Raw genomic sequence first — 72089 nt, forward strand, 5'->3', positions numbered from 1 at the left:
ACTATTCGAGTCTGAAACTACATGGGGCCTTGTCTCCTCGACATCATGAGGCAACTTAAGACTAGGAAGATCATGTATGTGCGCATCAAACTTGTCGCCATCTTCAAAATTCATAATAGTCTAATCTTCAAGTAATATCACATCTTGGTTTCTCAAAACCTTCTTATCCACTAGGTCAGAACAATTGTATCCCCACTTTTCATCACTATAACCCAAAAATATGCATTGCCTGGTTTTGCATATAGCTTAGACCTCTCATCTTTTGACATGCACAAAGGCTCTACAACCAAAAACATATAAATAGTCATAACTAACATCCTTACCTAACCATGCGCTTTTTGCATACTTATTATTCAATGTCTTGGAGGGAGAATGGTTGATCACATACACTATAGTGCTCATGGCTTCAACCCATAATTGTTTAGTCAACCTGGCATGGGAAAACATACTCCTCATTTGTTCCAACATTGTTCTGTTAATCCTCTGTGCCACTCTATTTTGTTGTGGAGTCTTGGACACAGTATGTTAATGTCAAATACCATGCTCTTTACAATAATCATCAAATGAGCCTATAGACTCTCCCTCATTATCTGACCGCACCCTCATTTATTTTCCTTCATGTCTCTCTTTCAACCAGCTTGTGAAAGATCTCCAACCTTGTCGCAACCTCATCTTTGGACTTTATATCATAAGCCCAAACCTTCTTAGATGCATCGTCTATAAAAGTTACAAAATAAGAAGCATCACCTATAGATTTAATTTTCATAGAACCATAAACATCAGTATGGATCAACTCAATGACATTCTTTTTCAGTTACACTTTCAAATTACTAAAGGAGAGTATGTGTTGCTTACCCTTCAAGCAATGCTCACAACTTTCAAGATGAGCATCCTTGAGATTCGGAAATTCGTTCCTATTGATCAAAACATTTAGCCCTTTTTCATTAATGTGACATAGTCTCTTGGGCCACAACTCATAGGATGACTCTATTACGATAGAGTATGTTTCATCATAGACAATTTTCAAATTTGTCTTGTATAAGGAACAACATTTCTTACCTCGTGCAACAACCAGGGAACCTTTGCTTAGCTTCCATGCTCCACCACTAAAAACATTATGGTAGCCTCCATCATCGAACTTACTTGTAGAAATCAAATTCATTCTCAAATCAGAAACATGTCTTATATCACTCAATGTTAGAAAACAACCCATGTTTGTCTCGATTATAACATCACCGAGACCAATTATCTTGGACACACTACTATTATTCATGCAAACCTCAAAATGATCACCAACTTTGTAGGATTTGAAGTAACCTTTGTATGGAGTAATATGGAATGAGGAACATGTGTCAATAATCCACGTTGTTTTATTTGAAGACGTGCTAAGACAAAAGTCTTGACATTTAGAAGCATATGTCAGTTCACCATCTAAAACATAAATAAATGTATTTACACTCTCTTTTTCTTTTCTCTAGCTTCACTGTACCATTTTCTTTATTATTTTTAAATTTCAGAACTCATTTTTCCAATGACGCATTTGCCACAGTAATGACAAGCACCATCCTTCTTAGGAACTCTTAACTTTCTTCTAGACTTGCTCATACTCGAACCACTTCTATCATCTTTTGATCTTTCTCTATCAGTCACCAACATATCAGACTTAGAGGGTTTATACCCCTTTTGATTCTCCTCGATAGGTAAGAAACTGGTGACAAATACCATGTTGACTTTACCATTTGTTGCTAAGTTGATGAGAGTGATAGTAAGTGTCTCCCAACTCGTAGGCAAATAGCCAAGGAATAAAAGTTCTTGCACCTCATCATCAAAGTTTATCTTCATACTACTCAGCTGATTCAAAATATTTTAAATTCATTCAAGTGCTCAATAATTCATTTATTATCAATGTACTTTAGGTTCACCAGCCTTCGTACCAGTGCTACTTTATTCCCTACTAACCTCACAGCGTAGAGAACTTTAAGTTTGCTCCATACACCACACGCCGTAGTCTCATTCTCAACATGGTGCGTAATATTTACACCAACCCACGAACGAATAAAGCTACACGCCTTCATATCTATCTTTGTCCAATCATCCTCTTTTGTACTCTTAGGTCTAACACCCTCATTTTCAATTGTTTCATTCAAATCATCTGAAACTAACAGATCACTAATCATTAGTTTTTATTGCTTATAGGTTGTACATTTAAACTCATCATATTAGGTCTAGATTTTCCCATTATTACTATCTTAACAACTAACAAAAACCCCAACAAAGAAACCAATTGATCTCCTCTTTGAATTTCATCGAGTAACCAACCGAACACTTTTGCTCTAATGTTAAAATACGTAACCAATCAATACTAATATGATACCACTATTGGGTTTTGTATCAGCAAAACCACAAATCTTTTTATAAATCAAACCTGTAACAAATCAGTTTTCAAATCGTCTATGACGAACAACATATTTACAAAGAACTAAAATAGCACAAAACAATAACACAATATACGTGGTTCGTTCAAAATCGACCTACGTCCACGAGTGGGATATGTTCCACTAAATCAAATAAATGTCAATAGTAAAAACTTATATATCATGCTCTCAAATGAAAGAAGTGATTACTCTAGGATTAATTAAAATACTCCACAATCAAAAACTCCCTTAACCTCTCTCTAGATCAGCCAAAGAAAAGAAGGAAACTAGAAAAGCCTAATATTTGTTCACTCTCTCAACCTTATTGTGTCTTAAGAGAAAATACCAAAAAAATTGTATTTATACTCTAACTAGTTTTCATAATAGAAAATTCTGACCCATTTTCATAATAGAAAATCCTGACCAGTTTATTACCCAGAAGTTAAAGCCCGTCCACAATGGTAAGAAACACCTCAACACCTTCCTCACAAATCTTTATAATAAATAAGACTATCATGTTTTAGAAATTTATTTTTAAGAACATCTATTTGCTCATCCAACCCATTCTTGAATCTCTACCTTGATTTTCATTTTGTATAATAAATTAATCAAATTTCAATTAATTTTACATTTAACTTTTAGCTCTCATTATAGTTGAAATTTATAATTTTTATTCTCTTTTGTATCTACTTCCTTTTCATTTATGGTTGAATGTTCTATTCCAATTAATTCATTCATTTGTTTGTGATTTGTTTATTCTGGTTTTAGGGTTCGTTCTGACTTTAGATTAGACGTTGTGTTAAAGCAAGATTAATGAACAGACAACCAAAATTTACCTTCTAATTTTACTATAATTTTTGGGGTTGAAATTGAAAGTTAAGATTGGATTATATAGATTGTTTAAATTATATTTAATTAATAACATAAAATATATATTTTATTGTTTAAATTATATTAGAATGCCAAGGAACAACAATTTTAATCCTAAAGTTCCCATTTCTTCTATGGATTGGGAATCTAATAAAGAAAGAACAAAGATTTTTTACGATAATGTGATGATGAAAAATTAAAAAATATGATAGCAAGGATTCATGTTGCAAAAGTTGTAAGGTTGAAAGGTGAGCAAGGTACTGAAGCAAATGATTTTTATCTTCTTAAGTAGGCAAATATATTAACAGATATATTTGCTTTATAATGGATATATTTACTTGATAGTACACCTTTCTTGATTGTGATTGGTTGAGGTTCAGAGAAGTACAACAGATGGGATATCCTTTGATCTTATTTGTACTCTAATAATAGGTCAAGATGGCATTATTTGGATTAATGATTTCCGATGAACAATAAGTGTAACAAAGTCACAATCAGGACTTCGATGATCGAACCGTAAAGAAATATATATGAAAGTGAATAGAAAATTTAAAGAATGAAAAACAAACTGGAATGAGATTCTGTCTATTGAATTTTCTAGAATAAGAACACGATTACAAATTCTTAAATAAAGTAAAGCATAACTAAGAGACATGAAGAGTCTCATTTTCTAGATAAGACCAAGAGTCTTTGGACAATCCAAGAGGCTCTAGAATAACAAACAAAACACATTAATTATTATTATCACTTTAATTTCTAACATTCCCCCTTAAAGTGATACCCGATGAACTAGTCCCAACTTAGATCGTAGATTTTCAAAATGACCTTTAAGAAGTGCTTTTGTGAAGATATCATCAACATTTTCTTCACTCCTTACTGCAACCATCTCAATGATTCCCTCTAGTACTTTTTCACGAATAAAGTGATGCTCCAACTCAATGTGTTTTGTCCTCGCATGAAACACATGATTTGAAGTCAATTTAATAGCACTCAAATTATCTCCATGGATAGGAACCGGTTGATCATACTTGACATGAAAATCCTCCCAGAGTCTACGAAGCCATATGCACTCCTGTACTGCGTGAGCTAATGCTTTGTATTCTTCTTCTGTTGTAGATAAGGATACTGATCCTTGTTTTCTACTACTCCAAAATATGCTAGTATTTCCACAAAGAAAAACAAACCCAGATGTGGACCTTCGATCGTCTCGATCTCCAGCAAAGTCAGCATCTGTATATCCTTGCAAGACGAATTTTGCATCTTTTTCGTAGAGTAGACCAATATCTAGTGAGGTATTAATATACTTCAGAATTTTCTTCACTTCTTCGAGGTGTGGTTTCCTTGGCTCCTGCATGTATCGGCTCACCACTCCAACTGCATAAGCAATGTCAGGCCTTGTTATAGTCAGATAAATCAAACTTCCCACAAGAGCACGATAAGGACGAGGATCTGGTAGACATGTTCCTTCGTCTCGACTAAGTCTAGGATTTACGTCGAGAGGAGTATAGCTCTTTTTTCCATCAGTCATACCAAATTTTTCTACCAACTTCTTTGCGTAGTTGATATGCGATACAAATAACCCTTTATCAAAATTTTCGATTTGTAGACCAAGGAAAGTTCCAAGTTCACCAAGCTTCTTCATCTCAAAACGGAGCGAGAGCTCATCTTGTAGACGAGCAACCTCATCATAGTTATTGCCCGTCAAGATTATGTCATCCACATAAAGAAGCACCACCACCATCTGTCCATGATTCTTCTTTATAAATAGGCTTGAGTCGGATTCTGAAGCCTTGTACCCACAAAATTGAAGATATTCTGCAATCTTTCCATATCAAGCACGAGGGGCTTGCTTTAATCCATATAGTGCCTTCTTAAGTCTACAGACCAATTGGAGACCACTAGTCTGCTCGAATCCAGGTGGTTGTTCCATATATATTGGACGATCAAGTTTTCCGTAGAGAAATGCATTCTTGACATCCAATTGCCACAACTTCCATCGAGAACTTGCTTCTAAGGCCAACACAGTGCGAATTGACATCATCTTCGCAACTGGGCTGAATGTCTCCTCGTAATCTTCTCCATACTTCTGTGAGAATCCTCGAGCGACCAATCTAGCTTTGTATCGATCTATGCTTCCATCAGTCTATCGATTGATTCGATACACCCACTTACATGTGACTGCTTGAGTATCAGGAGGCTTCGGAACAACGTCCCATGTCTCATTCTTCTTGAGAGCATGCATTTCCTCCTTCATTGTTGCCACCCATTCCTTAACATTTTTTGCTTCATTATAAGAAGTGGGTTCCTCGTCGTCTATTGAGTTTGCCAAGAAATAAGAAAATGTTGTTACAAAATTATCATCCCTGAATCGACAAGGCCTTACAATGTTTCTTTTTGGTCGAGATTCCCTATTATGTTGTTGACTTGATACCATGTAACGAAGTCACAACCAGGACCTCGATGATCGAACAGTGAAGAATTATATTGGAAAGTGAATAGAAACTCTAGATAATGAAAACAAACTGAAATGAGATTTTGTCTATTGAACTTGATTCTTCCTGATGTGGACTTCCTAGTAACCTTTCACCTTTGGCTCCTTCGTCGACTGAAGTATCTTGAGCTAAGTCAGGGCTCCCCCTATCACTATTATTACTACAGGAGCTTCCCGTAGACGTGGGAATGGGAAGATCAGTCTGAATAGTTTCTTCAACATCCTTTATATAGTACGAAGAAATTTCATCGAAAACAACATCTCTCGACATAGTGCATTTGTGAGTTGATGAATTCATACACCGCCACCCTTTCCTTCTTTGGTCATAGCCGACAAATACACATTTGACTGCCTTCGCATCCAATTTGCTCCTTCTCGAGTCTGGAATATGGACATAACAAGTAGATCCAAAAACTCGAAAATGTTTAACATTTGGCTTAAAACCAAAAAGCATCTCGAATGGAGATTTGAACTCATTTGGGCTAAGCGGAACTCGATTGATGACATGAGCAGCACAACTCATGCCTTCTGCCCATAACTGCCTTGGTATATTCTTCATATGCAGCCAAAACTTACAAGTCTCTATAAGGTGTCGAATCTTCCTTTCGGCTATCCCATTCTATTGTGGGGTCTTAGGGCAGGAGAGTTCTCTTTTTATGCCATTTTGCCTACGAAACAATTCAAACTCTTTTGAGCAAAATTCCCCACCATTGTATGTCCGCAATACTCGAATATTCCTTTCCTGTTCTCCTTCTACCGTCTCCTTGAACTCGAGAAATTTAGAGAACACTTCAGACTTCTCTTTCACAAAGTACACCCAAGTGAACATGGAGAAATCATTCACAAACATCAACATATATTTACTTCCTGAGTATGAGGCAGTTCGAGTTGGTCCCATCAAGTCACTATGAACTCGATCCAAAGGACCCTTACTTCTCGATACAGAGTTGTCGAAAGGAAGTCGATGAGCCTTCCCATATTGACATCCTTCACACACACAGCCCTCCTCAATTCTCAGATCTTTAGGTATACCTTCGACAAGTTTCTTTCAAAACATAACACTGAGCTTAGTCATATTGACATGCCCGAGTCTTGCATGCCATAGAAAAGATGTGTTTTTGTCGTTCACCTTTTCTATGTATGAGTTTGAAGCTGAAAGGACAAAGAGATCATTTACCTGAGTTCCAGTATGAATCACATCCGCCTTAATTTCTTTCACGTTCCTTAAGAACTTCACATCATGTGGACCGAACAACGCCAGATTTCCAGCGTCTACAGCATTTGCAACCGAGAAGAGATTCTTCTGAATTCCTGGAACGTGGTAGACATTCTTCAGAGTAATAGATTCTCCTTTGTCACCTTCAATGACAATCAATCCTTCCTTTTTAACTTCGTGAACTGAGTTATCTGTCGTGATAATGCCACCGCCCCCATTATGAACTCGACTCGACGAGAACACATAATCATATCCAGTAACATGATGTCTGCACCCTGAATCGACGATCCACCTTTGATCGATCTCTTGGTTACCATGAGAAGCCTATGTTTTCTTTTCCTTCGAAGTCGTCACATCGACATAAAAAGCCTTGTCCCAGTCCTCCTCAACACGCTGATTAGACTTTTCTCCGAGATTTGAACTAACAAAATTTCCATTCAAATTTACTCGACAGTCTCTCTTGAAGTGTCCAGTCTTGCCGCACCTAAAACACTTAAGGGACTTCTTAGGAATATTTGAAGAATCTTGACCTGTTTCTTCCTTCTTCGACTTTCCCTTTTTCCAGCTCGATTTCTTCACGAACAACGCACTATTCGACTCCTCCTTTATACTTGTTCCAGCCATTTGTGCGGCCAACGACTCTTGAGATGACAAGAGATTTTCAAACTCCTCGAGTGAAGGTTGTTGAGCCCAACCTTGAATCGAGGTGATGAATGGTGTATATTCGGGTCGAAGTCCTCGAACAATATGCCTCTTTGTTCGAGCCTCTGAGATTTTCTCATCTGGGTTCAATAAAGAAATTTCTGAGCAAATATTATTTACCTTAAGAAAGAACTCCGAGACAGATCTGATTTGCTTTGCGGCTGCCAACTCGTTTTCAAGCATTTAGAGACGAGTCTCGTTCTTCTTATTGAAAAGATGATCAAGCGTTTCCCAGATCTCATGAGCAGATCCACAACCGATGATGTGTTCAAACAGATTGTGGGAGATTGACCTCTTCAACACAAATTCTGCCTTTGCGTTGAGTCTCTTCCGCTTCTTCGATGCTTCCGCATTTTCAGCAACATCCTCAGGAGCTACATCATCATCGTCTACGACGATGTCCCACAAATCTTCCCCAATCAGGTACGATTCCATACAGGTTTTCCATATCCGGTAGTTTGACTGGTTTAACAACTCCAAACTGAGTCCAGCTACACGACCACCACTTTCCATATCGAATAACAACGATACCTTCTTCAACAATATTATCAAAGCTCTAATACCATGTAACGAAGTCACAATCAGGACTTCGATGATCGAACCGTAAAGAAATATATATGAAAGTGAATAGAAAATTTAGAGAATGAAAAACAAACTGGAATGAGATTCTGTCTATTGAATTTGCTAGAATAAGAACACGATTACAAATTCTTAAATAAAGTAAAGCATAACTAAGAGACATGAAGAGTCTCATTTTATAGATAAGACCAAGAGTCTTTGGACAATCCAAGAGGCTCTAGAATAACAAACAAAACACATTAATTATTATTATTACTTTAATTTATAACAATAAGCATATAATTTTGTCTTCTAATGATTTGGTTGTCTGGATTAAGTTGACAAACATCTGCTCCCAATACGTCTTCATCAGACTTGCACCAAAATGGCAGTCTAGATTAAGTTGGTAGACATCTGCTCCCAAGAAGTCTTCATCAGACTTGCACCAAAATGGCAATAAAAGGCTGAGATAGTATAAAGTTGATTTCTTTAATCATCGGGTATGTTTGTGACAGTCCTGGAATACATACTACCGGCTACGCTCCTTTAGAAAATCGATATTTAAGATACTATCGGATGTGTTTAGGATAAAACCGACTTGGAGATATAACCGGATACGCTTAGGGTAAAACCGAAGTTGAGATATTATCGGATTTAGATACTACCGAAATAGAGATAAAACCGATTACGTGTAAGATAAAATCGAATTTGAGATATTACCGGATGCGCTTAGGATAAAACCGATTTAGAGATATAACCGGATGCGCTTAGGATAAAGCCGAACTGAGATACTACTGATTACGTGTCTTTGATATAAAACTGATCTTAAGATATTACCGACTTTGATACTATCGTTGTAGATTAATAATGTAAGTGTGTTATTATAATTAGAATATTATGATTTTATAAAAATAAGAAGAAGGAGAAACTAAAGAGTTAGAATATATAAAAAAAAATTAAATATATTTAATAATTGAAGTATAAAAACTCTTTAATTTTAATTGTAGAGTTGTAATAGTACTGAAGGACATTTATCACGATCTTAGACATAATTTGAATTATAATTTTCAATAAAAAATATACAATAATAATAATATTTCATTTCATTACAATATATACTAAAAAAATGAAAGCAAAATTATTGCTTTAAAAGAATTGGGCTTGAATCTACAAACCGAATTATAGAAAATAGGCCCAAGCTTTAAATACTGAAACGAAACGTTAATGCATTTTTACTTTCTACCGGCAAACTAGACTCTAACCGTTTCTACAGCCCTTCTTCCTTCCCCGCTCGTTCGTTCGTCGGAGTTGCCGCAGACCTATCTTCGTCGCAATTACCTTAGTCGCGAGATCACCGGATCTTTTTTCCGGCCAGAAATCTTCACAGAGTCGCAACATTCTTCTCCGCCGCCAGTTCGTCGCACGGACGAGGTTAGTTTAGTTACGCCTCCTGCCCTGCGCTCCCTCACTCTCTCTATATATATTTCTCTTTTCTGGCTTTGAAACCGGTTTTAAGAAGTATATTTTGTAGATTGTAGGTTCAATTTTGAATAATACTATATCAATAGAACATTCAAAATGTTAACCTAAATCCTCTGAAACAAAACGTGATGTTTCATACAAGACATCCAGATCGGAATTCTCTTTTATTATTAGTATTATTGAATCTTTCAGTAACAATCTCATCATTAATTTGAAACGACAATACAGTGTCAACTTAGAAATAAAGAATAAGGAATGTGTTCTTAATTTAGGACAACATTTCAATTGAATGTGAAACAACAAAATGCTTTTTTAAAGACGTTCTTTAGAACTCGGCCTCGGTTTGGAATCAAACGTGCATAGCGTTGTCCATTATGGCCTGCCTTGATCTGCTGCGGTCCATAGGCATCTGTAGTTGGAAAAGAAACCATGATTCTTAATAGACAGTAATCCTGTAATTGGCTTGTGATGTTTTGTTCGTTGTCTAACTTTGTGTTACCGACCTGAGTGATATATAGGTCGTGTATAAACCGCGTAAACTCGGTGTTTAAACTTGAGGTCCCCTCGGTCAATGCTGCGTTATAAATCTCCCAATCTCTCTTTCTTTGGTCTATCATATTCTTCTTTACTATGTTTGACATGGTCCTACATCGAACTCTGTTTGAATTGGTTTCTTACTTGGTTTTTCTATATGTTTCATTTACTCATTAATTTGTTTCAATACGGTAATAACTGCTATTTTTGTGATAGGTATATATTTCGCTAAGAACAGTGAGATATTATTACATTTTTTTTTTTTAAGGAAGCGTATGTTCCGTTTTTACTTTGGAGTGCGACTAATCTCTGCTAGTTAAACATATAGCTCACAAATACACTTAACCATTTAATAGGCGCAAAATTTGTCGTCTGACGGACTTAAACTCAATATCTCATGGAGGCTGGAGATATTCATATCTTGTTGCCTTATAAGTCACAATCAAGTAAGTTTTATTTTTCATCTTTTATTATTATTATGTCTAGCTCACACGTTTTGGTTTAAAACTTTTTCAATTTTCATAATAGTGCACTTTAATTTTGTTTTTATTTCTATGGTTCTTTTCTTTTTCATCGAAATCATCATTCTATAGTTTCAAGTAACATGATTCAAGTAATAATTGAATTCGAGACTTAAATCTCTCAAATTTAATTTTTTTTTCATTTGGGTTATTTTTTGGAGGGGAATGATAGTTTTGTTCAATATATACACATGTATGTACTTTGTACAAGTTATTTTCTTATTTAAAATATAAAAATGAATTAATTCATTTTTCTCCATGAACTCAAGTTATTGTTCTTGCTTATTTACATGGAATGAAAAACATTTGTCATAAATCTTGTATTGTTTGTTTGATGGATATTATATGTTAGAGATCTAAAAATTGACTAAACTAAACCAGAAGTCGTCGTTCAAATTGTCATCGATATTTTGTTTAAAAGATGACAAAACTATTGATTATTTTTTTTTCTTTTACAATCCTAATCTTACATATTTACCCTATTTTATTTGAATCCATGACCACTCAATTCAATTCAATGAAAAAAAATATTGTAAATTAATTATCATAAACTCCTCTTTGAATATTTATTTTGTTATATGGGTATATTATATCATGATATATATAACTAAAGCTTATAATATAGTTTGATTTTGAAAATTACAAATAAATTTATATTTAAGATATAATATAATAGTTTAAGTTAATATAGTTTGATTTGTTCTATGAATTACATTCTAAGCAAAACTCAGTGACTTATAACTTCTATTGTAATTCAACCATAACAGCTAAATTCATGGGTAATACAAATTTTTTTTTTTTGGAATATTATTTCAAGAACAAAAATATCTCACTTTTAAAGCCTATGTGTGATCTGTAAAATTGATTTTAATTGGATTCTTATATCTTTTTTGTCCACTATTTGAACATCTGAGATTTGAGACTGAACAATCTTGGACTTGATTTTTCTTCTAATCAATTCTTCTCTTGAAATGATTTTCACCCAAAAAAAAAACAAATTTTCTACATATTCCAAACTTTTTTGCTTTATTTGAAGTTAATTTTTGGACACCTTTGATCTGAACTTTGTTTAGTAAATGCATCATTATCTACCCAACTTCTAACAATCAATTCAACAAATATATCATTAATGTCATTTCAAATGGAAATGAGATTTTCAACCAAAAAATGAAAGAAGACAACTATCATCTTTTGGGACAACAATCTCGAGTCTTCTTAAAGCACATAAAATATTTTCGCAACTCCGACAATCTTTTACAAAATATAAGTAAAATACATATTTTTTATCTTTTATTTCATTGAATTTTTCCTTCTATGTTTAAAAAGTTTGTAAATGGTGAACTCACTCTAATTGAAATATTTTTGTTTGATGGAAAAATATATTATTTAAGTTTTTAATTGTTTAAATTTTTATAACTATTTTGTATTTAAAAGTTAAATTTTATAAAAATTAAATTAAATATTTTAGTAGATAAATTGAATGATGTAATAGTATAAAATATATTTTTATAAAAATAAAAACTAAAAATATACATAAAAAAAACTTCACAAAACTCCAGTGTTATATGGGAATATTTCATGTTAGTGCATTAATTTCAACTTAAATTAATACATCTCTTAATAAAAAAATAATATAATTCTAAAAAAAAAAGAGAACAAAGCCCATTTTTTTTATGTGGTTCATATAATGTGGAGTTCGTCACTTTTGGAGTTAAACAGTGAACGCGTAGGAAGAATGGCCCATTTGGGTCCCCCTATCATCTCAAAAGGTCTATTTTCTTCTTTTTCTTAATATCCAGAAAATTGTATATTTTTAATTAAGAAAATCCTACAATTAGACCCTTTTTTTTTAACATAAATTCAAATAAATTAACATTTAATCATCTAACAGTGATTTTTCAATAAATAATTAATACTAAAATTTTAAATATACATATTTTAACATTTAAATACCAAAATTATCTTAGTCATTAAATCTAAATATTCACATATTATTTTAAAGAATCAAAAGAAACTCATATCAAACAAGCCCCTTACAAAATAAAAGTAATAACCAACGTGTTGAGAATTTCACCAGAAAAAATATTATATTTTAATTTACCATACATACACACACAATCCAAGGTGAGTAGATATAATTTTTTTTATATGGTCTTTAACATTTGCTTAAAAAAAGGGTGAGAAATCGAAATCCTGTAAAAATAAAATTAGATTTATATTTAAGCTATAACTTATTTTATTGTCAAATTCTAGCTGAAATTGAGAATAAAATGATAGGTTAATATTTTATTTTATTTTTTTAGCATTTTCAATTTAAAACAGCCAATTGCCGGGATCACATCGCAAAAATTATTATTTCTATTTTGATAAACCAAAATCTCGTGAATAAATTAGATTTTATAATTAAATTTCATAACTAACATTTCCATTGAATCACAACCGATGTTTAAAATAAAACGACAAATTTAATTTAAGTTATTTTTAACTTTTTTGATTAAAAGTATTTTTTTCCGATTATAGGGTAGCCTATTCAGTGCTTGGTTACTTAGTTACGTGTAAGAAATGACATAGGCGTTATGTCCCACATTCCTTCTAAATAGACGGTCTCTACTAGTTAATTTTGACTAATTTTAAAAACGATTTCGAACTTTACTCTTTAGATAATTTTTTGAATTTTTGTCTTGCATGCTAATCCTAATGATAAGGATTGATTTCCACACAGACGGTTTGGTCGTTTATGTATGTATGGATTCCAACAGTACTTGGCACTAGTTGTGAGTGAATAAGGATATAAAAGAACTATAAAAAGAGAACAAGACATGAATATTTCCAAAAATATCACTTAAGAATGCTAGATATAATAATCCTATAAATCATCCTAATTCACACCAATAATGGCTTAAAAGATCACATCAAGGCATGGATGTTATATAAAATATAGATGAATAGATACTAAAATATATAAATTATGAAATAATATTTTAATATCAAGCCTAACTAAACTAATCATGTGGATATACTTTTTAAATCATGCTAAGTGTGGATAGGATGTGAAGTCATACCATCATGTTTTTATAGTTTTTATATGCATAGATCAAATAAATATTAACTATAATCAAATGAGTGTAGAAAATGAATAAATATTTAATAAATAGGATTAGTTTATATTTTTAAATCATGCTAATATTTTCATAAAAATATTATCTTCTTTGATAATTGAGATTTTTCAGTTATTTAATTATTATATCTTTTATTAATTATTACTTATCAACTAATCATAAATAAAATAAAGAAAAATAAATAAAAATAAGACCTTTTTTAATAATTTAGATTTTTGCGATCCGCATAGAGGAGTTATGTTGTCTTCTATTTGACGTTTGTGTTATTCTTATCAACGGTCCAGATCATTCCCATCTGACGGTCCAGACCAATGATCCATGCTTCCTCCACGCTGCCATCTGATTAGTTGAAAGGAAATCACATCTTTAGTCTGGACTTGGGCTTTCCGCTTGGCATGTATGCCTGAGCCAAGGCCTTACCTGATTTGGGCCGGTCGGACCTGACTTGCTCGGTCTGGGCTCTTTCAATTATTAATATAATTTTTTTTCATAAAATTAAAAAAACATAAATGGATAATAAATAATAATATTTTAATTTGGCTTTATAATTTCCAAAGTATCTTCTAAAATAAACAAATAAAATTAATAATTATTTATGAATATATTTATTTAAATTACTTAATTATCATCTTACCTAGGGGGTGTAAACTAGTCCTGGCTCGACTCGTTTTTTATTATGGTTCGGCTCGAGGGTGTAAACTAGCCCTGGCTCGACTCGTTTTTTATTATGGTTCGGTTCGAGCTCAATCGAGTTTTTAATATTAAGCTTGATCGAGTTTTAAATATTAAACTCGAACTCGGCTAGATCATATAAACATATGTTCGAGTTCGGCTCGAAATGCTCAAATTTAAATATATTTATATATTAATTTCTTATATTAAAAAAATATAATTGAAGTCGAGAGTCCATTCATTGGACCGTACAACCCTCCGTGTATTTTGTTTTGTTTTACGTCCCGTAACTTTTTCTTAATCATGATTTGGTTTACGTAAGAATAGACGTATTTGTTCACGTAAGAATACATGTAAAATATCTAAGAGAGTTATTTATGTTCAAGTAAGTTTGAGAAAAATATTTTCAAGTCGTATATTATATTTGAGATGAAATTGGAAATATATTAGACTCTATTATGTTTATTTTAAAAAATAAAACAATTTATAATTAAATAAAAATAATTTTTTATTTTATAAATATAATACATTGTGATTGTATATATTAAAGAATATTATAATATAATTATATTTTGATTTAATTTTTAAAATTATGTTTCTATAATTAAATTAGTATCAAATTTATTTATTTCTTTATAAGTATTATATAATATATATATATATATATATTTTTTTTTAATTTATAAATATTATTTTAGTATATCTCGATAAATACTTTAAAGTGAAATAAAAATAGTTTTATATCTTATAAAATATAATATATTGAAATTAAATATATTAATTAATTATATAATATAATTATATTTTAATTTATTTTTAAAAAATTATGTTTTTGATATTAAATAAATATCAAATCTATTTAAGGAATATTTATTTCCTTATCAATATTATATAACATATATTTTTTAATTTATAATTATATTTTGGAAAGACCTATAATCAATAAACTCATAAATAGTCTTATGGTTATGTTTTAAATTTTGATTAAAAAGTAAAAATATAATATATTTTTTTATATGATTAAGTTCGAAAAAATTCGACGAGCCATCAAGCGAGTCTTACCTAAGCTCGAATTCGGCTCGAATTCGGCTCGAATTCGATTTTAACCGAACTCGAATCAAACTTTGACCGAATCACTCACGAACAGCTCAGACTCGGCTCATTTACACCCATAATCTTACCATTTATATTTAAATTTTTTTATTTCATTTATTTATTTATCCAGAAATAACTATATAATAAAATAATAATGAATTAATTACAAATAAATTTCTTAACAATTCATTGATCAATTAACTTATCACTTCTTTCAAATATTTTGAGTTACTTTAAGTGAAATTCATTTTTAGAGACCAATCGACCATGCATTCTCCCAATGTAATTATATTTATTAAAATTTATGAGTAAAATTTAATTGTCTACAAAATAACCCTCTTAGATAGAGTTTGAATTAGGCTCTCGAACTACAAAAATAAATAAATGTCTAAACATGATGCACATAATTTTTCTCTACCAGTTTTACGAATTTTTGGCGATAATAAAATAAAAAAATCAGTCACAAGAAACTCATGTACATATTATTTCTCTACTCACGTTGGGTACCCGATTTATCTTTCGTACCACGATTGTTTTCCGATACTTCCAGTATTTTATAATTAATGATATCAAGATTTGTAATCTCTTTCAAGTTTATTCTTATTCTTAAAACAAAGTTAAAAGAGATAGATCAATCTGCCATCACATCTTATTAGCATACTCTATATAATATAACAATATAATATAATATAATATAATATAATATAATATAATATAATATAATATAATATAATATAATATAATATAATATAATATAATATAATATAATATAATATAATATAATATAATATAATATAATATAATATAATATAATATAATATAATATAATATAATATAATATAATACACTCTAACAATATTTGAATAATATAATATATAATAAATTTTATTATATAATATAATAATATAGTATATATAATATTGTATACTATAATATATTATACAATTAGGAATTAGAAAAATTACCGATGATATTATAGGTATATCGAAAATATTGTACCGTAATATATAGAAAATATTGAATTTTTGGTATACCAAAAAAAGGTAAGATATAGTACTGATACCGAAATTATTGGTACGATAAATGTATGAGATTTTCAAAATATTGATATATATCGAATATACCAAAATACCGAAATAATATTTATAAATTAGAAAATATATATTATATACTACTTATAAGGAAATTAACATATTTGATAATAATTTAATTATAAAATCATAATTTTTAAAATCAAATCGAAATATAATTATATTATAATATAATTAAATATATGTTATCTCTAAACATTTTAGAAGATATAAAACTAATTTTATTTCAATATAAAGTGTTTAATTGTTTTTTCAAAATATATCTAATAATGTCTAATATGTTGTCAAGTTAATCTCAAATACAAAATACGACTCATAAGAGGGTAAGAACATCTTCAAAACCAAAACTTTTTATAACTTTTAAACAGAGTAAGAATATATTTTGGGAATATTGTGAAAAGAAGACCAGAGAGTTGGTTGATTAAAGAATATAAATAATCAAAGTATGTAAGTACTGTCAAATTGAGATTCCAACCGTTTCTTAAAATACCATGTTGAAAAATCACCTTACTCTTTTACTTTTTAATAAGTGTTTTTTCAACCCAAGAGTACTTCTCGAAACGGCTGAAATCTCAACTTGACAATACTTGGATACCTCGATTGGTTGTATTCTTTCATCAACCAACTATTTTGACTTCTTTTCACAGTTTTCCCAAAATATACTCTTATTCTGTTTAAGAGTTATGAAAAATTTTGGTTTTGAAGTTTTTCTTACTATTTTACGAGTAATAAGATAAACTTGACAACATATTATACTCTATTAGGTCTATTTTGAAAAATAATCAAACACTTTATAGTGAAATAAAATTAATTTTATATCTTGTAAAATAGAATGTCTAAAGATTTTATATTTTAAATTAAATTACAATATAATTATATTTTGATTTGATTTTCAAAAATTATAATTATATAATTAAATTAATATCAAATCTATTTATTTTCTTATAAGTAATATATAATATATATTTTTAATTTATAAATATTATTTCGGTACATCTTGATATATCAAATTTTAAAAATCTCATATATTTACCGATCAATAATTTCGATATCGGTACCATACCTTACATTTTTTCGATATATCTAAAATATTGATATTTTTAATATATTACGGTAAGATATTTTCAATGAGTAATGATAGATAGCAGAAAATATATTGACAAGAAAGTGTACGGAATGATGTTTCATCCCCTGATTGGATTTGAAAATCTAAAAATTCTCTCTTCCATTAGATTTTTAATCCAATCAAAGGATGACATATCATTCTCTATACTTTCTTGTTAATATATTTTCCGTTCTCTATCATTACTCATTTTCAATATACCTATAATATTTGTAATTTTTTTAATTTCTATATACAGTATAGTATAGTTTATATATATATAAACATTCCATATATATAATTATGAACTTTTGAAAATAATAATTTTTTATTTTTTAATATAAATTGAGTGATTTATTTTTAATGGTTAGTTATATCAATTATATATTCATACATAAAATTATAAAAATAAATCAACAATCTTAAGAGGTCTAATGGTTAAATGTTTAGTTCATAATAAATACTAAGAGTTTGAATCTGGCGAGCTGCAAATTTGAAATAATTATAAACTTTTATATAAAAAGAGTGCAAAATGCTTGAGATGATGGTTCAAATTTAGAATAAATGATATGTTGGTTGATCGAAGTGAGAATATCTATAATATGATGAGATGATTGTGTGCAAAATGCTCAAAATGTAGTCCGATTTGTGTTGAGTTGACTGAAGTGAGAATGTCTATAATATAATATGATGGTTGAAGAACTAATAGTTATATTGGTTGGTTGAAGTGACGATGGTAAGAGAAAAAGTTATATGGAAAACTTTCGGTTTTTCTTCAAAGGGAAAACCGAAAGTTTTTCATAAAACTCTCGGGTTTATTTGAAAAGGAAAAATTGAGAGTTATATGGAAAGCTTTTGGGTTTTTAAAGGGGAAAACCGAGAGTTATATGAAAAACTCTCGGTTTTTTCTTTGAAAAAAACCCGAAAGTTTTCCAACTAACTTTCAGTATTTCTCTCGGGTATCTAAACTGAAAAATCTACGATATCTCTCGGTAAACATCCAATTATATTTATCGAAAGTGTCAATATCGAGGAATGAAAAGAGTCACCCAAACTTTGGTATAAAGTCTATACCGAGAGATATAGAGTCATTACTGAGAATTTTTACTCTCGATTTTGACCCCTTTTTCATCTGTGATGGTTGTGGTACAAAATGCTTGAAATGATAGTTTAGTTGAAATATATTGAGGAATAAGAGATTGATTGTAGTGTAAAATGCTCAAAATGATAGTTCAGTTGGGTAACAAGGGATAATATTAGTTGGTTAAAGTGATGATTGATAAGAGGAAATGTTTGTAATGATGAGATGGTTAAGGTGTAAAATGTTTTAAATAATAGTTTGATTGAGGAAATAAGGGATATGTTGTTTGGCCAAAATGAGAAGATCTGTAATATGATATATAGTTCATTTACGGGCATTGGCGGAACTAGGATCAAATTTCAACATGGACTCAAAAAATACTTAAATCTTATAATATATAATGTTTTTAATTATATAAAAAATAATACAAGAAGTAACAATAACAAAAATATAAAATTAGGTACATACCAAGAGAATAATTATTTTCTTACACTTAAACTACTATCACTAGTACTAAGTCGGAGACATACAAACAAGAGGAGACAATTGTGTCCTACAAGTGTTCATTTACTCGTCATGTCCACAAAAAGGCAAACCTTGCATCAAAAGAAAGCGTGTAACATCTAAAGTTGTCGTTAATCAAGTACGATACGCAACCTCCATTACGTGCCATGTGTTTGTAGCAAATGTGAAACACTTTGTCGTGATTTTAAAAAACTTCAAGTTGTGTTCTTGCGTCATTATGAACACTAGCTACACCACCAACATGTGTATTAAATATTTCAATCGTTTTTCTCCAATTTCTTATTCCTGAATTAGTAAATGCCTCATTTCTAACTCGACATCCTCTATGAGAGTTTGTAAAGAGATAACATCAAAAACAAAAAGCAACATCTTTTGATATGTTATACTCTAACCATGACAATTTTTTTAAACAAACATCTTGAAAACTCCTACACTTTACCAAATTGTTTTCGAGGACAGCTATGACCAAATGGTTGACAACTGATAATGAATCAACTAGTTTACAATTTATATGTTTATTATATTATGCAGATTCTAATATAGCTAATGATTTTGTATCTTTAACACAATTTGTGAGAGCCTTATATTTTTTGAAATAACACAATTTGTGAGAGCCTTATATTTTTTGAAAAAGAAATGTATATTGGAACAACACATATATATGAAAGCCATACCAAGTCTTATTGGAACAACACATATATATGAAAGCCATACCAACTAAGTTTTCTGAAGAATATCGTAGCCAATACGTTGTATGAAAAAAAATGAAACGCCGTTGCCGGGGATCGAACCCGGGTCACCCGCGTGACAGGCGAGAATACTTACCACTATACTACAACGACTTGATGTTACATAATTCAACCTGTCATATTTTTCTATCTTACTACTATCTATTTAAAACCTACCATATTCTTTCTATCTTACTACTAATCAGTCCAAGAGTCAGCCGGTGCACAGACCCATGCTGACCCCAGTTAAGTTCCGCCATCGTTTGCTGTTAATAGTGGATATGTGCATCTCATTTAAAAGAGGAGACAAACTACAAACAATTGTTAGCCAGCGTACTCGAGGGAAGTAAGGAAGATTCTCGTAGTCCTCCATAAAGGAAAAATTCTAGAAGGTAAGTTTGCTATTAGTTACTCAAAGTGAGATAGTAAGGAGGTTAATAAAGACTAAATTTTTGGGTGAAATGAAAATGTATGTAGTATGATATATAGTTCGGTTGTAGGTAACAATGAATATTTTAGTTACTCGAAATGAGAGATGGTAAGAAGTCGATAAAGATGAGATTTTTGATTAAACGAGACAAATGATAATTGTGATATTTTGTACAAGTAAAAGATTGTATTAAAATACTTATAGAATTTTATATTCAAACAATGTTTTTTTTTTTTTTTTTTTTTTTTCTAATCCATAGATTTTGGAAACTCTATTCATGGAGAGAGGGAGAGACTGAATTTTAATAGAAACATAACCAATAATTGTACATCTATTGAACTCAGATTTTTTGGATTTTACTTTGCCTTTTCCCATAAAACCCGATTAAAATAAAAAAAAAACTTGTTTATAAATTTTGTTGGCAAAATTTTTTCTCTTTATATATTTATTTAATAATTAATTTATATTAAAAAAAATAAAGAATAATTTCAGTATTTTAATAGATAAAGAGATTCATTAATAAATAGATAAATAAATAAATTAAAACCAATAACTAGATCCTCAAATGAGGCCACATATTAATAGTTAAAATAGATCAACCTAGTTAGTGCAAGGAGAAAATTGAAACACACAATTATTACTATAATTATTTTTGATGCAGTAGTTGGCACATGGAAATGGTTAGTATAACAAACTCAACATCAATTAGAATATCATGTTCTCTTATTCTCCTGTTCTGAACCAATTAGAATGCAGTTTCATTATTTTATTATTAAATTAAGCAGGTCAGAAAGAAGAGATATTCAGAACCCAGATTTATGTCCGGGTCAATGAGAAGCGCAAATGAGTGAAGTTTCATTCGCTTTACTCTGTTTTATATTTCTAGGCTAAGAAGCACACAATTTTGTTTTTATATTAGTTTTACAATGTAAAACTGAATGAAGTTTGCTTCATTTGACTCCGTAAATAAAATATATTAATTATTTTATAAACTTAGTGCTTGAAGTTTGCTTCGTTTGACTCCGTAAATAAATCATATTAATTATTTTATAAGTTTAACATTGTTCAATGAAATTTGCTTCATTTCACTCTATAAATAAAATATATTAATTATTTTATATTTTATATAATTATATATTAAATATAATTATATATAAAAATATATTTATTATTTTATTTATGATATATTTAAATTAATTTGTATTAATATATATATATATATATATATATATATATAAAAGCATACATAATTACTTTGTTAAATATTTTATTTAATTTGTATGAATTATGAATTATTTTATAATCTATATATTTATAAATTTATTGTGATATATTTAAATTATTTGTGATATATTTACGTTGCTTCACTCGGTTTTACATTACCAAGAAGCGCATAATTTTGTTTTTACATGGGTTTTACAATGTAAAACTTAATGAAGATTGACGTTTTATAATGTAAAACTTAATGAAGATTGACGTTGTAAAACTGAATGAAGTTTGCTTTATTTGACTCCGTAAAATTAATTATTTTATAAACTTAGCGTTTGTTCAGTGAAACTTGCATCATTTGACTCATTAAATAAAACATATTAATTATTTTATAAGTTTAACATTGTTTAGTGAAGCTTCATTTCACTCCGTAAATAAAACATATTAATTATTTTGTATTCTATATAATTATATATTAAATATAATTATATATAAAAACATATTTATTATTTTATTTATGATGTATTTAAATTAATTATGTCATCTTTTATAAGTATATATATATATACTAATATAAAAGCATACATAATTACTTTGTCAAATATTTTATTTTATTGGTATGAATTATGAATTATTTTATAATCTATATATTTAAAAATTTATTTGTGATATATTTAAATTAATTTGTACAAGTTATTTTATAATTTATATAATTATATTATATATATATATATATATATATATATATATATATATAACAACATATTTTTTAATAATGTAATTTGTAAGATATTTTAATGAATTTGTATTAATTATTTTATAATTTTTATAATTATATATTAAATAAATATTATATTTAAACATTTAAATGAATTTGTAAAAAAAAATATTTTAAAATTTTTTTATAAGATAATTAAATGAATTTATTTTAATTATTTTATATAATTATATATTAAATATATATAAACGTTAATGTAAAATTATTAACACATTCATGTGAAAATATTTATAAGTATTTATACCTTCATGTAAACCTCGCAAGAGAATAAGAAAAGATGAAATAAACGCTACCTGGTGAGAATTGATTCACAGGGTATTTACAACGCTAAAATGAGTGAAACAAGCGCTACATAGTGAGACTTATTTCACTATGTATTTACAATGATGATAGGAGTGAAATAAGCGCTACCTAGTAGACTTGCTTCACTAGGTATTTACAGCGCCGATAAGAGTGAAGCAAACGCTACATAGTGAAGCAACCTCCATTAGATATTTACATTAATCAATCACTCATTTACACTTGCTTCACTTTTATTTACCTTGTTAATAAAAGTGAAACTAGCTTCACTGAAATAATAATTTAAATAAATAGAAAATTTTCTATTGTACTCCATAGTTCATTTTCTCTCTCATCGATTTTTCAAACCCTAGCATGAATCTTCTACTCAACAATCTTTTCGCGAAATGGGCTTTAATGGGTGACATCGAAGGTTATGGTCTTTAGAATGTTGCTAATATAACCTTGGATCCATTGAAGTGCGCGGCGACTTGATGTTGGACATTTGCGATTTCTCTTTTAGAAATCATCCGTTAAGTTTTTGACTTCTTTTTGTAGATTCAGTTTAACTAAATTTGCAAGAGATTGTTAATCTTCTTTTCTGATTTTAATCGTCTTCCCAAAGTGTTCAGATGAAACCGTTTATTAACCACGTAAAACCCTAAAAGATCTTCTCGTATTTATTAACCGGTACAAAATCAAAGGGTCAACCTTAATTGACTAGATTGAACTTGCTGCTCTTAACTTGCATTTCTAGAGTATGCAAGTCATAGCTATTGATTCATTATTCCAGTAAAATTGTCATATGATAACATTTAATTTTTTCTTTATAGTTGTGAGATGTTAGCAAGGTTTAGAAGAACTCCAAAAGATGTTGAAACCATTGTAGAAGGAGCTGATAGTGAAGTTGTTGGGGGAGAATACCCAATATTTGTAGACACTACTTTTAGTTCTGCCACTGAGGTGGATATTGTATGTATTTTGTACACTATAATAATCTACTTTAGGTATATATCAAGTCTCTTTATAGATATGCAAATTTTTCTACTTCATTTCTTTGATAATAATAGAACATTATAATAGATTATTAAATCACTGTTTTGTATTTCTTTTAGGTATTGTATGGTGGAAGAAGCAATGGAGGTGAAAACTTTGAAAAAATACATAAATAAAGATACGGTTAGTACAATTGACCATTTGGGTTCGGTTGCATATAAAGTTAACAATTTCTTGAATGATGAAGTTCTTGAATTCTCTTCAACCAACCTTCGATTATGTTGCATTGAATATGTATCTATCTGTCTATGTATGTTCATGAATTCTCTTCACAAACTCATTCTCACTTACAATTTTTATTTCATTTGTTAATAGAAAATGAAAGGATGCAAAGAATACATGGACAAGAATGACATGCTACATCAATCTTTAATGGGATGTTCCCTCTACTACTCCCGACTAAGCCTGATGAATATCAATTTACGACTTTATATATGGTTGATTCTATAGCAGTGAGACTGTGTACACTTTTTTTGTTCATTAAACTGTTGCATGTCTCTAGTTATGATAATACTTGCGTTTATTAACAAATTTGGGGTTAAAGTGTTGTCTACTTATCTAATTGGTTCTTTAACTTGATTTTCTTTTCCAGATATCAATTAAACCTCTAACAAGTGAAGCATAGTTATGAAAGAAATAAAAATGGACATATCATTAGGTGAACAAACTATTACAATCTTTGTCAATTCATTATCAATTTCACAGATTACTTGTTTGGTGTTTTTAATATTATGTGTTCTTAGAGGATATCATCAAAATGTCAAAGAAAGGTCCACCTAAAGCTAAGAACCAACAAATTTTGGTGAGACTTAAAGGGTTTGTTGCTCACTTTAGCTATTTAATATATGCTTATTCCTTTACAGAATAGAAATCAAAAGACTTCAAATCAGACTGCTCAAGATAAATCTTTGAAAGCTCGACATTTTAGTGAATCGAGATCATATATCCGACAAGTTTAACAATGTACTGGTGTTTGGTGTTTGATGGTTTCTTTAAATAATTGGCATGACATAATTGATATTTGTCACTATTATGCATTTTAAAAACCTTTTCTTTTCATGGCAAAGAACTCTTGCCCAAAGGAGATCAGATTTTCAAGGTAACAAATTTCTTTTGGCAACTAAAACTGCTAGAAAAGCGGCCATCACTTCTATACATGTACGTGGTAGAGCCTATAACAAAAGTAGAGTTGTTAATATAAATACGAACAAGCCAATGTATTATTGACTCATATATTTAGGATTTTTAATAAATACTCAAAATTGAAAAACTAGAATGTTCTCTTGGACAACCTCACTTGAGATGAATATCTCTAAACACACTTCAAATGTCAGCTAGAAGATATGAAATTGTTATCATAATTGCCTAATCTAAAAATTTCCAACGGTGTATTGTCACTTTTTCAGTTTTGGTTAGGTAACCAATAATTCAAATTAACTTGTCCTCTTTTATTTTTCTCCAGTTGTTATGTTTTTTTCGAAACTCTATTGTTGTCATTTTCAAGACTTGAATCACTACATGGATCAATACTTGGATCAATGACATGATAGATACATTTTCATTCTCCAATCAAAATCAATTACCTAGATTACCTCTTTTATTTTTGAGTTTTATTTTCTAACATTAATTCTTCAACAATGAATTAAATTTTAATCTTTTTGTCTTTAATTTGATTAGGACTTGATATTAACATATTCATCACTAATCTCATCAATAGTATATAGTAGAGTAATGTTATAAAAAAATTAAATAAATTACAATACAAAGAGCAAAATTAATGAAGTCAAAGTTTGATTCAAGACATGTGCTTAATACATTTTCTTTAAAATAGTTGCACCGTCTTTTTTTTTTGCTGAAATTTATTAAATGACTATTTTCTAGGGTACAACAAATCTAGTAGTGATTCAACATTATAATCAATACGCATTGAATTTAACCAACATACTTGAACTATCACCGAAATTATAACATAATTGTATAATGCCACAATTAAAATGATCAATAGAAGATTTTTCTAAAAAAAATATGAAATATTTAACTTTTTATGATGTTGAAAGTGAAAAACGTTAAAATTCATATAAGGTGATTGAAGGAGCAAATAATATAGTTCTCCAAAATGTTAACGTCAATCAAAATAAATTAGTCGATCTAGGAAGATTGAAAAACTAATTTCATTAACGTATGAATAAAATCATTTAAAGCAATCAATTTTATTTCAAATGTTTATATTAGGCCTGTAGGCAAACCGACTAAACCGCTACGAACCGAATCAAACTGGGGCTAACCGAACTACATACAAGCCGAACCGGTCAAAACAAAAAACCGTCGGTCCGAAATTGCATGAACCGAATCCATCTGGTTTGGTGCATCGGTTCTTTGGTTGCGGAACCGTGCCACCGACCGACTGAACTGAGAATGGAGCTCCACGGTTCGTATATCTATTCTAGTATCTATATGCACCAAACATTCAAAGAAATCAATCAAACTCTCCATCAACTCCTCGTCGCACCGCCAAAAGTCACCACAACGACAAAGATGATCTAATCATTCCGTCGAGGTCTTTGCTTCAATCGACGAAGCAACTGATTTCAAGCATTAGCGAAAAGGTCTTGCCTTTTAGATACCACCGAAAAAATGGAGACGATGAACGACGACGGTGTGGAGAAGGTGATGGCGGCGGACGAGAACGAGGGAGTGTGGTTGAAGACGGTTCTGTTAGCTAGTGGATGACAAGAGGGTTGCTGAGATGCCCAAATCGGGCATGGGCCAATATGAATATATTAGATTAATGTGTTATGTCTTTAAATTAGATTAATAAAGTTAAATTTATAAAATTTTGCTGGATTTTAAAGTATATTTTTAAAACGAACAAACCGAATAAACCGGCTGAACCAACTATCTAACCGATCAAACTGAACCGACTAGTAAACCGAAACCGACGGTTTGTAATTTAGGCAAATCGATGTCAACGATTTGGTTGTACATTTCGGTTTGTGTATGCATTTGTTATAATTGAATTTGATTGAAAACTTTATTGTTTACATATTGAAATTAATATCACATATTTATAATATCTCATTTCTGAATAAGGGATGGATTACAAATAAGATATCCATCAGGTTCAGGATCGAGGTTAGATAGTTAAATGAAACTGGGTTCAAGTAAGGATATATCACTAACCGATAGATAGGGTATCGTGGTCAGCTTAAACTAGTTTCTGATAACCAATCTAATATTTAAAAAAAAATCAATTATAAAATATTTGGATTGTAAAAATATAATAATTTAAATAAAGTTCCTTGAACAAAAAAATGAAAAGATTTTTGGACTCCCAAAATCAACCATTATTTGATCTGATCTTAAACAGATATATAAGCAAAATGGAGATAAAAGATAACATATATTTCTATACATAATACTTGTGGTGGTACCCGATATGGTAAAGTTCGAGTATTTTAAATTATAGTCGAGAATAGGTACCCGACGGAGAGTGTGATTAATAAATATATCATTTATTTTGTTATCATATACATTTCACCAATTTCACCTTTTTAATAATAAATAATTTATTTATCTTTATGTTCAACTTTATTTAATAATTCTATAATCAATAAATATATATATATATATATATATATATATATATATATATATATATATATATATATATATACCTTTAATTTTTAACATTCTAGTAACAACAAAATTTTTATTTTCTTTAAACCTTTAGAACATAAATTTGTAGGTAATGATATTTTTATTGTTTTTATTATATTATTATACTAGTTTTAAAGTTACTTATTATTAATAAAATTATATTTATTCTTTTTTAACTTCTATATAGATATTTAATCGGGTAACTATGTATTCGTCGGGGGAGCATGTACCCGACGAATCAGGGATGATGATAGAAAAAGAGATACCGTCGAATTTGGATCGGGTAGTAAATTGAAAATCGAGTTCGATAATAGATATTTCACTACATGTAGAGTATGATACTCTTTGTCATCCATAGGTGTTTGGATAATTCAGAATTATTGTCCAGATCATTTAGATAAAAACACAAATCGAAATATAAAGAAATTATACAAGGTTTTTGTCTTTATTTGACTGCCTACATTTTCTTAAATACCTTCTCCGACATACATTTTGATTGATTATTGTTTAGAAAAGTTTTCAAACTAAAACTTGCAAACATTGTAGATGACATGAAAGTTAGTATACAAAAGATTGTTGATTTACAAGTTTCAATTGACAATATATAGAAGCAAATAAAGCATTATTGGGTTGCTAAATTATACATTTCATAATCATTTTTTATTTATAATTGTGACTATTTGTCTTGATCATCATCATAAATTACTTTTTTAATGACTCTTGATTCATGATCATCATGATTCAAAGAAAAGAAAACCAAACAAGTAAAAACAAATTTTCAAAATTGTGGAAGTAAATAATTATTCAATTGGCTAGCCCAGTTTTACCCTTTTAACCAAAAAAAAATTGAAAAGATAGAAAAAATTATGGGAAATAAAAAAAAATTGTCAACTCAATAGATAATCTCTAAAAATAAATATTATAACCCGTCAAGGTAGTCTATTGGTAAGAATCAGTTTAATATATCTAAAAGTCACGGGTTCGAATTTGCATGCTCCTTAATTTCAAGCTTTGTTTTCTCTTATTTCTATATTTGCTTTGATTATTTCATAATACAGTGTATGATGAGTCATCAAATCCATCTATAACACAAATATATAATTGACAAATTTATTCATGACCCTATCTATCTATATATGCTTAACTGAGATGATTTCAAGATGAGAAGATTGATTCCAATTGACCTAAAATCTTTAATCAAAGTTTGGATCAGTTGGTGTAAGATCTTTGATACCATTTCCATGGTTTCTTTAGACTATGTTTCCAAAGATAAATTATCTGAAGAACAAAGATATATGTATATGGTAAGGTACAGTATGGATGATGATGATGATGGATTAACTTTCTGAAATCAATAACTAGTTGATCAACAATTATATTGTTTATACTCGCAACAAGGTTTTGACATTCACAGTAAGATGATTTTCAACAGACAATAGATGGTACCATACAGAGAAAAATGATCATATGAAGTACTAAACTGACCTGTGAATCTCAAAGACCATGATGATCATCAATCTCCGAAGTCCAATGGATTCTAGAGTTCATTGAAGGTTGGTGACTCCTCTGCGAATTCAATACAGGTTCATCGAATCCTTGGCGTCCATGCTGGATCAATTCTAGAGCGGCAGTCTGATTAACATTCTGTAACGGTACAGAAATTCCATGGATTGCGATCTTCAGATTATACAGAAGATTAGGCATCTCCACTTTCACGTAATTGATCCTCATTGGAATAAGAGGACCGCCTCCGCCACCGGTCGTGACTACTAGATTGTGTCCACTATGCATCGTTGTCAAAACTGTTCCAGCAGGTAACTGTTCCAAATCTTCAGCCAACAACAATCTATTCGGAACGACATGGAATCTAAAATCAGAGACGAATGATTGTCCGCTAGTGAATACCGATAGATCGTCTAGAGCAAACACAGTAAATGAACTGAAATCCACAAGTTCAGCATACTTCACTCTCAGCGCAATCGCCAGCACTGTATAACCGCTGATACGAAGACGAAGCATTGCATCTCTCAACATCTGTCGCATCACAAATGTCTCCACCTGAGGCGGTGGAGAAAAGAATGATAGCGATGTCATTCTCTCTACACTACATGAAAATGGCGATAAATGAGAAACATAGCCTTGGAGACCATGAATTGCTACTAAACCGTTGTTGAACAGATCTGGATGCGTAATCTCAACTCCACCGATAAAGATCCGAGAGGAATTGTTCGTTGACGTTATAGTAAGACAACGTCCGGGAGCTAGGGTTTCGATTTTAGTACCGAATGTTAATGAACTGAGATAATGAAACGAATAGAGTCCGGGAACTGTATGTTCATGGAGGAGGAGAGAAACAGAGCAAGAAGCACATGTGAACAGAGAAGGATCTGTAACAGCAAAGACGGTGATAGGTCCTCTCCAAACGTTGGAATTAGATATAGAAGCAGCGGCAGCTGCGAAGCCATGGAAACCTAGATCTGCTAGGATTGGTCCGAACAGCGATAGAGGAAGCCTTTCTTCATGAAGCATTTCTTGTGAAGATTGACATGGAGAAAGCGATGAACTGGAGATGCTTTCCGAGAAGGTTGCAGTAGAAAATGAGATCAATAAGGAGACGATGATCAAAACTTGCAGAGGAATCGCCATTGATGAGAGATCTGAGTTTCTGGAGAGAAGGTGGTTTGAGAAGATGATCAGTTTGTTGGCGCTCAGTTTCTTTAACCAATTTGAAGCGCGGGTAAATTTGTTACGGTTATTTATCAATATGACGAATATACCCTCAATATTAAGATAAACTACATATTTGTCACTGATTAGTTGGACCAAATAACAAACACTTTTATGATGTTGAAAATTTAGATTCAAAAATATTAATGATGACATTTTAATACAATGTTATATTATTTTTTTTTTATCTCAATTTCAAATTATTAAAAAAGATAATTTAAAAGTAACAAACATAATTATATATATATATATATATATATATATATATATATATATATATAGCTAATTAAAAATATGTTAATATTATACTAATATTTAATATTTTAACTTAATATTTTTTTTAAATAATAAATAAATATTTTGAAATTACTATTTTTTAATAAGATTAATTTATATGTAATTTATTTATAATTCGAATATTTCTAAACAATATTTTTTTATGATTAATTTTATTTTTAATACATTTTATTTGAAATAACTTTTAAATTATTTAGTAAATAAATTTAATTTTAAATCAAGTAATTAATAATAACTAAGAATAAAATATTATAAGACACTGATTTTATTTTAAAATATTTAATAAAAATTAGTTTTATAATTTTAGATTTCCTGAATCATACTTTTAGCATGCAAGTATTTTATCACATAGTGTCTAATAATAAACAAGTAGAAGTAAGAAAACAATTTTTCTTAAGTCTCCATTCATGGTGATCATTCATGGTGATTGAGGCCTAATGAAGTTTAGCAAATTTAGAATTTATTGCATGGGATTTGGTCTAGGACTCGAAAAGTTATTTTGCTTCAATTTCAAGCCTATAAATTTACAAATTGTTTCGATATATCAATACATTTCTAAGAACACTTAAGATGGTCTAGTCTCGTATTCGCAATTAAAATGTGTACGCTATATGAATTTTCTATTTGAATTGTCCAATGGGGTGGGGTGTCTAAGTACATATATTGAAAACGCTGGTAATGTAAATGAGAATACACATTTTCATTTTAGAGTAGTAAATCACATAAAAGTCACCAAAGTTCTAATTAAGTTTAGCTTTATATGCCTATTTTTATTTTATTTTAAAAAAATTCTGTCTTTTCTTGATGTCCTGGTTCATTGCTTTGGGCCAATTTAGTTTGGGTTAATCCTAATTATTGGTTCTCGACCACACTACATATAACATGAAAATAAAATGAGTTTTCATGTGATCTAATGTTATTTGAAATTAAACTAAAATAATGATTAAATTATTATGAAACAGTTCAAATAAATTTTATAATAATGTTTATAGAAAAATGTTTATTTTTATTAAATCAATTTTGTTTTAATTTCATAAAATATATAATAAAAAAAAGAGTAAAAATTATATAGAATTCAGAATTTATGCCAAAATGCATAGAAATAAGTGTTTCCTTCGGATTAGGGTTATTGAAATAACTCAGGGTAATTATTAAAAAATGTTGTATTTTACTAATTTAACCATTAAAATACCTATTTATCATTCTCTTTTTTTCTCATTCTCCAATAAAATAATTCATTCATTACGCAGTTTTTCTATATTCATCCAATGTCTCTCCTTGTATTTTCATTAATTTTTATTCAATTCCTCAATTCCTCGTACCTTCAATTTCTTCTTTATTTCATTAAACAGATTTGAAGAACTTTAATTATTTTTCACTACATCTCTATGTATTTTCATTAATTTTTATTCAGTTCTTCCTACCTTTCGCTTCTTTTCTATTTCCTTAAGCAAATTTGATGAACTTTAGTTATTTCTTACCTACTGTATCTTCAACTTTCATTATTTTAAGATTTACTTCAATTAATGTTACAAGTTTATAAATTATATTTACATTCTACCGAAAGTTTTACTCACCACAGCACCATCAATTTTTCTTCTTCCATCTGCTTCTGCCGAATGATTTAATCACCACTCAACCTTTCTTCTTTCATCCGTTTCAAAACGCACATGAAGGATGAAGGGTTTCTAAATTTATCTACAAATTAGTATTTCCATTTTACTATATCTATCATCGGATATGAATGTTTTTAAATGAAGAATGAAGGGTTTCTAAATGTTTCTTGATATGTGGTTCTTCTTGAGATGAAGCCCCCTTGATAGATGAAAGCACACGGCGACAAGGTTTGTTGGAATTTTGAAATTACAATGTTTTCTTTTACATAAATGTTCAAATGAATTATATTTTGTATACTGTCTATATTGAAATTAAATAAGTCTTTAAAAACAAAACTAACTGCTAAAATTTTGGAATAGATTCATTGTATTTTTTTATTATCGTATTTATAGATATTCATTGTTTAGATAAACTATATTATTATTACTTTTTAGGTAGGTTAGATATGAACTATTTCATTGTTTGTATTAGGAAAATGTCACTTTAGAAACCATCAGGTGTTAACAAATCAAACCTTGCAAAGTGAGATTTATGTCTAGAAAATGCTACAATTTTTCTTAAGGCACATATTATTTTATTTGAGTTCTCTTCGATGATTTTCAATTGAAAAACAATTGAATATTATTAGTGCAACTGCGGGATTGTATAATTTTATCTGAAGAAATATGATAGAAGAAATTTCCATTAATTTTGATAGACTTCGAAATGAAGGAAGAATTGAGACTACTAATGACGATTACATGAAAGACGAAGAAGATGAAAGATATATTGAACTAAATACCATGAATATTTTTCGAGATGAAATTGTCACACACATTTATTATTGCATTAATGAATCTTAACATTTAGTATTTTTTATAGTATTGTTCTCGTACAATAAAAAATAAAAAAAAAATAAAAAATGCGTTAATAATAAAATTTTGTTTGATTCTGAATTTATTTAAAAATAAGAATTTATTAAATAAAATATAATAAATAAAAAATAATTAATAAACTATTTATAATATTTTTATAAAACTAATCAATATAGTAAAATATAAAACAAATTAAGCCTCAATACAAAATAAATGAAATAAAAAGAATATTTTTTTATTAAAATTTAATATTAAAATATTTAATAATAAAAATAAATTTAAAATTATAAAAATAAATTTAAAATTATAAAAATATTTTAGTATTTTAAAAATTATTTTAAGTCACGTGATTGATTGAAAAATTGATTTTATATAAATAAAATAAAATAAAAGTTTGATCGAACAAGGCTTTTCTAGCAGTCAGGTTAATTTTGTACATGTAGAAAAGTTAAGATTGAAAACCAGTTTTTCTTGGGCTTAAGAAATTAAAACGGAAACTTACTCTAGTGACTTGTGCGGCGAGATTGACCGGCTTCGAGACTTAATTATACATGTGTCTTGAAGCAAAGTCGTATCTCATGTCTCGACGAACAAAATGTCTCAAGGATCGCGTCGATTGGTCTAGTATTGCCAGACTTCTTCCCCAAGTGACATCTGCAATAGGAACGAATATGTTAGTACTTCGAGAAAATTTGGAATTTCAAGAGAAATTGAAATGAAGAATTAGGACGAATTTGAGGTACGAGAATCTTTCTAAGAGTTTTAGGGTTTAGTTTTATGTTTAGACGTCAATAAGCCTTGTATTTATACTCAAGAATAATCTCTCAAAATTGGTATTTTGATCATTTCGGGTTTGATTGGAATTTCGTTAATTTGGTATGTTTGATCCTTGATTGAGTTCTAAAATGGCCCAAGGATATTTTCCAATTAATCCCAAACACAAACTCGTCAAAACAACATAAATCTAATTTAATTCTTCACCAAAACAAGTTTCAAACTATACAAAATATTAATTTGTTTTGTATGAAAATTTTAAAAAAAAAGTGTTTTGGGGTAAAAAGTGACTGTCTACTTGTGTAGTTTAAAATTTTATATAAGATTTTAATTGATTGGATTAAGCCAAGCTAATCCGTTTGTTGATTTAAAGACAATTTTTGTTTATTTGAATGGCTTATTTTGAAACAATATTTAGGTTTTTATTTTTATTTTTAAAATAAGAGTAATAGCAACATGTATATATCCATTTTCTCACAACTAACCAGGATGTATCAATGGATGCCAACCTTATTAATATTGCTTAATGTCAATTGATTTCTACTCAATATTTAATAAAGATAGGGTATAAGTTATTTACAAGGGTTCATTATCATTTTTAAATTATTAATAAAGCAAAATTTAGATTAGTTTAGATTATATTATACAAGTATTATGGTCACTTAAGTAATTGTTATTATCTTGTTAAAAATACGAGATGAAGAAAATTGAATAATAGTTGAAAATGTTTAAGGATGGTTTTATTTGATTCTAATATGAATTGTTTACCTATTATTTGGCTAGTATTATTAATTTTAATTCTTTATTTTATAAATGATTTTATCATACATATTTAAAAAAAAAAAAAATTAGAATTGTTTGACAAATTGTTATGCTTTTATTTTTTTTTATTTATATTTTTATGAATTAAGGAGAAGACACTCCCATTGTCATAGTTCTCTACTTCAACTCAAAACGCTTTCGGATAGAATCGAATTCCATGATATTAGAGACACCCCATTGCCATAGTTCTCTACTTCAACTCAAAACGCTTTCCGATAGAATTGAATTTCATGATATTAAACACCCCATTGTCATAGTTCTCTACTTCAACTCAAAACGCTTTCCGATAGAATCGAATTCCATGATATTAGAGACACCACATTGCCATAGTTCTCTACTTCAACTCAAAACGCTTTCCGATAGAATTGAATTCTGTGATATTAGACACTCCATTGTCATAGTTCTCTACTTTAACTCAAAACGTTTTCCGATAGAATCGAATTCCGTAATATTTTGGTTTCTTAAGTCCATTCTTACCCTCGATAAACATGGTACTATGGATTATTGCAATGATTTTGTGCATGTAATGTAATGTATCAAATAGGTTAATACTACACCATTGGATTGAAAGTTTAAACTAAACTAAAGCCCATCTTCCTGGGCCAAAATCCTGCCGTTGATCAAAGGGGCACTAATTTTGGGAAGCTGTTGGATTTTCTTTAAACATGCTCTTCAACAGTTTCTTTTGGTAGTTGAGTTTGTCGGAACTTTTTGACTTCGGTAATCATCTCCAATTTGACAACTTATTTTGATGGGTATACTAAAATTCCAATTTTGTCATCAGCACCAACCTCCAATTGTTGACGAGTTCATTTGTTTGAAGCTCCTTTCTGAATCTGAGAAACGCACTCACCAAGAATCAGATACAGGGTCGTCTCCTCCGTCTGCTCATAGCACCTAAAAGACCAACTAAGAGAACGTTTAACTCGTCAGTAGTAACTTTAGCAATGGTTAAAGCCATTAGGGTTCATGAACTTGGGGTCCTGAGGTGCGTTTTCCTTCTCTTCCTCTCACACTCTAGCTCACTCTCTCTGTGTGTGAACCCATGTTGCAATTGATCTACTCTTCAGTTTTCCTTCTTGTCAATATTAAGTCTTTGTATCAGGTGATGGGTCTAGGGGTGAGCAAACGGGTAAACCCAACCCATATTCAACCCAAATTAAATTTACCCAACCCATAATTCAACCCATATTGTTTATTAATATGGGTTGGGTATGGGTTGGGTTGAGTATGAGTTGGGTAACCCAAATTATTTTTATTTTTATTTTTTTATTTAACATGTATTTGACTCATTTAACACATTTTTATTCGTTTAACACGTTTTTCACGTTTTTGACATTTTTAATACATTTTTCACACGTTTAACACGTTTTTGACACGTTTAACACGTTTTGGCACGTTTAACACATTTTGACACGTTGAACATGTTTTTCATGTTTTTGGCATGTTTAACACGTTTTTAACACGTTTGACACGTTTTTGACACGTTTGACACGTTTTTGACACGTTTGACACGTTTTTGACACGTTTGACACGTTTTTGACACGTTTGACACGTTTTGACACATTTTTTCACGTTTTCAACACGCTTAACACATTTTGACATATTTTGGCACGTTTAACACGTTTTAATACGTTTGACACGTTTGACACGTTTTTGACACGTTTGACACGTTTTGACACGTTTTTTCACGTTTTCAACACGCTTAACACATTTTGACACATTTTGGCACGTTTAACACGTTTTGACACGTTTAACATATTTTTCACATTTTTGACACGTTTTTGGCATGTTTTGACACGTTTAACACATTTTCCATGTTTTTGACACGTTTTGACACGTTTAACACGTTTTCGACACGTTTAATACGTTATTCACATTATTGACACGTTTCACACATTTTTCACATTTTTGACACGTTTAACACGTTTTGACACCTTTAACACGTTTTCCACGTTTTGAGACGTTTAACACGTTTTTGACACGTTTTTCACCTTTTCGACACGTTTAATACGTTTTCGACACGTTTAATACATTTTTCACACATTCAACACATTTAACACATTTGACACGTTGGACACTATTTTCATGTTTTGACATGTTTAACACGTTTGACACATTTTTCACGATTACGACACATTTAACACATTTTGACACATTTTTCACATTTTTGGCACGTTTAACACATTTTGACATGTTTAACATGTTTTTCACGTTTTTCACATTATTAACACGTTTAACACGTTTGTAACATGTTTAACACGTTTGTAACATGTTTTCACACGTTTTTTGCACGTTTAACACATTTTGACATATAATCCACATTTTTTGCACGTTTAATACGTTTTCCTCGTTTTTGGCACATTTTGATACGTTTAACACGTTTTTAACACGTTTAACATGTTTTTCACATTTTTGACACGTTTAATACGTTTTCACACGTTTAATGTCAAACATGTGAAAAACATATTAAACGTGTAAAAAATGCCAAAAACGTGTTAAATGTGACAAAACGTGTTAAAACTTATCAAAACGTGTTAACGTGCAAAAAAATATGTTAAATATGTCAAAAATATGTTAAATGTGTAAAACGTGTTAAAATGTCAAAAACGTGTTAAACGTGCCAAAAACGTGAAAAACGTGTTAAACATGTTACAAACGTATTAAACATGTTACAAACATGTTAAACATGTTAAGAATGTGAAAAACATGTTAAACATGTCAAAAACGTATTAAACGTATCAAAATGTGAAAAGCGTGTTAATGTGTGAAAAACGTGTCAAATATGTCAAAAACGTGTTTAACATGCCAAAAACGTGAAAAACATATTAAATGTGTGAAACACGTATTAAACGTGTGAAAACGTGTTAAATATATCAAAAACGTGTTAAAATATTAAAAATGTGTTAAACGTGCCAAAAACGTAAAAAAAAACGTGTTAAATTTGTCAAAAACGCGTTAAACGTATTGAACATGTCAAAACGTGTTAAACATGTTTTAAGTGTGAAAACGTGATAAAAATATTAAAAACGTGTTAAACGTGTGAAAGACGTGTTAAACATATCAAAAACGTGTTAAAATATCAAAAACGTGTTAAACGTGCCAAAAACGTGAAAATCGTGTTAAACTTATCAAAAACGTGTTAAATATGTTTAAAACGTGTTAAACGTGCCAAAAACGTGAAAATCGTGTTAAACTTATCAAAAACGTGTTAACGTGTTATATATGTTAAAAACGTGTTAAACGTGTCAAAAACGTAAAAAAACGTGTTAAACTTGTCAAAAACGCGTTAAACGTATTAAACATGTCAAAAACGTGTTTAATGTGACAAAAATGTGGAAAATGTGTTATTAGTATGAAAATATGTTAAACATGTCAAAAACGTGTTAAACGTGTCAAAAACGAGAAAACGTGTTAAACGTGTCAAAAATGTGAAAACGTGTTAAACGTGTCAAAAATGTGAAAATGTGTGAAAAACGTGTTAAACGTGTGAAAAACGTGTTAAACGTGTGAAAAACATGTTATAAGTGAAACGTGTTAAAAATATTAAAAACGTGTTAGATGTGTACAAAACGTGTTAAACGTATGAAAAATATTTTAAACATGTCAAAAACGTGTTCGACTTAAAGTTGGAAGATGATTAGTTTATATTGGATTAATAATAGAGAATTAAACTAAATTTATATAATTTGGGTAATTTGGGTAACCCTAACCCAACCCAAATTAAACTCAACCTATATTTAACCTAATCCATACTCAACTCAACCCATATTAACCAACCCAAATTAATATTTTGGGTTTGGGTTAGGGTTGGATTTGGGTAAACCCATATTATGCTCACCCCTAGATGGGTCATTGTTCAATTTCAACAATGATTTTCTGTTAGTATGACCCTTTTCGTTTTTTCAGTGACCATATTATTATGCTGTAATACTTGCTGGTCCAGTTTGGTCCAAACTAATGTTGTTGCAGGTTTGCAGTAACACTATTGTTCTCTGGAAACTAGCTAATTTACTTTAATCTAGTACTTCTCTCTGTAGCCTTGATTCTCCTCATCTGTAGTATAGACATGGTCTTATTTTGATTCAAATTCCAGAAAGAAAAGTGGGTTTGGTTAGTGACATGGTATTTGAACGATATATTGTATTGTTAGGTTCTGAAATGGGAGGATGTAGAGATAGGAGAGCCAAAGGAAGGTGAAATCCGAGTGAAGAACAAGGCAATTGGGCTTAATTTCATTGATATATACTTCCGCAAAGGAGTTTACAAGGCACCTACAATTCCTTTCATTCCAGGTCTAGTTCTCTTCTTCCAACTAGCTAGACAAATCACTCTTGAGATTATTGTCATGTTTCTTTGAACTTCTTAATAGAGAATAATTTTCATTTTTTACTAAGTCATGTTCATTTTAAAACTTTTTTCTTTGTTGTTGTGTGCTCAAGTTCTTGTTGGCTTTGGTTTTGCTCAATCTTTTAGCTCGGTGACATTGTTGCAAAAGACAATTGTTGGTCTTTTGGAGCAATGGATGATATATATATAAATTATGTTACAAATAGATGAAATAAATAAAATATATGAAAAACAATATCACCGAATAAATTGTTGATTCGAGGCATGTGCTTAGCACATTTCCCTTAAAACAGTTCCACCGTCTCCCCATGTGCTAGAGCTTATCACAGATGGCTGTCTCCCAGGGTACAACGAATCTAGTAGTGATTCAGCACCGAAATCACTACACAACGAGCTTGATAAAGTACCTGAACTATCACCGGGTTTTAACGGAAAAATCGAACAAAGAACTCGAAGAACACTCACAAAACATGAAGAAGACTTTTGGAATTCTAGTGTGAGAAAAAATATAAGATAATGTAAAATTTTGAGATTAGAGATGAGGGGTTTTATATTGTTGAAAAGTTAAACTTTCATAAAAATAAAATCAACCATTAATCTTTGATCCAACGGCTGACCTTGATTGCCTCTTCATTGCCCTTTGTATTTTCTTTTCGATAGAAAATACACGTTACATGATTTTCTTGCTAATAAATTGATAGTAATAATAGCATGAAGGTTACAATGACAATTAACAAAATTAAACATATTTAATTTGATAATTGTTTTTCAAGCCATTAAATGTTAATTACATCATTAACAAAATAATTTAATTATTTGGATCAAATTTCACTTTAATTCACGTTTGAATTTTATGTGAATTTCGTTTGAATTTCATTTGATTTTATTTACCAAAATTCTCATTTCCATTCATTAATGGAATTTATGAATTAGTTTAAAATTCCAACAATCCCCCACATTAATGGAAATTGAAAGATTAACCCGGTGAAAGGTTCAACAGTTGAATTCTACATAGGATAGGTAGGTGTAACCCTTTGAACCTTCCCTTATGAAAGTATATAACTTTACTAGCCGATTAGTAGACTCGATGTCCTTGAACTATTCTGCCATTTGTGTAAACGATTACACACTTTCACATAAAATTCTCCCTGATACATGTCAAGCTCTCATGGTTGTGTCCATTTTGGCCATGGAACACGCGCCTGGTTCTGTGAGAGGGTCTAGAATTGAGCCGTGCAATTCTTTCGAAGCGGCCCCACTTCTCCCTCACATAGGTGATCTCTTTGCTCACAAAGAATCATTAAAAGCGATATGCTTATCCTCGTCAAAATATATATTGTTTCGTTATAGGATTAATCCTCAACAATAACTTTCCAAGTCAGTACAATTAGGTTGTCCCATTGAACCTAGTTCTTGGGATCTCCAGTCTGCATAGGTTGGGTTTTCCTTCATACTAACTTATAGTAGGCTGATGTCTCAAAAGACTTCAAACTATCTCTCTATTCAATAATCTGATTAGTGGATCCACATTGTTATCTTTGACTTACATAGTCAAATTTGATAACTCCATTAGAGAGTATATAGTATAATGACATTATGTCTAAGACGTGTATGTCTAGACTTGTCACTAACTCTAAGTTTGTCCAATTTCTAATTACTATCACAATAATTAGAAATTTATGTTGGTACATTCTTAGTTAACCTTGGAACATCTTCTAATAAGAAGCATAGTCATCCGTACATGCTTATCATTTAATTTTTTATGAAAATATTGTTATTTGGCTAACTAGTAGACAAAATGTCTTTGAACTATTCTGCCTTCGTGTAAACGATTATATATTTTACATAAAAATATTTTATTTTTCGACATAAGTCAAAAATATAGATTATAACGTTTAATCTATCCATCATACATTTCTTAGAAGATTTCCATACGTAGATTGCACTTCTAAGTGTAAACATATTCACTTTAAGACGTAAAGTCTTTCATTTAATAATATCAATATATCATTTGATAACAACATGATATTTCGTTTAGTGCAATTCATATCCTTTATGGATTTAATCATTTTTATCGTAATTTTCAACGATAAAAATATCATACAAAAGACACGTAATGAAATAATTTTCATTGTCTTCATGATATATATAATTGTCACATCCACTTTTTAATAAAAGTATGATCAAATTTTCATATCATTATTTTAAAATTTGTTATAAGTCATATCAAGACTTTATAAACTTTCTTTTTCATTTATTTCATAAAATCTTTTTGAAGATATTGGTTCTTCAAAGTTTTATGAAAATAATGTCAAAATATGACACATTTCTTGATTTCAAAATCCTCAAATATAAAATATTGATTTGAACACCAACTCAGCAAATATAAACAAGACATTTTCTTGTTATTTTCTTTCTTTTTGTAAAGTTGCGCAACTTTATCTTTTATAGAGAACATATTTCTCTAACAATAAATTATCTTTTTATTTATCATAATATACACAATTATTTTTGTGTTATAATCAATAAAAATATTTGCCCCCACATTCGTGTTGGTACCATTTTTTTTTTTAAATCACACACTTATATGATTTAAATCAATGATTTTCTAATCAAGAAATTGTCACACAATTCTTTTACAAATTTCTTTTGTTATACTTATCATACAATGAATAAGATAACTATATCATAAATATTTAATTAAATATAATATAATTTCTATACAAGAGATTAGAATGTTTATTCATATATAAATCATTCTTCACATAATCTCTACATAAGAAATTAAAATATTTAATCAATTAAAATATTTATTTCAACACTTAATTTCTATAAAAGAAATTAGAATATTTAATCAAATAAATATTCACCGTATCACATGATTTCTACAAAAGAAATCATAATATTTCAAGCATCTTTGACCGAAGTCGCTCAAATATTTATTTCCGGTTGCACGTTTGCATCCCATAATATCGGCACGTTTGCCACATTATTCTCAAATCAAACACAAATTTTCATGTAATTATTAGATTTCAAAAACATCAAATTAAACAAGTCTTTATGACGAAATTGAACCGTGTATATCAAATATATAATTGAATAACATAATCAAATGATATGTCATATATATTATAATTACCTCATATATCATTAAACAAATACCTTCTAAAATACATCAATAATTGATAATTAGTTTTTAATCAAATATAAAATAACTAATTATTATAAATAATTATTAATGTCATCAATTTCTTAATTAATGATGACTTTTAACTTTCTACATGAGTTATTGTATACCAAAAACACAATAATTTTATGAAAAATGTAGAATTTTTTTTAATAAAATAAAAGAGACATACAATAATCTTTATTCATGTATGTATATAAATAACAAGTTAATCATACCTATTATGAATTAACACAAGTTATCATATTATTAGCTAATATTCATGTTATATAAATATAAGCAATCACTTAACAACACAATATATAACTACAAATGTACTTCATGTCTGTCATGATTCATCACATAATTTCTTTAGAAAAAAAATTAAAATGCTTCAAAATATTAATGACAGCATCATTTTGACAAATTAAATTTCTATATAAGAAACTATTAATTGTCCCAATTTATTTCATAATTTCTGCACAAGAAATTAGAATGATTCCAACATCCATGATTAAAATCATTTAACGGACCTCATTCATCTCTCATAATTTTTTACACAAGAAATTGGACAATGACTAGAGTCATTTTAACATGTTTGATTTCTACAAACAAATCATTAACCATCTTATTCATCTCAACACAAGAAATTAAAATGGTTTTAATATCAATGACTAGAGTCATTTTAATAAATCTGATTTCTATAAAGAAATCATTGACTACCCCATTCAACTCATAATTTCTACAAAAGAATTTGGAATGGTTTCAACATAAATTACTAGTGTCATTTTATAACACATCAGATTTCTATGAAAGAAATCATTGACTCCATTCATCTAATAATTTCTATACAAGAAATTTGAATGGTTCCACCATAAATGACTAGTGTCATTTTATCGCGTCCGATTTCTATAAAAGAAATCAACGTAAATGACTAATGTCATTTTATCACGTCTGATTTCTACAAAAGAAATCATCTTATTAGTTGGATTTGAACAGGGGACCTCCCTTCCGTCAAGCACCATTGCGTCTGAACTTTGAACCACTGCACCAATGCGCCATTTTATTATTATACCGCTTTTATGACCTTTTGTCTTCTTTCTAGAGACAACTTATACTTCATATTTGACTAGACTCTGTCATCCAATGAATATATACACATTTAAAACGATAACTTATTACCATAATAAAATGTAATATATAAAACAATGTATAAATAAAGATATGTATAAATAAAGATATCATCTCTCTTTATTTATTAAATCATCCTACCATATTCTTATTAATTATATTGCTTAATTAAAATGAAGGTATATATTATAATTAATTATTTTAAAACTGAAACCATATGTTTCAATTATAATTAATTTTAACACCATAAATTTTATAAAAATTGAAAGCTAACATATTAGTTACTTTTTATTTTTATTCATTATTATTAATAATTTTAATAACCAACAAACATTTATTTAAAAATAAAATAAATTATTATTTTCTAATTTATTTTCTAGAAAACTTTTGTATAATAAATATACATCATTTTTCTTTAGAATATTAGCTTATAAATGTAAGCTTTCATACAAATAATATTAATAATAATTAACATTATATATATATACAATAAAGACTTATCTTTATTTGTAGATTTTTCTATTCCTTTAGATTAACAACTTTATCTTGTCGAAATAATCGATCATCTGGTTTATAACATCATAACTCGTATTCCTGAAACATCAAAGACAAAAATTTCGATGGCACAAGCTACTAAATAACTTAGCACATGAAACTGTTTTAAGATTGTTAGAAATCTTGTCTTGAAAAATAACAGAAATATATATATAAATTATGTTACAAATAGATGAAATAAATAAAATATATGAAAAACAATATCACCGAATAAATTGTTGATTCGAGGCATGTGCTTAGCACATTTCCCTTAAAACAGTTCCACCGTCTCCCCATGTGCTAGAGCTTATCACAGATGGTTGTCTCCCAGGGTACAACGAATCTAGTAGTGATTCAGCACCGAAATCACTACACAACGAGCTTGATAAAGTACCTGAACTATCACCGAGTTTTAACGGAAAAATCGAACAAAGAACTCGAAGAACACTCACAAAACATGAAGAAGACTTTTGGAATTCTAGTGTGAGAAAAAATATAAGATAATGTAAAATTTTGAGATTAGAGATGAGGGGTTTTATATTGTTGAAAAGTTAAACTTTCATAAAAATAAAATCAACCATTAATCTTTGATCCAACGGCTGACCTTGATTGCCTCTTCATTGCCCTTTGTATTTTCTTTTCGATAGAAAATACACGTTACATGATTTTCTTGCTAATAAATTGATAGTAATAATATCATGAAGGTTACAATGACAATTAACAAAATTAAACATATTTAATTTGATAATTGTTTTTCAAGCCATTAAATGTTAATTACATCATTAACAAAATAATTTAATTATTTGGATCAAATTTCACTTTAATTCACGTTTGAATTTTATGTGAATTTCGTTTGAATTTCATTTGATTTTATTTACCAAAATTCTCATTTCCATTCATTAATGGAATTTATGAATTAGTTTAAAATTCCAACAATGGATCCATTAGGGGATCGAGATTGCTCTTAAAAGCTACTAGTTTACCATCCCTATTATCATTTTGTTTCGAATGAAAGGAACAAAAGCACTTTTCCGACCTTCTCACATTCATTGAAATCGGATATTCATAGCATATGGTATTAGACATTTGGATCTTATTTTCTTAACAGTCTTAAGCATGATTGCCTTGTTTGCTTTTTTCCTTTGCACCCATTTCATTGTTATCATCTTCTCTTTTTTCCTTTTTCTTTTTTAAAGTTTTTAACATTTGTCGCCACGGTGAGTTTGTATCCAAATGACATGGGCCTTGCTTGATGAAGGATTATTTATATCATCAATCACTTCCACCCAAATCGTCAACTAAAATACTAAAATTCCCTTTAATTTCTTTTAACATTTACAAATATTAAATACAAATAATATTTGATAAGCTCTTAGATCATCACATAATAAATAGTATTAATATGTTTTTTTTTTCAATTTCAGGTATGGAGGCGGTTGGCGTGGTGACAGCAGTGGGTCCTGGACTAACAGGCAGAGAAGTTGGAGATGTGGTTGCTTATGCTGGAAATCCAATGGGAGCTTATTCTGAAGAACAGATTCTTCCTGCAGACAAAGTGGTTCCTGTTCCTTCTTCAGTTGATCCCATAGTAGCCGCCTCTGTAATGCTTAAAGGAATGACCGCTCAGTTCCTCCTGCGTCGTTGTTTCAAGGTTATTTTTATCATTATTATTATGTTTACTTATTTATCTTACTATATATATATGTATATTTATAGGTTCAACCTGGTCATACTGTTCTTGTTCATGCTGCTGCGGGTGGAGTTGGATCTCTGTTGTGCCAATGGGCAAATGCCTTAGGCGCCACGGTTATTGGTACAGTCTCAACAAGTGTTAAGGCAGCCCAAGCAAAAGAGGATGGTTGTCATCATGTAATACTTTACAAGGATGAGAGCTTTGTTAATCGTGTTTCGGAAATAACATCGGGTACAGGGGTTGATGTTGTTTATGATTCTGTCGGAAAAGACACCTTTCAGGTGAAGTATCCATTATTTATTTGTGTTAACATTTTAAATAAAAATGATAGTTTAATCATTCAACAAAACAATCTCTTTAAAAAAGATCAGATAATTTGAAAAAAAAATAACCAACATCAAACAAGCTTTGATTAGTGTTATTGTTGTTGAGTTTGAAACAAAATAGTAAGACCCTCCATATTACATTTACTGCTTTCCATTTTACCTTGAATATAATAAATAAACTCAATTCGTTTTAGACTAAATGGCGGATGGGTAATTATTTCTTTTTTTTTTCTTTCAGGGTTCATTGGACTGCTTAAAGACTCGCGGATATATGGTGAATTTTGGACAATCATCGGGTACACCAGATGCAATTCCGTTGTCAGCCCTTGCGTGAAAATCTCTCTTCCTTACAAGACCTACTCTCATGCAATACAACGCAACTAGGGACGAGCTGTTAGAATGTGCTGGAGAGGTGTTTGCTTGTATTGGATCGGGTATACTTCGAGTACGTGTTAACCACACCTACCCTTTATTGCAGGCTGCTCAAGCTCACGCTGATCTTGAAAATGGGAAAACTTCTGGATCAGTAGTGCTTATACCCGATGGGAACTAACATCACATCTATGGAAAACAACTACAGATAACTCAGGAATATTCATGTGTGCAATTTGGGGTACTGCTATATATGTACCCATGCATTTCTGTTCCTTTTTGGATATTCAAGAACTGTATTGTTGGGTGATTTTTTGTTGTTTGAATTTGTATTGTATTAATCTGTGTTGTTTGTTTCTTGCTTATATGCATGTAATGTCCTACACATTGTTTCTTTTAATAAATGAAACTAAAATAATATAAATAAATTGGAACTATTATGATGATCGGCGTTGCAAGGTTAAAATTGTCGCAATTAGACACTAAACAGGTTGTCGAATCATTGTTTAACATTTATAAACGATTATAGTAACAAATGTGAATACAAAATTTAAAATATGCCAATTATATTATGATAATATGTTAAATCACGAAAAGTGACTTTGTACATAAATCATTGTCAATTCGACAACAATATTATGATAAAAAATTAAATCACGAAAAATGATACCAATAAATTATTGTTGGAGACACTTATAATTTAATAAAATTAAAGATAAAAACCCAATTTTACTTTTATTTTTAAAATGAGAGCAATAACAACCTGTATATATCCATTTGATCACAACTGACGAAGATTTATTAATGGATGCCAACCTGATTAAAATTGCTTAATGTCAATTGATTTCTACTCAATATCTAATAAAGATAGGGTATAAGTTATTTATTTTACTAGAGATAATTATCATTTTTAAAATACTAATAAAACAAAATTTAAATTAGTTTAGATTAGATTATATGAGGATCATGGTCACTTAAAAGGGAAATTTGACTAAATAACCTCAAAGATGAGGTTATTTGAGCCGGTGGTAATTTAATAATTAAATTGCGCTCGTGGTCTTTTTATTTTTTTTTGACGAAATTGACCTTTTCGCGAAACGCGAAGGGACTTCGCGTTTCGCGAAGTGAAAATGTGTGAAATGTCTAAATTACCATTACTATTTAATATAACTTCCCTCATTTTTTTCCATTTCTTTTCTTCTCCTTCTCTCTCTTCCCGCTCTTCTCCTCCTTCTCTCTAAACTGGGCGGCGGCGATCGGCGGCGACGGCGAAATCCACGACAATGAGTTTCACGACGAGCACGAGCACTGTTCCACTTGGTACGTTTATCTTATGATATTTCAAGTTTATTGATGTTTGGTTTATGCATCTTCGAATCACTATTGTTTAGGGTTTACTTCCCGTTTCGCTAAGGACTTACCGTTTCGCTAAGGACTTCCCGTTTCGCTAAGGACTTATCGTTTCGCTAAATACATAAACATGAGTCGTCTTAGCTCAGCTGGTAGAGTGCGTGGCTTTTAGCCATGTGGTTGTGGGTTCAATTCCCATAGATGGTGTTATGTTTTAATTTGATGCATAAATGAAATGGTATAGAAAATGTTTGTTATGGTTATGTTTTAATTTGATGCATAAATGAAATGGTATAGAAAATGTTTGTTTTTTTTACTTTTGCATAAATCAAATGTTCATTTGTAGAGAAATGATTATGTTTTAATTTGATGCATAAATGAAATGGTATAGAAAGAAATGAAACAAAAGCAGCTTAAACATTCATTAACAAATACCAAAAGCAGCTTAAACATTCATTAACAAATACCAAAGAAAGTAGTTCACTTTTTACATATTATTATTTTCTTAATTAAAATTAATTTATTTATTTACTAAAGTAATCTTCAGTCCTGCCCTTGAATCCAATTTGTCCAAAAGTCAATGCCAAGAACAATCTCAAGTGCCAAGTAACCAACTTTAACCTGTTTGTTTACTTGTTTATTTATATTAACATTAGAAAGAAACAAAAATATATTTTAATTGCTCAGTCCCAATGCTGGAAAGAGTCCGTTGATCGCCGAAATACTGGAAGGTGCTAACCATCCGATCAATCCAAACTCAATCACGTTTAGATCTTTCCGTAGCCAATCTCTCTCGAAACTACAATCAATCAAACAAACAAATTTCAATTATACTCTTATTTTCTTACATTACATACATACATGATACATACCATGTAAGCTTTCCACCTAAGGCTTTTGCAACCATCAAAGGGTTCATGGCTCTAACTGGAGCCTTTAGGAATCCTGAGCTCAGTCTCACCGGGTGATGAAGACAGACAAGATCCGTTTCGCTAAGTACTTAGCATTTCGCTAAGTGCTTAGCATTTCGCGAAAAGCTAAGCACTTAGCGAAATGCTAAGCATTTAGCGAAACGCTAAGCACTTAGCGAAACGGTAAGTCCTTAACGAAACGGTAAGTCTTTAGCGAATCTTCCCTGAAACGGAACTCATATGATCCAAGATTATATGCAAAACCCATTAATGAACCACACTTAACGAAATGCTCAAATATAACCAAATAACAAATATGAACCCACAAATATGAACAAATATGAACCAAATATGAACGAAATCTGAAAAGATTTTTGAAATGAAGAAAATGTAACATGAACATAACTCGAATTAGGTTTAGGTTTGAAATGAACATCTTTTTCGACCTTCAAATCTTCTTCGACCTTCAAATACATAGAATCGGAGACCTGCATACCATAAACCCTAGAATCGAAGACCTGCATACAAAATAGATTTAGGGTTAGTTTATGAAGATCGTGTAAATAAAAACATAAATAGATTATGTTAGAAATAAAGATGTTGTAAATCTGTATAAATTGAACCGCCGCCCCGCCAGCAGCCTCCGTCGCCGTCGTCGTCGCCGCCCGCCGCCGTGAAAGAGAGCACATGAGAAGAGATAGAAAGAAAATGAAGGAAATGAAAAAATTACAGTATTTATACTAAACCTAACCCACTTCGCGAAACGCTAAGTCTCTTAGCGTTTCGCGAAAAGGACAATTTCGTCTAAAAAAATATATAACCACAAACGCAATTTAATTATTAAATCACCACCCGATCAAATAAGTGGATCTTTAAGGTCATTTCCTCCAACTTCCCCACTTAAAATGATTATTATTATCCTATTAAAAATATGAGAGGAAGATAATTGAGTAATGGGTGAAAGTGTTTTAAGGATATAGGGGGTTTTATTTGTTTCTAATATGAAATGTTTACCTATTATTTGACTAGTATTATTAATTTTAGTTGTTTATTCTATAAATGATTTTGTCATATATATATATTTTTTAAAACTAAATTAGAATTGTTTTACAAATTGTTATGCTTTTACTATTTTGGGTTACAATTTAACATGACCATCTCCTATTTTACTTACAGCCTTGTACTTTTGCATAAAATTTGTAGTTTCAAAATATGCCTTAAGAAATTACTAGTCCTTGAAAGTCCACTAAGGTAATGCTTATCAACTTTTCTGATCCATATTATAATTTATATTACCTTGTCCAAAAAATACTTTTAAAGAAATAAATATTAAATTACACAACTATAGAGTTATTTTTTAAGGTTTAGAGCTTAGGATTTAGAATTATTTTTTATGATTTTACAATTTTAAAAATGAAGTTAACGATTTTGATTTTTCGATTTTACAAGTTTATAAATAATTTTAATTTTATATTATTTTTTATTAAAATAAATAAATTTATATTTATAAATTAAAAAATATTATTTATTCAAATAAATAAATAAATAATTTTTATCGTTATTTACTTATTATTATTATTATTATTAAATTTATTTTATATATAAATATATATATATATATATATTAAATTGGTATACTTAATTATATATATATAAATAATAATAATATATAACTAATATTTTTTTAAATTAAAATTTTATAATTAATTTTAAATTTTACGAATTTAATTAACTATGTAAATTTTTTATTTTTACCTCTTTAGTTTTCACTCTTACCAATTTTTGATCTCCTTTTTACCGTGGATAAGTTGGGCTTTTTTACTGTTGCAAAATTGGGCCTTTCCTACCACCGTAATATAGTTGGGCCTGATTTTGGGAGAATAAATCTTCTCTTTCTTACTCATTGTTTTGTTTTTGTTGATTGATTTTTTAATATTTTTTTATTAAAAATAATTTTTAATTATTCAATTTATTAATAAAATATTTTTATTTTAAATAAAAAATATTATCATAATTAAATTAATTAAAAATCCAAATATATTTTTTGTTTGTTAAATAATTATTTTTTTAAAAATCAAATAAAAGTCTCAAATAACTAAACCATCAAACAAGTTCTTAGTGTTATTGTGTTGATTTTATCAGTTTTGCTTACACATTTTTTTTTAGTGAAATTAATTAAATAAATTTAAAACAATAAAATTAAAAATCCTTTGTGATGTTATTTTCTGAAAAAAAGATACATTTGAGAAAAGAATCCACACTACTTAGTACTTACTATTCAGTTAATCATCTTGATTTAATTAATTTTTTACTATTTTAATAATTAATTTTTGTACCATATATATATATATTAATTGTATAATTAAACTATATTTATACACTTATTTATAACCAATACCCATCTCCTAAAATAAGCTAAACTTTATTAAAATTATGCTTGAGTTAAAAGAACCAAATATCTAAAATTATAAGATTATTTTTTTAATTTAATAATTAGTTCGGCTATAAATTACAAAACCCTAATACAATAACAAAATATTATTTTCTAATAAAAAATATGGATCATAATACTCTGACCAATCAACAAATTAATTGACAATCATTTTAAAAAAAACAAAACTTAATTTTCAACTATTAATTTGACAATATTCAACTACAAATTTTAAATTTCATATACTTAATGAAATAATGACCTAAAAATAAATTAAATAAAAAAGAAAAATCCAGCAAAATATCCAAAGGCTGGGGGGCATGGCTTCTTGTCAAAAAGCCACTTTAAAGTTGGGCTTTTTTGGACATGTTATCTAATTTCAATTGGACACCTTTAGAATCTTTTTACAAATATGACAGCACATGTCAAGTAAACAAATGCATGCACAAGCTATGATAAAAAGAAGAATTATATTAATATTTTAATTATTAATTATAAAATTATATAGGAAGACAAAACAAAGAATAATAAATAATAATGCAGAGACAAAAGTCAAATACAATCTGATGGGTCCACTTATTTTATTAGCTAGTAGTAAAGACAATTTAAAAGTGACTTCTTCTAACTTAATGTGTAAGATTCTTCTTACTTAATCTACCTCTTTTGTAATTATTATAATCTCTTTGCTTTTCTTTCATATATATTATATATATTTACTCATGATGAACTAACTATCAATGAAACCCACTTCTAAGTTATAATAAAATATTCATGTCTCTGTTTGTTTGTTCTTTTAATAAAGATTGTGTCCATGAATCAAACTAAGATAATATATAAACAGTTTATCAAACTAACTATTATTATTTTAAAAAAATATTAGAACACATACAAATTAAGTAGCTAATAATATTCTTTTTGGGTTGGGTTTAAGTCAACTACCACTTTTTGTATAAGTTTGTCTTCCAAGTGTGTGAGACATAATATAAAAGTTGATTTGATTATCATAGTTATTAATTATAATTTTTCTTTACTAAAAATGTTGTTATTTCTCTTTGGAGTTATATAATCACATCCTCTTATATATACATGAATTAATATTTATGTACTTCTCAATTCTCATATAGTAATATTATGTCTCTCAGCATTAAACTAAGTCTAGGTTGAAGAGTTTAGGCAAATTAATTATTAACAAATTATATATAATAAGAGGCCCTAGAATATTTAAAAGTAAAGAAATGATTTACCAACATTAGAGCATGTTGGTATATGATGAATCCATCTTGATTGCATGCAAGACCCATAATTCCTACAACTTCTTGAATGATTAGTGTTCTTTTTCAATATAATATATATTTACGAAAAAGTCCAAAGATGTATAAGAAATTTGCTAGCAAAACAGGTCAAATTTTAATTATTGCCTTTTATCTATATAGCATTAAGGGCACTTTTGTCTGTTTGTGTGTATAATGATAGCAAGTGTATAAATCTTCATCGAAATTCTAACCCAATGGGGGCAATGGTCCCTTCATAATGTTTAAAGGCAAGTTTACCCATATCTAAATTCAGGATAGATACAATGACAAATTCAACCAAATTGAAAGAGGAATCTTAATAAAAGTGCTTGACTCCATAATATTGCTCTTCATTAATGTTCAACCAATTTATGTGTGAATATATAAACGAGACCTAGAATATGATGTGTCATAGTTTTCGGGAATAAACTCCGATCACAAAATATAAATAAAAAATGATTTGGACATCGAAAAGAAAATATAACGAAACAAGGTCAAGAATCCGACGTGTTCTGTCACATGTGCATTAGAGAGAAATAAAAAATAAAAAACATGTCTAAAATATAATAATAAATTAAAAAAATGGCCATGTTTGAAATTTTTTCTCCCGAAAATATTTTATTGGAATGTAGATTAAAAATTAAGTTTATTTGAACATTTTTTTCCGAACATGTCATTTATTTTAAATTTATTATTTATTTTAGTATGATTTTTTTTTTTATTTCCCTTTCATACATAAGTGATGGACCACGTCAAATTTGTGACATTGCTTTCATTCTCAACTTCGTTGTTCCTGTCACGGTTCAACATAAATATAAATATGTTTCCTGAGCGAATGGAATGAAATCAAAGAAGCGACACTACTCAAAGACAAAAGAAATAGATTTGCAACAAGCGTGTTCAAGTGCGGTTTTGGAGCATATAACATTTGGCAAGAACGGAATGCAAGGGTATATGGCAGAACCCGTAAGAGCATTGAAGAGTTATGGAAATATATTATATCGGATTGCAGCGCCATCGCGGGAACGTGAAGAGGAATTTCAAACACGGAGCAGAACTGGAATATCTACAGAAACTGGAATTTACCGTTTTTTGAACTCACTAGAATTGAAAGCATTGTAATCAGATAATTCATTTACGTTTTTAGATTTTTAGCTTTTATTCAGAATGTTGCGACTTCAAAATCATTCTAGGCTTGTCTAGAATTATCTCTTAAACTCGTGATTTTTTTTTTCGTTTTTGGAAATTTTTAATGAAAATGACGCTAAGTCGTTTCCTCCCAAAAAATATAAATATATATGAATATTTTTTAAATAAAATGATAAGGGTATGGTTAAGATATCAATTTTATCTTAGTTTGTTAGAACTATATTCCTTACATAAATACATAAGAGATGGGACACATATCTCCACAAAGCTACTTTTCTCTTAAACTTCACATGCTTCATGTCTATATTCACATAATATGTCCACATAAATGTTCTATTTTTCTTCAATCCACTTTATTTATATGCTATATTGACATTGATGCCTTTTAAATAAAATCAATTGGACTTTATGTGTGTTGCAAGACAAATATATCATAATTAGGTCATATTTTCATGTATAATGGTGAGATGAAATGTGACCTTTTCTCAACACTTTTCTCTCCCTTTTTGGGCACAAGAGTGTATGATCAATCAACATAGTGTTTATATATTACTGTTGATTTCTCTATGTTCATGTCTTAGGGAGTGATATCAATAATTAAACAGGAATTTGAACTTTCTGTTGTATTCTCATTTTCAACCGACTCAATATGCCTTGAATCTTATATTGGAAAGGAAATTCCAGTGAATGTGTAAAAAATTAGTCATGGAAATTTTTTAGGTATTGGTAATTGGACCCGAAAATTGGTTATCTAAATGATCCGAAATTATTGGTTTGAACTAACGGATACATGATCCGATCTTGATTAGATTTATTATAGAGAATTGAATTTTTACAAGGATCCTTGTAAGTTACAAATTATTATTTTTTATACATTTGAACCAGAATTTTAGAAGGATCTCTATGTTATATATGTTATATATTTGATCTATCAAACATTTGTCTAACCCGTATAATTTTTTATACAAATTAATATATATTTTCACTGTTTAACATTTTTTTCCTCACATAACTAAACTTGACAAAAATTCCGAACTTCTCCTGAAAAACCGAATACCTAAAATAGAGGAAATAGTCGGTTCGGAACGGTGGATACCTGAATGACCAATACCTGATTTTTAGAAGAGCTATTTCTAGGATATTAAAATGATAGTATTTTTAAAACATGATAAATAAGTGGTTGACTAACTTAAAAAAATTGAGGTTATAACTTTTAACCAAGTAGATATTAAGTTCATACTTATGTTGGGTCACTAATTTATCTAACCCTCGATATCCGGAGAAAAAAATATTTACAAAAGAATTATTTCAATTGGTCTCTCATGTAGCTATTGACCTAGGCATGAAAACAAACCTTAAAGAGTGTGTAACCATGAGTGCCACGAATCGCGATCAAGCGAATTAATAGGGATGGAGGGTAGGTTGATGAAGTGGAGGATGTTATGAGATTGAGGAAATCACAAACTCAACAATTAATGACTTCCCCAACAACTCAATCCTTCATGGTTTGGACTAAATATCGAGGAGCATCAAGATGTTGATGAAGAAATTGTAAACAAGGATAAGGACGAAGACGGTGATATTACATGGCTAAGAATGAAAAACAAAATTGGTAAGATGTCATTTTCGAAATGTAAGAGGGTATACTTTATTTGAAAAAATAGTGTTGATTTGACAAAATCATGTCAAGACAATTGGAAGATCTGAAAAGATCAAGAATACAATCTTATGAAAAACTTTATAATGCAAAAGAAGAATGGAAGTTCCAAAATAAAAAATTTAATAAATAATAGACTATAAAAATCAATGTCTACTTCAACTTTTTTCAGTTAATATATTAATATTTACAATGTTAAAACATTCTTGATGTGATATTTTAATTTTTAATTATTTTTTTGTTTGTATTTTTCAGATTTGTGTTGAGGTAAACTCACACTCTTTTGAGTTTTTCAATGCTAAAAAAGTAGGATTAATTCATGTTCTAAATATGTTTGTTGAAGTTTATCATAAATTTGTGATGGATTCCCAAATATATATATATTATCCATTCAACATCTAGTATCATCAAATGTTAATTATATTTAATTTGTTCTCTAGATCACCACTGAAAAAACAGACGACACATTTACATTAGTATGCCAAAATCAACAGGCTATTTAAAAAGAGTAAAGTGAAAGATCATGTGTTGTAAAGTAAAGTAACCAAATCCTGAGTAAATCCAATTTTATAATTAGAACTTCCACTCTCTTTTTTCAATAGACTGAAAGGGGAACCAGCCTGCTTTAAAAGGTGCCAAAAGGAACGCACGTGACCCCAGAAAAGAAGGAACCACTCGAAATATGAGAAGCCCTAGCTATAGTTAGTTAGATATTGCACATCCACCTCCCTCTAATATCTATCTCTTATATGATTATATTATATTATACTTTTGCCTAGTTTGATTTCTCATAAACCTCAACCATAGTGTTTTAATTTTACAGGACACTTGATTGTTTAAATATATATATATATTTTTTTATATTCATAGCTATTTTATCTCACTAAAAAAAGAAAAAAAAAAACTAGAATTGCAACAAAAATAAAATCATGTAAAATTTATGACATTTCAACATAATAAATTAACAATTTAAATCAAATTATTGAAAATTCTGCAATTAATTTATCAATAAAATTTATACGTTCGGAAAATTAAAAATTGTAGGCACCTCTTTCCTAATTTTCAATTATTTTTGCAATACAATGATTTCAAAAATTTCTAAATATGTTGGAACGGTATAGAGATAAAATTTATTAAGTAACTTTTTTTATATGATAAAATTTATTAAGAAATGTTTTGGTATGATACATTTTTTTACAAACAATTTCTGTTGTAACTTTCCTTTAGGGGTGAGTGACTAATTTCGTTACATATATGCCATGAATGATGTTTAGTGCAAATTACGTTACAATTTTACGCTTAATTGAAGTTTTTACAAATTTGAGTGCATTTATCTTTAATTTGTATCGTTCCAGAAATCTAACCGCCCTTCAATTTATGTTTTTTTAAAAATGATCCATATAATAAAAAATCGTTTAAGCAAAACGATAAAAATATTACATGAAAAAAATTATGTACAAATTAATTACATTAGAATAATTAATTTCCAACCAGATAATCCACCAGAAAATTATAGGAATAGAGACTCATCTTTTAAGTCTTGCATTTTTAGTCGCCCCAATCTATGCCTCACAATAACCACTAATAGTTTCCGACATAACCCATTGTATTCTAGTTAAATTTCACAAAAGACTCCATATACTTGCAACAATGTGACAATGTAAAAGTATATGAGAAGTTGTCTCAACCTCTTTATAACACATACGACAATGACTCGCAATAATCATGCATTTTTTCATACATCTATCGTCAGTGAGAATTCCGCCGTGAATAACATTTCAACCAAAAAAAGGAGATTTTAGTAGGCATCTTAGACTCTCATAAATTTTCCCAACAAAGATCAATCGGGCTAACCTTATTGAACAAAGTGTAATAATGTCCCACATGAAAGTTATTCAGATCACGCCATCACATAGAATCCCGAAAAGATGAGTTTAACCCCTCATTTCTAACTATTAACAAAAGTATATCATTGGACATGCTTTCCTCATTGTTCAATCTTCTTCTATATCTGATACGATTAGCAAAACCAATAGACCGAATGTCAAACATATCTTTGACCGATGAATCTCTACAAATAAAAATAGAAGCAAGCTTGGGAAAACCTTTGCCAAACATTTACCACCACATCAAGTATCATCCCCAAAACTAATCGAACTTTCATCACCCACAATAAAAATCGAATGCTCTCGATAAACCATCTACATGGCATAAATACCACCCCAAATGTTGCAACCCACGGGTCTATAAGAATTTTTGGTGAACCAAGAAGACTTATCCTAATCATATTTACATTTAATCAATTTAGCTCAAATACTATCTTGCTCAGTTGCAAATCTACTATACCATTTAGATAATAAGGCTTTATTAAAGGAAACAAGATCGTAGATTCCCAGTTCCCCTACTCTTTTATTAATTTAACTTTATCCCAACTCACTAAATGAGAAATCAGACAATCCCCATAAGATTTTAAACATAGTTCTCTCCATCTTCATGAACATAGACTTAGGGATGACAAATAGAGACATCATATAAGTTGACATTGAAGAAAGATCACTCTTGATAAGAACTAATCGACCTCCCTTAGAAATCATCTTACTTTTCCATATGGGAAGCTTCCTCTCCATCTTACTTATGATTATCATGTCCCAAGAAGCTTTGGAGCTAACTTTAGCCCCTAGAGGGAGCCCGAGATACATAGACAGAAAAATTCCAATTTAAAATCCCAAAATACAAGCCAATCTAATATTTCTCCTAGACGAAACTGAATTAGAAAAGAAGATATCAAACTTACCCAAATATGTATCTTTCATTTCTAGCTGTTTCACTTGCCCAAACCTTTAACTCCATCTCTATCTATGGTCTCAACTTGTGGACTAATGAATCAACTTGCCGATGGTCCGGTTTCCACACCATTAAGGAAGTCGACCCCTATTATTAAGCATTAATGGTATACAAAGTTTCTGATGACGAGCAAACGCGAAAGAAGACATGTAGAAGAAGAGGGCGCAAGAAGATGGAATTACCCAATGTTGAAGCTTTGTCGTTGTCAATCGACTCTTCTCTCCTAGTTAAAAGAAGTGCTTTCTTCCGCAAATGTCCCGCCATTGATCGAAGCTGAGTCATTACCGAATGTGGTTGCTTTTGTGGATCTTGAGTCCTCTTTTTAAAAAGAAGTGGATATCGTCGTTAATGCCAAACCTGCTATTAAATGTAAGCTTTTGTAGAATTTCTAGGTTCTCATACCCATTATTGGATTAGTTACCTAAACTGAGGTACTTGAGGCAACAAGGATAAATCTTGCACACTCTCGTAGAAAAGTGGAGGTTTTACAAAGTTTACTCTACCACTTTTACAAGGATTTCACTCATACATTCTCAGTATTGCGGGAATATGAGTCTTGTACTCACGCTAGTGAATTTGTTGAAGACTAGTAGGGGCGTTAATGACGAGTATTGAAAAGATTGTTGAACATGTAATAAATACCCCTAAATGCTAAAATATTGAATTTCAAATTTGAATAGACTGTGTCCTACCTATATATCATGTAGATTTTGATATATAACTTTGGTGAAATGGATAAATTTCTTTTTTTTATTGTATTAAATATTTTCTGATAGAAGGCGAAAATGAGATGATAAAAAACATGGTAAGCCAAACTTAATGTGTACATTATCTTCTGATTAGGAATTTCAATTGCAATTATGTCTAATTATGGAGGATACCATCAAAATATGCAACTTATATTGCAACTTATATTGCAACTTATTCCATGTATAAGCTGTAAATTTGATTCCACATTCACGTTGTTGAAGTCTTTAAATTGCAAAAATTAGTTGCATACGATATAGAATTTATTACTCGAGAGTTCAAAATTAATTATGAAAGATAAGTCGCATCCTTTTTACACATTATCTATTACGAATGGTAAATTGAGCACTTATTGTGATTATAGAGATTACGTGTATACAAGTAACAAATTGCTTGTCTTATTGTAATAAAAGGTTCAAACTCATCTCGTTCACTTGAACGCAACATCATCATTCACAATTACTAACCAACCAAAGAGGTTCAATGAGTCAGTTCATCTAAGGCTAGACGAGTTTCAGGATACGTTTATACAACTTGGACAACAACTTGAGGACCTCACCTCATAGATAGAAAATTATGCGACAATCAAACCTCCAAACAAAAGAACCTACGATAAAAGAAAGAAAAGGAATGCAAAGCATTCCTAGATGGTTGAAAAGCCATTGAAAAGTATATTCAAAATAGGAACTAGGTGAGAATTATAAACACACAGACATGAGGCTCATAAAGACAACTCCTTTCGTCTAAATAGAGTCAATTGCCTACACAACAACGGAAAACCATTGTCCCAAGCGTCGCTCATAGAAAATTTGATGACATGGGGATTCCATTACCCAAGGCTTTGGATAAATTATTGTAGAGGAAATTGATCCAAGTGTTAACTTCGGAACCAAGTAAAGAAGTTCCAGGCATAAATTAAACGAGTGGTGCTAATACCATTAACTTAAAGGGCAGTTCATTGATCATTTCTTCTCGCTTAAGCACAAAATTTAAGATCTAATCGACTTTAAGATCATATCGGTACAAAAGGATAAATCTAACTCCTTGCTTGCACACACAATGGACTTGTCCAAAGCAAAAGAAGAATAAGGCGAGAAGATCTCACACAACTAGAAGTCTCGTTGTTCACATTCTTTTTCAAATTTACAACCAATAGAACTACGTTGAACCTGATTTCTCATTATGAATACGTATGCAACCTATCAAGGGTGTTGTTTTAAACACAGTTAGAATCCCACTTCAAAAGATGATAGGAGTGAAAGAAGTTTCTTAGTATATAAAATAAACTATATTCACAATTAGAATAGAATCCCACATCGGAAGATGATGGGAGTGAGAGAAGTTTCTTAGCCTATAAAAGAAACTCTCCCTCCTTTAGTGCACCCAATACTTGTATCTCTTCTTGCTTATTAATTAATAGTCTTAGTGCTCAGAGACGTATGTAATATTTTGGCCGAACTCTGTTATCAAATTTGAAGTTTACAGTGGAAATCTTTGATGGAATTAGGCATTTTGGCATGTGGCAAGGTGAGGTTCTAGATTGTCTTTTTCACTAGGGTCTAGATGTTATTATTGAGGTCGGGAAATAATTGAGTATCATGAATCGATTGGCGTGCATAACAATTTGATCATGCCTATCTAGAGAGCAGAAGTATGCCGTGAAGAATGAAACTTTTGCACAGAAACTGTGGCAAATATTGGAGGATAAATTTCTAAAGAAGAGTGTTAGAATAAGCTCCTTATGAAGAAGCGGTTGTTCCGGTTTGATTACCAGTCAGGTACTACTATGAATGAACATATCACTATATTTAATCAATTAGTATCGGATCTGTTAAATCTTGATGTAAAGTTTGAGGATGAAGATCTGCTTTAATGTTGTTATCGTCCCTTTCCAATGAATTCGAATACTTAGAAACAATGTTACTTCATGGGAAGGGAAATGTTTCTCTTGATACTATAAGTTCTGCTTTATATAGTCACGAATTGAGAAAGTAGGACAAAAGGAAAAACAAAATAGTTATAACAGATGAAGCATTGATGATCAGGGGCGTCAGCAAAGCAAATCAAAAAGGAGAGGAGAAAGATCCAAAATCAGAGTTACCAAAGATGAATGTGCTTTTTGTCGTGAGAAAGGACATTGGAAGATTAACTGTCCAAAGTTGAAGAAGAAAGAGAAAGATTCAGAAGATGTTAATATTGCAAAAAATAGAGATGATGCAGATTCAGAATTCTCTTTGTCGATGTCACAGACAAAATCACATCTTGATGCGTGGATATTGGACTTAGCCTGCTCTTATTACATGACACCAATTTGAAAGTGATTCTTTGACTTTAAAGAACTAGATGGTGGATTTGTTTATATGAGAGATGCTAATACATGTAAAATAAAAGGGATAAGTTCAATCAAGCTGAGAAATGATGATGGATCCACCAGAATTATCAAAGATGTTCGGTACATATTGAATATGAAAAAGAATCTCATTTATTTGGGGGCTTGGAGTCAAAAGGTCTAAATGTGAAAATGGAAAATAGAATTCTTAAGGTAATCTCTAGAGCGCTAGTAATGTTGAAACCTATAAGGAAAAGTAATAATTTGTATTACTATTAAGGTAGTATAGTTAATGGAATAGTAGGTGTATCAACTTTGGGGGAGCAGTAATGAATTAGATGCAACAAAACTATGGCATATGTGATTGGGACATGCTGTTGAGAGATCTATACAAACTCTTGTCAAGCAAGGGTTTCTTAAATGTATAAAAGTTTGTAAATTATATTTTGTGAACATTGTGTTCTGGGAAAACAAAGGCGAGTAAAATTTGGCACTTCTATCCATAATACCAAGGGTATTTTGGACTATGTGCACTCAGATGTATGAGGACCTGCTAAGAACCCATCTCTTAGTGGTAGACATTACTTTGTTACTTTTGTTGATGATTTTTTTCTAAAAGAGTATGGTTGTTTACTATAAAGACTCAAGATGAAGTGTTTGCGATTTTTATTAATTAGAAAACTCAACTTGAAAACGAGACAGGAAGAAAGATCAAAATTCTCTAGACTAATAACGATGGAGAATACAAGAATGACCAATTCTAGAAGTTATGCCGAGAGTGTTACATAGTTCGACACTTCATAGTTAAAAAACACCACAACAGAATGGAGTATCGGAACGTATGAACAAAACATTGGTGAAAAGTGTTCGATGTATGTTGTCTAATGCTGGGTTAGACATGAAATTTTGGACATAAGCTGTGTCATACACTAAACATTTGGTAAATCGCCTACCATCATCTGCATTTGGTGGCAAGACTCCATTAGAGGTATGGTCTGGAAAACCTGCAACTGATTATGATTTTTTACATATTTTTGGTTCTACTACATATTATCATTTAGTTGAATCAAAGTTAGATCCACGAGGAAAGAAAGCTCTTTTTATGGGATTTACTACGGGAGTTAAAGAATATCACCTCTAGTGTTTAGATGCAAATAAAACCATTATCAGTATAGATGTTACTTTTGACGATTATTCAATGTTAAATAAGGTAACACCAGACAAGATTGATTGTACTCCGCAACATGTAGAGTTTGAGCAGATAAAGATAATCCCAACTATAAGTGACTCTCCAAAAATAGAGGAAGAGTGAAATGAGGAAGAGGTTCTGACCCAAGAACCTTCACAACAATGTAAATCAATTGCTGTGAACAAACCAAAATGAGTTATTCAAAAACCAAGTCGGTTTGTTGACATGACGACCTATGCACTTTAAGTTGTAGATAATGTTCCATCCACTTTTTCAGATGTCAGTCGAAGTACTAAAAATGGAAAAAAGAGAGGTATTATGGAAGATGAGAAGCAATCTCTTCAGAAGAATGAGACATACAAGTTAATGCATCTACCAAAAAGGAAATAAGGCTATTGGTTGTAAATGGATCTTTGCTAAGAAATAAGGATTTCCTGAAAAATTTGATGTTCGCTACAAGGAAAAATTGGTAGCTAAAACCTACGCTCAGAAGGAAGGAGTCGATTTTAATGAGGTATTTTCTCCTGTTGTTAAACACTTTTCCATTAGAATTTTGTTGGCCTTTGTAACACAGATGAATTTGGAGCTAGCTCAACTAGATGTGAAGACCGTAGACATACACAATAATTTGAATGAGGAAATCTATATTTATCAACCATATGGATTCAAAGTTGTTGATAAAGAAAATTGAGTTTTTAAGTTGAACAAATCATTGTACAGGTTGAATCAATCGTCGAGACAATGGTACAAGCGACTTGACAAGTTTCTGATGAAGCACAAGTACACAAGAAGCAAATTCAATTTTCGTGTGTATTTGTGCAACCTGCAAGATGAATCTTAAATCTATATACTCTTGTACGTTGATGATATGTTGATAGTATTAAAGAACCAATATGAAATTGACAAGTTAAAGGCTCAATTGGGTAAAGAGTTCAAGATGAAAGACATTGGAATTTTTTTTTAAAAATTGTTTAAATTTGGTAAACATCTTCCACGCTTGATTCAACGCTGAAGAGCATCAAATTGAAAGCACTTAAGAACTATTTTTTAATAATGAAGATTTGTAATTGGATATTGTGTCAAGGTGGATATTTGTTGATTTTGACACAATTAGAATCCTACATCGAAAGATGATGGGAGTGAAAAAAGTTTCTTAGTATATAAAAGAAACTATATTCACAATTAGAATAGAATCCCACATCAGAAGATGATGGGAGTGGGGGAAGTTTCTTAGCCTATAAAAGAAATTCTCCCCTTTGGTTTATTGCACCCAATACTTGTATCTCTTCTTCCTTATTAATTGATAGCTTAGTGCTCGGAGACGTAGACAACATTTTGGCCGAACTACGTTATCAAATTCTATTAGTGTGTTATTTCGTTTATTTATTCTTTTTGTTTCTTTCAGGGTTTTCCCAACAAAGGGCTCGATCCAAATAAAAATAAAACAAAAATAAACCTTTTGACAAAGGACATAGATCGACACATCAAATTTATCTTTGCATATAGAGACTCGATTATACCCGATTACTCAAGCACCCAAACATGTATAAAAGGGAAGACGACGAGGAGTTAATGTTTCCAAACGAAGTAATGAGCATAAATCCTATAACTTGGAAGCTACTATTCGGTGGAGCTTTTAAGAAAACAAGGCAACGACATTGAGATCTTGATCATAGATCCCATTGGGACACACATTTTGTTATCAATCAAGCTCGAGTATTCTGTGACGAACAAAGAAGCACCATACGAAGCATGCATATCTAGTTTAAAGATAGCTCATGAAAAATGAATCGAACGAGATGCTTAAAGGTAATAGGAGACTTAAACTTGGTCATTTCACAAGCTAAAGGTGAATGACAAGTCAAAGGAGAAAACCTCAAACCCTACCATCAACATTTATCAACTCTAATATCTAAGTTTGAATATCTAACGTTCTCGTACGCTCCAAATAGTCAAAATTGATTCATAGATGTTTTGACCATGTTAACAACCATGATTCAGATATTGGAAGGAATCAAACCTTGAAGATTTGATTGAAGCAAAAACAAGACTTCGAGAAGAAGACGATTTCCAACAATGAAGTGGCTCCCAAGCCTTGGTTCGAACCACTATACAAATACATCGAGCATGGTGAATTTCCTCAACATTTCTAGAAAAGAAAGAGGAATGTTTTACACCAATACACAACCAACTACGTTCTACTCGAAAGAAATCTATATCGATGCTCCTTCAATGGTAAGAACATTTTATCTATCGACCAACTTCAAGCACCCCATATCATAGAGGAAGTACACACTAGAAATGTGACCCATACATGAACGAATCAACACTCGCCAATAAGATCCTTAACTTTGGCTTTTACTAGAGGAACATGGAATAGGAATGTGTATGAGTATGTCAATAAGGGTCACAAATGTCAAGTGTACGCGAACTTGAAGCACACTCCAACATCTCTACTATATAACATGACATCTCTATGGCAACAAGGATAAATCTTGCACACTCTCGTAGAAAAGTGGAGGTTTTACAAAGTTTACTCTACCACTTTTACAAGGATTTCACTCATACATTCTCAGTATTGCGGGAATATGTGTCTTGTACTCACGCTAGTGAATTTGTTGAAGACTAGTAGGGGCGTTAATGACGAGTATTGAAAAGATTGTTGAACATGTAATAAATACCCCTAAATGCTAAAATATTGAATTTCAAATTTGAATAGACTGTGTCCTACCTATATATCATGTAGATTTTGATATATAACTTTGGTGAAATGGATAAATTTCTTTTTTTTATTGTATTAAATATTTTCTGATAGAAGGCGAAAATGAGATGATAAAAAACATGGTAAGCCAAACTTAATGTGTACATTATCTTCTGATTAGGAATTTCAATTGCAATTATGTCTAATTATGGAGGATGCCATCAAAATATGCAACTTATATTGCAACTTATATTGCAACTTATTCCATGTATAAGCTGTAAATTTGATTCCACATTCACGTTGTTGAAGTCTTTAAATTGCAAAAATTAGTTGCATACGATATAGAATTTATTACTCGAGAGTTCAAAATTAATTATGAAAGATAAGTCGCATCCTTTTTACACATTATCTATTACGAATGGTAAATTGAGCACTTATTGTGATTATAGAGATTACGTGTATACAAGTAACAAATTGCTTGTCTTATTGTAATAAAAGGTTCAAACTCATCTCGTTCACTTGAACGCAACATCATCATTCACAATTACTAACCAACCAAAGAGGTTCAATGAGTCAGTTCATCTAAGGCTAGACGAGTTTCAGGATACGTTTATACAACTTGGACAACAACTTGAGGACCTCACCTCATAGATAGAAAATTATGCGACAATCAAACCTCCAAACAAAAGAACCTACGATAAAAGAAAGAAAAGGAATGCAAAGCATTCCTAGATGGTTGAAAAGCCATTGAAAAGTATATTCAAAATAGGAACTAGGTGAGAATTATAAACACACAGACATGAGGCTCATAAAGACAACTCCTTTCGTCTAAATAGAGTCAATTGCCTACACAACAACGGAAAACCATTGTCCCAAGCGTCGCTCATAGAAAATTTGATGACATGGGGATTCCATTACCCAAGGCTTTGGATAAATTATTGTAGAGGAAATTGATCCAAGTGTTAACTTCGGAACCAAGTAAAGAAGTTCCAGGCATAAATTAAACGAGTGGTGCTAATACCATTAACTTAAAGGGCAGTTCATTGATCATTTCTTCTCGCTTAAGCACAAAATTTAAGATCTAATCGACTTTAAGATCATATCGGTACAAAAGGATAAATCTAACTCCTTGCTTGCACACACAATGGACTTGTCCAAAGCAAAAGAAGAATAAGGCGAGAAGATCTCACACAACTAGAAGTCTCGTTGTTCACATTCTTTTTCAAATTTACAACCAATAGAACTACGTTGAACCTGATTTCTCATTATGAATACGTATGCAACCTATCAAGGGTGTTGTTTTAAACACAGTTAGAATCCCACTTCAAAAGATGATAGGAGTGAAAGAAGTTTCTTAGTATATAAAATAAACTATATTCACAATTAGAATAGAATCCCACATCGGAAGATGATGGGAGTGAGAGAAGTTTCTTAGCCTATAAAAGAAACTCTCCCTCCTTTAGTGCACCCAATACTTGTATCTCTTCTTGCTTATTAATTAATAGTCTTAGTGCTCAGAGACGTATGTAATATTTTGGCCGAACTCTGTTATCAAATTTGAAGTTTACAGTGGAAATCTTTGATGGAATTAGGCATTTTGGCATGTGGCAAGGTGAGGTTCTAGATTGTCTTTTTCACTAGGGTCTAGATGTTATTATTGAGGTCGGGAAATAATTGAGTATCATGAATCGATTGGCGTGCATAACAATTTGATCATGCCTATCTAGAGAGCAGAAGTATGCCGTGAAGAATGAAACTTTTGCACAGAAACTGTGGCAAATATTGGAGGATAAATTTCTAAAGAAGAGTGTTAGAATAAGCTCCTTATGAAGAAGCGGTTGTTCCGGTTTGATTACCAGTCAGGTACTACTATGAATGAACATATCACTATATTTAATCAATTAGTATCGGATCTGTTAAATCTTGATGTAAAGTTTGAGGATGAAGATCTGCTTTAATGTTGTTATCGTCCCTTTCCAATGAATTCGAATACTTAGAAACAATGTTACTTCATGGGAAGGGAAATGTTTCTCTTGATACTATAAGTTCTGCTTTATATAGTCACGAATTGAGAAAGTAGGACAAAAGGAAAAACAAAATAGTTATAACAGATGAAGCATTGATGATCAGGGGCGTCAGCAAAGCAAATCAAAAAGGAGAGGAGAAAGATCCAAAATCAGAGTTACCAAAGATGAATGTGCTTTTTGTCGTGAGAAAGGACATTGGAAGATTAACTGTCCAAAGTTGAAGAAGAAAGAGAAAGATTCAGAAGATGTTAATATTGCAAAAAATAGAGATGATGCAGATTCAGAATTCTCTTTGTCGATGTCACAGACAAAATCACATCTTGATGCGTGGATATTGGACTTAGCCTGCTCTTATTACATGACACCAATTTGAAAGTGATTCTTTGACTTTAAAGAACTAGATGGTGGATTTGTTTATATGAGAGATGCTAATACATGTAAAATAAAAGGGATAAGTTCAATCAAGCTGAGAAATGATGATGGATCCACCAGAATTATCAAAGATGTTCGGTACATATTGAATATGAAAAAGAATCTCATTTATTTGGGGGCTTGGAGTCAAAAGGTCTAAATGTGAAAATGGAAAATAGAATTCTTAAGGTAATCTCTAGAGCGCTAGTAATGTTGAAACCTATAAGGAAAAGTAATAATTTGTATTACTATTAAGGTAGTATAGTTAATGGAATAGTAGGTGTATCAACTTTGGGGGAGCAGTAATGAATTAGATGCAACAAAACTATGGCATATGTGATTGGGACATGCTGTTGAGAGATCTATACAAACTCTTGTCAAGCAAGGGTTTCTTAAATGTATAAAAGTTTGTAAATTATATTTTGTGAACATTGTGTTCTGGGAAAACAAAGGCGAGTAAAATTTGGCACTTCTATCCATAATACCAAGGGTATTTTGGACTATGTGCACTCAGATGTATGAGGACCTGCTAAGAACCCATCTCTTAGTGGTAGACATTACTTTGTTACTTTTGTTGATGATTTTTTTCTAAAAGAGTATGGTTGTTTACTATAAAGACTCAAGATGAAGTGTTTGCGATTTTTATTAATTAGAAAACTCAACTTGAAAACGAGACAGGAAGAAAGATCAAAATTCTCTAGACTAATAACGATGGAGAATACAAGAATGACCAATTCTAGAAGTTATGCCGAGAGTGTTACATAGTTCGACACTTCATAGTTAAAAAACACCACAACAGAATGGAGTATCGGAACGTATGAACAAAACATTGGTGAAAAGTGTTCGATGTATGTTGTCTAATGCTGGGTTAGACATGAAATTTTGGACATAAGCTGTGTCATACACTAAACATTTGGTAAATCGCCTACCATCATCTGCATTTGGTGGCAAGACTCCATTAGAGGTATGGTCTGGAAAACCTGCAACTGATTATGATTTTTTACATATTTTTGGTTCTACTACATATTATCATTTAGTTGAATCAAAGTTAGATCCACGAGGAAAGAAAGCTCTTTTTATGGGATTTACTACGGGAGTTAAAGAATATCGCCTCTAGTGTTTAGATGCAAATAAAACCATTATCAGTATAGATGTTACTTTTGACGATTATTCAATGTTAAATAAGGTAACACCAGACAAGATTGATTGTACTCCGCAACATGTAGAGTTTGAGCAGATAAAGATAATCCCAACTATAAGTGACTCTCCAAAAATAGAGGAAGAGTGAAATGAGGAAGAGGTTCTGACCCAAGAACCTTCACAACAATGTAAATCAATTGCTGTGAACAAACCAAAATGAGTTATTCAAAAACCAAGTCGGTTTGTTGACATGACGACCTATGCACTTTAAGTTGTAGATAATGTTCCATCCACTTTTTCAGATGTCAGTCGAAGTACTAAAAATGGAAAAAAGAGAGGTATTATGGAAGATGAGAAGCAATCTCTTCAGAAGAATGAGACATACAAGTTAATGCATCTACCAAAAAGGAAATAAGGCTATTGGTTGTAAATGGATCTTTGCTAAGAAATAAGGATTTCCTGAAAAATTTGATGTTCGCTACAAGGAAAAATTGGTAGCTAAAACCTACGCTCAGAAGGAAGGAGTCGATTTTAATGAGGTATTTTCTCCTGTTGTTAAACACTTTTCCATTAGAATTTTGTTGGCCTTTGTAACACAGATGAATTTGGAGCTAGCTCAACTAGATGTGAAGACCGTAGACATACACAATAATTTGAATGAGGAAATCTATATTTATCAACCATATGGATTCAAAGTTGTTGATAAAGAAAATTGAGTTTTTAAGTTGAACAAATCATTGTACAGGTTGAATCAATCGTCGAGACAATGGTACAAGCGACTTGACAAGTTTCTGATGAAGCACAAGTACACAAGAAGCAAATTCAATTTTCGTGTGTATTTGTGCAACCTGCAAGATGAATCTTAAATCTATATACTCTTGTACGTTGATGATATGTTGATAGTATTAAAGAACCAATATGAAATTGACAAGTTAAAGGCTCAATTGGGTAAAGAGTTCAAGATGAAAGACATTGGAATTTTTTTTTAAAAATTGTTTAAATTTGGTAAACATCTTCCACGCTTGATTCAACGCTGAAGAGCATCAAATTGAAAGCACTTAAGAACTATTTTTTAATAATGAAGATTTGTAATTGGATATTGTGTCAAGGTGGATATTTGTTGATTTTGACACAATTAGAATCCTACATCGAAAGATGATGGGAGTGAAAAAAGTTTCTTAGTATATAAAAGAAACTATATTCACAATTAGAATAGAATCCCACATCAGAAGATGATGGGAGTGGGGGAAGTTTCTTAGCCTATAAAAGAAATTCTCCCCTTTGGTTTATTGCACCCAATACTTGTATCTCTTCTTCCTTATTAATTGATAGCTTAGTGCTCGGAGACGTAGACAACATTTTGGCCGAACTACGTTATCAAATTCTATTAGTGTGTTATTTCGTTTATTTATTCTTTTTGTTTCTTTCAGGGTTTTCCCAACAAAGGGCTCGATCCAAATAAAAATAAAACAAAAATAAACCTTTTGACAAAGGACATAGATCGACACATCAAATTTATCTTTGCATATAGAGACTCGATTATACCCGATTACTCAAGCACCCAAACATGTATAAAAGGGAAGACGACGAGGAGTTAATGTTTCCAAACGAAGTAATGAGCATAAATCCTATAACTTGGAAGCTACTATTCGGTGGAGCTTTTAAGAAAACAAGGCAACGACATTGAGATCTTGATCATAGATCCCATTGGGACACACATTTTGTTATCAATCAAGCTCGAGTATTCTGTGACGAACAAAGAAGCACCATACGAAGCATGCATATCTAGTTTAAAGATAGCTCATGAAAAATGAATCGAACGAGATGCTTAAAGGTAATAGGAGACTTAAACTTGGTCATTTCACAAGCTAAAGGTGAATGACAAGTCAAAGGAGAAAACCTCAAACCCTACCATCAACATTTATCAACTCTAATATCTAAGTTTGAATATCTAACGTTCTCGTACGCTCCAAATAGTCAAAATTGATTCATAGATGTTTTGACCATGTTAACAACCATGATTCAGATATTGGAAGGAATCAAACCTTGAAGATTTGATTGAAGCAAAAACAAGACTTCGAGAAGAAGACGATTTCCAACAATGAAGTGGCTCCCAAGCCTTGGTTCGAACCACTATACAAATACATCGAGCATGGTGAATTTCCTCAACATTTCTAGAAAAGAAAGAGGAATGTTTTACACCAATACACAACCAACTACGTTCTACTCGAAAGAAATCTATATCGATGCTCCTTCAATGGTAAGAACATTTTATCTATCGACCAACTTCAAGCACCCCATATCATAGAGGAAGTACACACTAGAAATGTGACCCATACATGAACGAATCAACACTCGCCAATAAGATCCTTAACTTTGGCTTTTACTAGAGGAACATGGAATAGGAATGTGTATGAGTATGTCAATAAGGGTCACAAATGTCAAGTGTACGCGAACTTGAAGCACACTCCAACATCTCTACTATATAACATGACATCTCTATGGCAACAAGGATAAATCTTGCACACTCTCGTAGAAAAGTGGAGGTTTTACAAAGTTTACTCTACCACTTTTACAAGGATTTCACTCATACATTCTCAGTATTGCGGGAATATGTGTCTTGTACTCACGCTAGTGAATTTGTTGAAGACTAGTAGGGGCGTTAATGACGAGTATTGAAAAGATTGTTGAACATGTAATAAATACCCCTAAATGCTAAAATATTGAATTTCAAATTTGAATAGACTGTGTCCTACCTATATATCATGTAGATTTTGATATATAACTTTGGTGAAATGGATAAATTTCTTTTTTTTATTGTATTAAATATTTTCTGATAGAAGGCGAAAATGAGATGATAAAAAACATGGTAAGCCAAACTTAATGTGTACATTATCTTCTGATTAGGAATTTCAATTGCAATTATGTCTAATTATGGAGGATGCCATCAAAATATGCAACTTATATTGCAACTTATATTGCAACTTATTCCATGTATAAGCTGTAAATTTGATTCCACATTCACGTTGTTGAAGTCTTTAAATTGCAAAAATTAGTTGCATACGATATAGAATTTATTACTCGAGAGTTCAAAATTAATTATGAAAGATAAGTCGCATCCTTTTTACACATTATCTATTACGAATGGTAAATTGAGCACTTATTGTGATTATAGAGATTACGTGTATACAAGTAACAAATTGCTTGTCTTATTGTAATAAAAGGTTCAAACTCATCTCGTTCACTTGAACGCAACATCATCATTCACAATTACTAACCAACCAAAGAGGTTCAATGAGTCAGTTCATCTAAGGCTAGACGAGTTTCAGGATACGTTTATACAACTTGGACAACAACTTGAGGACCTCACCTCATAGATAGAAAATTATGCGACAATCAAACCTCCAAACAAAAGAACCTACGATAAAAGAAAGAAAAGGAATGCAAAGCATTCCTAGATGGTTGAAAAGCCATTGAAAAGTATATTCAAAATAGGAACTAGGTGAGAATTATAAACACACAGACATGAGGCTCATAAAGACAACTCCTTTCGTCTAAATAGAGTCAATTGCCTACACAACAACGGAAAACCATTGTCCCAAGCGTCGCTCATAGAAAATTTGATGACATGGGGATTC

General features: G+C 30.4%; 2 protein-coding genes, 1 non-coding gene and 1 pseudogene across 3 annotated transcripts; 1 reads left to right on the plus strand and 3 right to left on the minus strand.

Moving 5' to 3' along the window:
• Positions 1-3928: 3928 nt before the first annotated feature.
• Positions 3929-5025, minus strand: LOC124909792 (uncharacterized mitochondrial protein AtMg00810-like). Its single transcript, XM_047450432.1, has 3 exons — positions 4313-5025; positions 4110-4234; positions 3929-3993 (listed from the first exon to the last, which is right to left on the minus strand). Exons 1-3 carry the CDS (start codon positions 5023-5025, stop codon positions 3929-3931), a joined length of 903 nt encoding a protein of 300 aa, XP_047306388.1.
• A 15218-nt stretch (positions 5026-20243) lies between these two features.
• Positions 20244-20315, minus strand: TRNAD-GUC. The gene has a single exon. It is a non-coding gene; the product is annotated as a tRNA-Asp (tRNA).
• An 8789-nt stretch (positions 20316-29104) lies between these two features.
• Positions 29105-30274, minus strand: LOC124909793 (fasciclin-like arabinogalactan protein 21). Its single transcript, XM_047450433.1, has one exon. The coding sequence runs from the start codon at positions 30254-30256 to the stop codon at positions 29105-29107; it is 1152 nt and encodes a 383-aa protein (XP_047306389.1). The 5' UTR covers positions 30257-30274.
• Positions 30275-35648: 5374 nt separating this feature from the next.
• Positions 35649-46638, plus strand: LOC124909794 (annotated as a pseudogene).
• Positions 46639-72089: the final 25451 nt, after the last annotated feature.

This window comes from Impatiens glandulifera, chromosome 7 (assembly GCF_907164915.1).
Source record: "Impatiens glandulifera chromosome 7, dImpGla2.1, whole genome shotgun sequence".
Lineage (NCBI taxonomy): Eukaryota > Viridiplantae > Streptophyta > Magnoliopsida > Ericales > Balsaminaceae > Impatiens > Impatiens glandulifera.

Coding starts and splice junctions, on each gene's coding strand:
- LOC124909792 (XM_047450432.1), bottom strand. CDS start 5,025: ATGGTGGTGGTGCTTCTTTATGTGGATGACATAATCTTGACGGGCAAT. Junction 4,235..4,312: donor TGGGAGGATTTTCATGTCAA/GTATGATCAACC, acceptor GTTTCATGCGAG/GACAAAACACATTGAGTTGG. Junction 3,994..4,109: donor CACAAAAGCACTTCTTAAAG/GTCATTTTGAAA, acceptor TTGTTATTCTAG/AGCCTCTTGGATTGTCCAAA.
- LOC124909793 (XM_047450433.1), bottom strand. CDS start 30,256: ATGGCGATTCCTCTGCAAGTTTTGATCATCGTCTCCTTATTGATCTCA.